Genomic DNA, 72,089 nt, shown 5'->3' on the forward strand with positions numbered 1-72,089 from the left:
AAACTGCAAGTAAAAGCTCCACCAAGAACACAATAAAACCAAATTTAAACTGACAACAAAAAAAAGGGGGGGGGAGAGGCTGGAGATTAACAGCAAATGACGATGGAGTGCAGAAGTACTCACAAGATAATGTACTACAGTGAACAGGGTAGGAACCCTTTTCATTACTTAATGATAACCACCTTTAAAAAAACCACCACAGAAGCACATGACTTAAAAAAGATAGCAACAGAGAAAAGAAATAAGGAATACAACCAAACAAAAACAAAGGATAGAAAAACAAAAGAGGTATGACCAGGCGGTGGCACAGTGGATAGAGCATCAGACTGGGATGTGGAAGGACCTAGGTTTGAGACCCCAAGGTTGCCAACTTGAATGCGGGCTCATCTGGCTTGAGCAAAAAACTCACCAGCTTCGACCCAAATTCACTGGCTCAAGCAGGGGGTTACTCAGTCTTCTGAAGGCCCGCAGTCATGGCACATATGAGAAAGCAATCAATGAACAACTAAGGTGTCGCAACAAAAAACTGAGATTGATGCTTCTCATCTCTCTCCATTCCTGTCTGTCTGTCCCTATCTATCCCTCTATCTGACTCTCTCTCTCTGTCCCTGTAAAAAAAAAAAAAAAGAGAGAAGAATCAAACAATACAAGAAACTAACAGAAAGCAATGTATAAAATGGCAATAGGGAACCCACAAGTGTCAATAATTACACTCGGGGGTTATGTCAGAGAAATGGCACCGTAAGGAGTGATACCGATAAATCTCCCCCAAAATTCAACAAGATCTTCAACCAGAGACAGAAAAATCTATCCTTGGAGCCTCCAGAAGCTCCACACTAAACACAAAGGTATGATCGAGTGAAAAATTAACTAAATATATAATCAACCCCGAAAGAAATAAGGAGGAAGAAACACTCCGCCTTCCTCACTAACCTAAATAAGGGCTGCTTTCACTGGGAACTGAGAGTATAGGAACTAAAGCAGGCATAGGGTGTGAATAGAACCAGGCTGTGGCACAAATGTCTGAACCAGGCTGTGGCATAGACATCCAAGCCAAGGAAAAACTGTGCTTGTAGCAACCCAGTCAACACAAGTTAACGCTCGCACCAAATCCTTACAAAGAAAGGCACTTGGGATAGCCATCGGCCCTGATCTCTTGGTCAGCGTGCAGATAGTGGGTGAGAGATTCCTCCTAAAGCCCTGGGAGTGGGCGCCCATATTACTGGACAGAGGGGCAGATTCAGAGGCCTTTGTGTGGGCCTAAACCGGAATCTTGGGGTTGCCCCTGCGCCCCAAAAAGCAGCATGCAGGGAGGGAGCAGGAATGAAATTCCCTATGCTCAAATTTTTCCATGTAGGTGGGGCACCTCACTCAAAGTGAGAGGCTGCCGGCCTTATAATCCTGGTCAGCGAGCACAGATAGTGGGCGAGAGATTCCCCTGGGAGTGGGCGCCGGTGTTACTGGACAGAGGGGCAGAGTCAGAGGCCTTTTTGTGGGCCCAAACCGGAGTCTTGAGGTAACCCCTGCACCCTGAAAAGCAGTGCGCGGGGAGTGAGTGGGAGCAAAATTCCCTACACTCAAACTTTTCCATGCGGGTAGGGCACCTCACCAGGAGTGAGAGGCAGCTGGCCAGATATCCTGGTCGGCAAGTGCAGGTAGCGGGCAAGAGATTCCCCCAGGAGTGGGCGCCTGTGTTTCTGGACAGAGGGGCAGAGTCAGAGGTCTTTGTGTGGGCCAAAGCCCCGCCTGATTATGCTAGGGGCTCTGACTGATTGAGCCTTACCCAGAGCCCTGTGCTGAGTGGGAATAGAGTGGGGAGTTGCCAGCTCTTTGAGCTTCTTACTCTCCAGGCAGAGGCAGCAGCAACCCCATAGCTGGATCATCAGACTACTAATTCAGGAAGGAAAGACTAGGGGAGAGGCTCTGGGAACACGGACTCTCTCATTGGTGGAGCCTGCAAATGCTAATGAGCCTCAACTGCCAAAGAGACTGAAGCCCAATATATGGCATCACCATAGAGACTTATCAACTGCAAACCTCTACCTAAGCATGCCACAGGGGCAGAACCCGGGGTACAGAGTCACCAACCAGGAAGAGGGAGAGAAAAGAAAAAGCAAGAAGATAACCTCTCAAAATCAAGAATAATCTACAGACTTTATAACCTATCCCATTTTATTATATTTGTTCATTTTTTTCTCTTCTTGTTTTGATTATTTTCTTCCTCTTGCAATTTGGGCATTTAATTCTCTGCCGATCTTACTCTCTCCTCTCCTTGAACTACACTACTCATAAGTATTACATCTCCTATTAGCTTTTCTTTCTTCTTCCTTTCACTCTATGAGGGTTGCACTCCAAAACCTTTAACTCTCTCTCTCTCCTTTTATTCTTTTTTCTTCTTTTTGTGTTTTCCTCTTTCTTTTTTTTTCTCCCTCTATATTAGTTTCTTCTTTTCACCTTTACTTTTCCTCTCATTCAATCCTTAATCACGAACAAATTATTTTATCTGGGATTCAAATTTTTCTTTGTGGCACTTTGGGGTTTTTTTACTTTGCTTTTTTAACTCACTAGCAGTGCTCCCAACCCTGGCTCTCCATTTTATCTAGTTCTTGCTCCACTAAATACAATAGTAATTTTTAAATTTTTCCCCCTTTTTCCTGTTTTCCTCTTATTCCTCTCATCATATCTCTTAGTCAACCATCACCTAAAAGCAAATCATTTTATTCTTGACCCTAATTTTTTCCTTATTTGCATTTTGTGGGTCCATACCCCCCTTTATGCCCCTTTATCACCTCTCCCCAAATCAGGCCTTCCATTATAGGTAGCTTTTGTTCTATTTAGCACAGTATAATTCACAGTTCACCACAAGATTTTCTCAAGAAAGAGGGGAGAGGGGAGGGGAGGAAAAAAGAGGGGAGGGAATAATAATTTTTTAACTTTTTATTTTTTATTAATTCTCATTAATACTATCAACAAAACCACCCTCAGATGCCATTAAGGAAAAGGTAATCAAATATTATGAATACAAGAGACAGAGAGGTAGCACAGATAGATGAGGAAAAAACTATGGAGTAAAAATTTAATATATGAAAAACCTTGGAGCTAAATGACAGAGAATTTAAAATAGAAATCCTAAAAATACTCAGAGATATACAAGAAAGCACAGAAAGGCAATTTAGAGAGCTCAGAAAACAACTCAATGAACCCAGAGTATATTACCAAGGAAATTGAAAGTATAAAAACAAATAAAACAGAGATGAAAATCTCAATTCATTACCTGAAAATCAAGGTAACAAGCTTAGCTAAAAGAACAGGCCAGATAGAAGGCAGGATTAGTGAAATAGAAGACAAGGAACCTGAGGCACAACAGAGAGAAAAAGAAAGAAACTCAAAAATTTAAAAAAAATGAGAAAGCCCTTCAGGTATTGTCTGACTCCATAAAAAAGACTAACATAAGAATAATAGGTATATCAGAGGGAGAAGAGAGAGAAAATGGAATGGAGAACATATTCAAACAAATAATAGAGGAGAACTTCCCAAGCCTGTGGAAAGAACTAAAGCCTCAAATTCAAGGAGCAAACAGAACACCAAATTTTCTTAACCCCAACAAACCTACTCCAAGGCACATCATAATGAAATTGGCACAAACCAACGACAAAGAAAAAATTCTCAAGGCAGCCAGGGAAAAGAAGAATACAACACATAAAGGAAGGCCTATTAGATTATCATCAGATTTCTCAACAGAAACTCTACAAGCTAGAAGAGAGTGGACCCCAATATTTAAAGTCCTGAAAGAGAGAAACTTTCAGCCAAGAATACTATACCCATAAAAGCTATCCTTCAAATACGAAGGAGAAATAAAAACATTCACAGAAACAGAAAAGATGAGGCAATTTATCATCAGAAAACCCCCACTCCAGGAGTTACTAAAGGGGGTTTTCCAACCAGATACAAAGAACAAAACAAAACAAAACAAAACTGCAAGTAAAAGCTCCACCAAGAACACAATAAAACCAAATTTAAACTGACAACAAAAAAAAGGGGGGGGGGAGAGGCTGGAGATTAACAGCAAATGACGATGGAGTGCAGAAGTACTCACAAGATAATGTACTACAGTGAACAGGGTAGGAACCCTTTTCATTACTTAATGATAACCACCTTTAACAAAACCACCACAGAAGCACATGACTTAAAAAAGATAGCAACAGAGAAAAGAAATAAGGAATACAACCAAACAAAAACAAAAGATAGAAAAATGAAGAGAAGAATCAAACAAGACACAAAACTAACAGAAAGCAATGTATAAAATGACAATAGGGAACTCACAAGTGTCAATAATTACACTAAATGTAAATGGATTAAACTCACCAATAAAAAGGCACAGAGTAGCAGAATGGATTAAAAAAGAAAATCCAACTGTATGCTGCTTACAAGAAACTCATCTAAGCAACAAGGATAAAAACAAATTCAATGTGAAAGGCTGGAAAACAATACTCCAAGCAACTAACATCCAAATAAAGGCAGGCGTAGCAATACTCATATCTGATAATGCTGACTACAAGACAGTTAAAGTACTCAGAGGCAAAAATGGTCATTTGATAATGATTAAGGGGACACTGAATCAAGAAGACATAACAATTCTTAATATATATGCACCAAACCAAGGAGCACCAAAATATATAAGACAGCTACTTATTGACCTTAAAACAAAAACTGACAAAAAATACAATCATACTTGGAGACCTCAATACACCACTGACGGCTCTAGATCGGTCATCGAAACAGAGAATCAATAAAGATATATTGGCCTTAAACGAAACACTAGAGCACCTGGATATGATAGACATCTACATGACATTTCATCCCAAAGTGAGAGAGTATACATTTTTCTCCAGTGTACATGGATCATTCTCAAGAATTGACCATATGTTGGGCCACAAAAACAACATCAGCAAATTCAGAAAAATCAAAGTTGTACCAAGCATATTTTCTGATCATAAAGCCTTGAAACTAGAATTCAACTGCAAAAAAGAGGAAAAAAAAACCCCACAAAAATGTGGAAACTAAACAACATACTTGTAAAAAATGAATCGATTAAAGAAGAAATAAGCGCAGAGATCAAAAGATATATACAAACAAATGAAAATGACAATATGACAGATCAGAATCTCTGGGATGCAGCAAAAGCAGTGATAAGAGGGAAGTTCATATCACTTCAGGCGTATATGAACAAACAAGAGAGAGCCCAAGTGAACCACTTAACTTCACACCTTAAGAAACTAGAAAAAGAAGAACAAAGACAATACAAAACCAGCCGAAGAAAGGAGATAATAACAATCAGAGCAGAAATAAACGAAATAGAGAAAAGAAAAACTATAGAAAAAATTAATAGAACAAGGAGCTGGTGATAATCCCTTGGCAAGACGTACCAAGGAAAAAAGAGAAAAGACTCATATAAACAAAATCCAAAATGAAAGAGGAGAAATCACCACGGATATCATAGATATACAAAGAATTATTGTAGAATACTATGAAAAATTATATGCTACTAAATTCAACAATCTAGAAGAAATAGATAAATTCCTAGAACAATACAACCTTCCTAGACTGAGTCAAGAAGAAGTAGAAAGCCTAAAGAGACCAATTCATAGGGAAGAAATAGAAAAAACTATTAAAAACCTCCCCAAAATTAAAGTCCAGGCCTAGACGGTTATACTAGTGAATTCTATCAAACATTCAAAGAAGACTTGTTTCCTGTTCTACTCAAAGTCTTCCAAAAAATTGAAGAAGAAGCAATACTTCCAAACACATTTTATGAGGCCAACATAACCCTCATACCAAAACCAAGCAAGGATGGCACAAAAAAAGAAAACTACAGACCAATATCTCTAATGAATACAGACGCTAAAATACTAAACAAAATACTAGCAAATCGAATACAACAACATATTAAAAAAATAATACATCATGATCAAGTGGGATTCATCCCCGAATTTCAAGGATGGTTCAACATACGTAAAACGGTTAACGTAATACACCATATCAACAAAACAAAAAACAAAAACCACATTTTCTTATCAATGGATGCAGAAAAGGCATTCAATAAAATGCAACGCAATTTTATGTTTAAGACTCTCAACAAAATGGGTATAGAAGGAAAATATCTCAACATGATAAAGGCCATATATCAGCGGTTCTCAACCTCTGGGTTGTGACCACAGCGGGTCGCCTAAAGCCATCGGAAAATACATAATGCATATTAGGTATTTACATTTCCGAATCATAACTGTAGCAAAATTACAGTTATAAAGTAGCCACCAAAATTATTTTTTGGTTTGGGGTCACTGCAACATAAAGAACTATATTGCGGGGTCACACCATTAGGAAGGTTGAGAACTACTGCCATATATGATAAACCCTCAGCTAACATCATATTAAATGGCACTAAACTGAAGGCTTTCCCCCTTAAATCAGGAACAAGACAGGGTTGTCCACTCTCTTCATTCTTATTTAATGGGGTGATAGAGGTTCTAGCCAGAGCAATCAGACAAGACAAAGAAATAAAAGGCATCCATATTGGAAAAGAAGAAGTAAAGGTATCACTTTTTGGAGATGATATGATCCTATACATCGAAAACCCCAAAGAATCCACAAAAAGACTACTAGAAACAATAAGCCAATACAGTAAGGTAGCAGGATACAAAATTAACATACAGAAGTCAATAGCCTTTCTATATGCCAACAATGAAACAACTGAGAACAAACTCAAAAGAATAATCCCCTTCAAGATTGCAACAACAAAAAAATAAAATACCTAGGAATAAACATAACAAAGAATGTAAAGGACTTATATAATGAAAACTATAAACCATTGTTAAGGGAAATCAAAAAAGATATAATGAGATGGAAGAATATTCCTTGTTCTTGGTTAGGAAGAATAAATATAATCAAGATGGCTATATTACCCAAAGCAATATACAAATTTAGTGCAATTCCCATCAAACTTCCAATGACATTTTTTAAAGAAATGGAGCAAAAAATCATCAGATTTATATGGAACTATAAAAAACCCTGAATAGCCAAAGCAATCCTAAAGAAAAAGAATGAAGCTGGGGGCATTACAATACCTGACTTCAAACTATATTATAGGGCCACGACAATCAAAACAGCATGGTATTGGCAGAAAAATAGACACTCAGACCAATGGAACAGAATAGAAAACCCAGAAATAAAACCACATATATAGTCAAATAATTTTTGATAAAGGGGCCAACAACACACAATGGAGAAAAGAAAACCTCTTCAATAAATGGTGCTGGGAAAACTGGAAAGCCACATGCAAAAGAATGAAACTGGACAACAGTTTGTCCCCCTGTACTAAAATTAACTCAAAATGGATCAAAGATCTAAACATAAGACCTGAAACAATTAAGTACATAGAAAAAGACATAGGTTCAAACTCATGGACCTGGGTTTTAAAGAGCATTTTATGAATTTGACTCCAAAGGCAAGAGAAGTGAAGGCAAAAATTAATGAATGGGACTACATCAGACTAAGAAGTTTTTGCTCAGCAAGAGAAACTGATAACAAAATAAACAGACAGCCAACTAAATGGGAAATGATATTTTCAAACAACAGCTCAGATAAGGGCCTAATATCCAAAATATACAAAGAACTCATAAAACTCAACAACAAACAAACAAACAATCCAATAAAAAAAATGGGAAGAGGACATGAACAGAGACTTCTCCCAGGAAGAAATACAAATGGCCAACAGATATATGAAAAGATGCTCATCTTCTTTAGTTATTAGAGAAATGCAAATCAAAACTGCAATGAGATACCACCTCACACCTGTTAGATTAGCTATTATTAACAAGACAGGTAATATCAAATGTTGGAGAGGCTGTGGAGAAAAAGGAACCTCATACACTGTTGGTGGGAATGTAAAGTAGTACAACCATTATGGAAGAAAGTATGGTGGTTCCTCAAAAAACTGAATATAGGACTACCTTATGACCTAGCAATCCCTCTACTGGGTAGATACCCCAAAAACTCAGAAACATTGATACGTAAAGACACATGCAGCCCCATGTTCATTGCAGCATTGTTCACAGTGGCCAGGACATGGAAACAACCAAAAAGCCCATCAATAGATGACTGGATAAAGAAGATGTGGCACATATACACTATGGAATACTACTCAGCCATAAGAAATGATGACATCGGATCATTTACAGCAAAATGGTGGGATCTTGATAACATTATACAAAGTGAAATAAGTAAATCAGAGAAAACCAGGAACTGCATTATTCCATACGTAGGCGGGACATAAAAGTGAGACTAAGAGACATTGATAAGAGTGTGGTGGTTACAGGTGGAGGGGGGAGAGGGAGATGGAAAGGGAGAGGGGGAAGGGCACAAAGAAAACTAGATAGAAAGTGACAGAGGACAATCTGACTTTGGGTGATGGGTATGCAACATAATTGAAAGATAAGATAACCTGGACATGTTATCTTTGAATATATGTATCCTGATTTATTTATATCACCCCATTAAAAAAATAAAATTATAAAAAAAATTTTAGTATGAGTTTTAGTATAAAAGGCTTAAAAATTTTAGAAAATATTTAAAACTTATTTTTCCCCAGATATTTCTCTGTAATAATCTTGAGCCATCACTCCTATTATCATTTAATACTCTTAATAAGTATAAATTACTTTTTTCCTTTATAAATGAAAACTATATAATGTACTTGATTCTATCTTAAAGGGTCTAAAAAGTAAAAAGAGATATTTAATAAGGATGCGTGTGTAAAGAAACCTATAAAGATTAGCACAGTGAATTAAAACATTAACAGCGGTTATTAATAGGTAACATAATTCAATGCCACTTATTTGGGTTTTACACTCTCCTCCTGTGTTTTCCAAATTCTCCTTAATAAACCCATCCAGTGCTAAAAGCGTTTGAAAATAAGAGAAATATTACAAACTTGTTAACAGAAATTCTATAAGAAAACTCCTTCCCTTGAGACAATGAGACTATTTATACATCCTAAGCAGTCTTTCTCCTGACTACAGGCTGCGCGCTGTCAGCACAAGGAAAGAGGGCGATGGAGCTATAGAACCCACACTGAGGAGGGAGCTTCCTCAGCACGGGGATAGCGTCAGCGTCTTCAAGTGCATGTGTTTGCATCTGTGTGAAGTCACTTCAAAGATTTTATTAGTCTTAAATCTTATTCTGTTGAATTGGTTCCTTTCCAAGGATCATTTTAATTCCAGGTGTTCTCTGGCTAAGGCAGGACTCTGAAATAGTAAGAAACTTTATTTAGATGGCAGCATGGTTGACAAGTAAACTACTCAGAATTTATATGCTGATGATCGCAGTGTTAGCACTAAACATATAAGTTCCGAAGAAATGTGTTTTGCCTTCCTGTGTGATTGCTGTGTAGGGCACAAGACTGTAAGGCATACACTGAGAGACTGAGTAGATAGGAGATTAATGATTAAGTCACACTTCCTCATTGCTTCTTTCATCAAATGTTCTCAGAGCCGAGTACCTAAATACAAAAAATCTAGTTCCAGAAAACATACAAATCCCCATAACACACAAACTCTTTCTCTGAGTCTCTTTTCTGAACCGTGGTGGAGGCAGGGGGAGATAAACAGGAGCTGATAGTTTGGAGGAGGGTCAGCTTTAAAGAGCATGTTGCCCTTATCACAGTGGAGATGGGAGGAGGTGTTGTACAGCGTAAGGTATTCACATGCTTCCTTGGCCAGGCTGAAGCCTCTCCTCTTTGTTAAGGCCAGGACACTGTCCTTCCACCAATGGACAGATCCCTGCTGAGTCCCATGTGTTCATACAACACCCCAAATAATTATTGCCACCTGATCCCTAATCATTGTTCCCTATCTTACTTATAGGACTTAACATCATCTGTCACTTGCATCATCATAGAGAATTCTTATGTCCTTCGAAACGTTACTGTGTCTTGTAGTTTGTTACTTTTGGACACACCCTGGGCCTGGCTTTCCAGGCCATGCTTTCTACCTAGATGGAAAATGCTTTGTCACATGTGAGTCCCCCTTAGCTAAGGTGTACCACATGGTTAGCTGTAAGTGTGAAAGTGGAAGGGATTATTGGACAGAAGGCACACTCAAACCTTGTGCAAGTGGCACTGGTAATAGTTCTCACATATGGAAATAAACATGAGACAGATCAAATCTCTGCACCATGTAGGTGAAAAAGATGTGCCTAATCTGGAACCTGGTAATTCTTCATGTGAGGTGTTGGCCCAGGCCTCATGGAGAAGCAGGTATATAGTTTCAGGGGGTCCTGGGCAGACTAATGTGTCCATATTTGGGGAGATTAAGAGTTTTCCTTGAACACAAGAAAGTTATGTTTTGGGTTCATTCTAATGTGACAGCTTCACCCCACCTTCTGAATAGTTTCACCTAAGGAGCCTTTACATTAGTGATCCTTAGGCTCTTACGGGTTCTGGCTTGACTCTCGCAGGGCTGGGAACTGGCTGTTACTGTTTGTCTGTTTCAAACTCATCCCAGATGATTCTACTGTGTAGCCGGGGTTGACAGCCACTCCTCTGTGGTCCTGCTTCTAAAAGGCTTTGCTACTCAGCCTGTGCTGAAGACAAATGGCATTGGTATTTTGTTTCCTGTGGCTGTCGTAGTAAACCAAAACAAACCTGGTTTCTGTCTTATGCTGTAACAAAATTCTGTGTGCTGGGTGACTAATATACAATAGAAATATATTTTTTATTTGAGTATGGAGGCTGAAGAGTCCAAGATCGAAGTGTTGGTAGTTTCAATGTCTGGCTGGAGCCAACTTTTGTTTCATGGACAGTGACTTGTACCTGTAACCACATAGGACGGTATGAGGGAACTTTCTAGGGTTTATTTGCAAGGATCCAATGCCATTTGTGAAGCCTCAGCCTACATGACCTAATATTGATAAATTTTCAGTGGCCCCATCTCTTAATACCATTGCCTTGGGGGTTAGGATTTAACATAGAATTTTTGGAGGGACACAAACATTCACACAGTGTCTCAAAACAACACGTGTTTATTCTTTTCATTATGAAAGTCAGGTCTGAAGTCAGTATGTGCTGAAATCACGGTATTGGCAGGCCACGCTCCTGCCAGAGGACCAGGGAGAATTGGTTTCCTTGCCTTTTCCAGCTTCTGGAGCTGCCTTCTTGTCTTGAGCCTCCTTCCCCGCAGCATTTTGCTTCAGTGGTCAGTCACATGGCCTTCTGTTGTGGTCAGATCTCTCTGTGCTTCCTCGTACAAGTAGACTTGGAATCAATCATACGCCCCGGACCATGACCTGTGGAAACTGAACCTGTATTTTAACAAGACCCCTTGTGATTCACATACACACTAAAATTCGAGAAGCAGGTTTCCATGGAATCTCATCCAAAGTGTCTCTCATAATTGAGTCCCACGTCAAATGAAAACTGAAGAAGTATTTTCCTAGGGCCCTTTTCAGGTGGTAGTTGGTGATCCATGATCAATCATTTTCCCTGAACACCATAAATTATTGCTCATCGAAATGTCAGTAGATGATAGAATTGAAGCCACAAACCCTAACCTAAGTCCCAGGATAGCAGACCTATTGCTTGTTTCTGATGTTTGGTATAAGGCTTGCTATGTAACACACAATAACTGAAATTTTTAATAGCTATGTAAAATATATGAGGCTCCCCTGGCTAACATCGGTGTTACTACCTCTGTGCATGTGTTTTTGGGCTAGCTAATGAGGAGGCAGGGTGGGTAACTTTCTCAATGTGATCTACATGTAGGGCATTTGTTCCCTCTCTGCTGGTATGTGAATGAGAGGGAAGTAACAATAGTTGACTGAGCTCAGACTCTGTGTTATACTTCCCCATATTAAGCAATATGATACAATTAGGCTTTTAAAATGTTAAATTTACAGCCTGACCAGGCAGTGGCGCAGTGGATAGAGCATCAGACTGGGATGTGGAGGACCCAAGTTCAAAACACCGAGGTCATCAGTTTGAGTGCGGGCTCATCTGGTTTGAGCAAAAGCTCACCAGCTTGAGCCCAAGGTCTCTGGCTAGAGCAAGGGGTCACTCAGTCTGCTGTATTTCCCCTGGTCAATGGCACATATGAGAAAGCAATCACTGAGAAACTAAGGTGCTGCAACAAAGAATTGATGCTTCTCATCTCTCTCCCTTCCAGTCTGTCTGTTCCTCTCTCTCTGTCTCTGTCTCTCTCTTTCTGTTAAAAAAAAAAAAGGATCTGGTGTTTAAAAAAAATAATAAAAAAATGTTAATTTTATAGAAGACAACCAGAAAAAAAGAGTTAATACCAGATCCAAAGTGAAGTTATAAAGGGCTTCTGGCCTATCCTGTGGTGGCGCAGTGGATAAAGCGTTGACCTGGAAATGCTGAGGTCGCCGGTTCGAAACCCTGGGCTTGCCTGGTCAAGGCACATATGGGAGTTGATGCTTCCAGCTTCTCTCTCTCTCTCCTCTCTAAAATGAATAAATAAAGGGCTTCTGGTAATAAAGGACTGGAAGAAACCTCTGAATAGAGACAATTTGAAGGACTAGAAAGGGATTGTCAAATGCCCCAGCAGTCCACAGGAGGGCAGCAGTGCTACAGTTTATAAAGACAGCTCATTTTAGTGAAACCTTTCATGGATGGGCCTGGAAATGATGAAAGCCTTGCAGCTCAGAAAAGAAAGTGTGCACTTACTCAATTTTGCATGCTTTCTGGAAGTCAGTACACTATGTTAAATTCTGTTCTTGAGCACAAATATTCAAATTCTTAAAATATGTAAAATAGTTTATTCTGAGTTGCACTATTAGCTGCCAGGCAAACATTAGTACATTATAGAATAGCAGAGTTGCCTATGTTTCTTAAACCGAGACTGCTTTAACAGTGCAAACTCAAATCCCTCCTGGTCCGGGTCCCTTCGGCATTCTCGCAGAAAACGTATCGCTAGTCACCTTGAATGTTTTCCCTGTATATCTTACACCAATATGTAAGTATAAAAAAATCTTGTGTTAAAGCCAAATAAAATTTGATAAAATGCATCAGTTATAGTCAAGTTAATTTTTATTCAGTGTTGGTATGAGAAAGTTTATTTCTGTGTTTTTAAACATCAGATAATCTTGTTTGGTTAGCCAGTCCACAAGACCCTAATTGAAGTCTTAGGCAATATCTGTTTTCTTTAATAAATTTGATTACATTCACCAACTTTATCTATATAAAATTAGAGATTTAATTTCCTTTTTGAATTTTATAAAGGATTATTTCTCTAATTAAAAATCCACTACTTTCCTATCTTTCCAATTCTGCTCCTGGGAAGTTACCTGAATATCTATCTATACAAGTATATACGGATTTTGCATAAGAATGTTCTCTATACTTTTGTATTCTAGTATGCAAATCCTAGAAATTAACTAATAAAAATCATATAAATAATGTATTCAAAGTAAACATTTGGGCCCTGGTCATTTGGCTCAGTGGTATAGTTTCAGCCCGGTGTGTGGATGTCCTTGGTTCAATTCCCACTCAGGGCTCATGGGAGAAGCAAACATCTGCTTTTCCACCACCCCCCTTCCCCTTCTGCAGCTTTGGCTCAATTGCTTTGAGGGCATCAGTCCTGGGCCTGAGGACAGCTTGGTGGAGCCTCTGCTTCAGGCACTAAAAATAGCTGTGTTGCAAGCATGGCTCCAGATGGACAGAAGATCAACTCCAACTCAGGTGGATGCTGGTTGGAACGCACGTGAGAGTCTGTCTCTCTATCTCCCCTGTTCTCACTTGAAAAATAAAAAAGTAAATAAAATAAAAGTAAACATTTGTTTCTCTTAAAAAATTAACTGTCCAATTAGTGTACTACCTAATTCTTATCTTTTTGTTTTCTGCTTAGTATTTCACAAACATTTTTTCATATTAGAACAACAATATCTACATTATCATTGCTATATGAAAAAGATAGAGAGAGAGACAGAGACAGAGACAGAGAGAGAAATAGACAGAAGGGAAGGGAGAGAGATGAGAAGCATCAACTCGTAGTTGCGTCACTTTTTAGTAATTCATTACTTGCTTCTCATATGTGTCTTGACTGGGGATTCCAGCCTAGACAATTACCCCTTGCTCAAGCCAGTGACCTTGGGTTCAAACCAGTGACCATAAGGTCATTTCTATTATCTTACACTCAAGCTGGTGACCCTGTGCTCACTGGTGAGGTTGCCATCAAGCTGGTGACCTCGGGTTTTGAATCTGCATCCTCAGCATCTCAGGTTGATGCTCTATCCACTGAGCCACCACCAGTTAGGCTAGTTTTTCTAACTGATTGATATTCCATGAGAAATGTTATTATTTATATTTTAGAAAAGATCCCTATAGCTTATCTTCTTTATAAACATTCCCTCACAATCCTCTCTTCTTTGAAACATTAAATAGTATCAGTCTTTTATAAATCCTATAATACACTTATGCTCAACTTTTTTAAAGAGCATATTATCAAACCTAGTATCCCATAGTGTATATACTGATGAGGACCATGTGAGTAAATATGGATGAGTCAATGAATATAAACTTCACATGCAATCTTAATGTATCAGTTCATCAAAAAACCATCTGTTCTCCCCCAAAACCTCATAACACTCAACTAAAGGACTCAAGGAAGCTATCAGTTTTCAGGCATAGAAGAATTATAAAAAGATGTAAATACCATGTTAACATGCATAATTATCCTTAATCCTTTAAAATATTAGGACAACAGGAAATATATAAATTAGAAGCCAGTTATTGAAAGTTCAGTTCAACATCCTTATGCTTAATAGGAAACTAAACCCAAAGAAATGATGTTACTGTAATAAGCAGAGCCAATCTAGGACCTTGTGTGAAGTCTGCTCAGGCTAAGCTCTTCCCAACACAGTCCCCTCTTGTCCACATGGGACAAGACCCCCATCCCTGCCTGGGAAACTAGATAGTACAGAATTCAATGTAAAATTAAGTTTTTACAGTACAGTATATACATATCTATAATAAAGTTTAACTTATAATTTAAGGAGGGTAAGATTTTAACAACTATTAATAAAATTATTATAACAATATCTTATAATAAACAATTGTAACAAGATATACAAAAAGAATTATAATAAAAATGGTTATAAAAACCAAGTATAAGAATATTCTATGATAAAAAATAATGCAAATGTCTCCCTCTCAGAATATCATATTGCATTGCACTCTCTCTTCTTCTAGTGATGATGTGAGATGATACAGTGCCCACATGATGAGGTGAATACACTGAGCCAAGGGATGATTCCCATCTTAGGTGGGAAATAGTGGGATGTGTGAGATGTCATCATGCCACTCAGAATGGCAAGTAACTTATACTTATGAATTTCTCTTTTTTGTTATTTGCAGTTAATATTTTTAGACCACAGTTGCAGGTACCTGAACCCACAATAAGTGAAAACATGAATAAGTGATAACCACTTAATTGCTCTTCTCCCTTGTTTCTGCTGAAACCAAAGAGAAGTCAGAGATGGCAACAAAGAAAAACAATTCCATCCACCATATCAAAATAGTCTCCAAAGGGGAGCAGCTGATGAGTAGTCCATGCAAGAAATCCTTCATTTCATTTCAATAAGCAAGGACTTTTCCTGTCTTTCATTTGATGTGAAATTTATTTCTATTGCCAAATAAAAATGCCCAGTAAAGAGAAAAAGATTAATTATATGAGGTAGAGAATGTTGGGGGTCTTGTTCTAGAAATAGCAGAGATTTCCAAGTTTAAAAGGTACTACATAAAAAGAATGAAACTGGTTTCAGTCCAGAAAATAAAACATCATCCTGGATCATGAAGATAACCCGTAAAGGTGTCAAAACATCATTTTAAAAAGAATAAAATAGCAAACTTGATGACACAGAAAGCATATGTGTTAAAAAAACATTAGCCATGACCCTTCCTCTTCACTAATATTAATTGAAATGATGTAAGTCATATAGAAGCCTCTTGTAAGAGCTTCCTATAGGCCAGTCGCTATGCTAAGTGCTTGAAATACACCCCATTTAACTTTACTATTAATCAGTGAAGAAGGCATTACATCATTTTAGAGGTAAGTAAACACCTTGAAGGTTTACATCATTTGCCCAAGTTTGTTCTGATGTCTGCAGACTGTGGCAAATAGTTTTAGAATCACGAAGTAAGTAAGCTAGAATAGGCTGTAAATATGTTCTTCCTCCTTCATTACTAAAAGTGAAGAATAAGTGCAAATTACCAGATATTTAAAGGATGTTTAAAAACATCACCAGGCATTTAAAGAATTTTGAAAAATATGAGCAGACAGTTACTAAACCTGAGACACTGAAAATTGTAGGTTTTGCACTGGGAGGTGCTGATACAAAAAAAGTGATGATGATGGGATCAACCACTTGGTAACTATTACTTTTTTCACTTTTCATTTATATAAATTTTACCTTTAGTTTTTTACTTTTTTTTTTTTTTTTTTGGTATTTTTCTGAAGTTTGAAGTGTGGAGGCAGTCAGACAGACTCTCGCATGTGCCCGACCAGGATCCACCCGGCAAGCCCACCAGGGGGTGATGCTCTGCCCATCTAGGGCATTGCTCCATTGCAGCCAGAGCCATTCTAGCACCTGAGTCAGAGACCATGGAGCCATTCTCAGCGCCCGGGCCAACTTTGCTCCAATGGAGCCTTGGCTGCAGGAGGGGAAGAGAGAGAGAGAGAAGAAGAAGAGGTAGAAGGGTGGAGAAGCAGATGCACACTTCTCCTGTGTGCCCTGACTGGGAATCGAACCCGGGATTTCCACATGCTGGGCCTATGATCTACCGCTGAGCCAATCGGCCAGGGCAAGGGCCAGTTTTTGACTTCTTTAAGTAAAAATTTCCATGCTCAATTTACTCTGATAAATGATTGTGATGCATTTTACGCATAAGAAATGCCAAAGAACAGAAATTTAGACACATGTGTGATGTACATAATGTTCTAAGACCTATGAAATAAACTATGTCTACATCTTTCATGAGAACAAATATGAGACAGAGATAATTACAAAAACTGCTTCTTTCCAATTATTCCATATCATTGATATTTAATGTCAAAGAGATAAAATCTAAACAGAAGAGAAAAAAAAGACACCCTTTTATTCTTCAATACATTTTGGCATCTCAGGCTCCCAAGTACTGTCAGAGCTACACACAATAGTGCTGCTGCCTTCAAGGAGAAATCCCTCCAAGCATTCAAACGTAACTTTTGTTTTGTACGAAAATTTTTTTCCAATTGCTGACACGCGTCTTCCATTCTTGACTACTGGATATGGACATTTGACCACTGAAAAGCAGAGAAATTCCAGAATTAATGCAAATCTACTGTGACACAGGAAAGAAATTGAGTTTAATATAATAACAAAGAGACAAGGGCTGGAAGGCATGATGTTAACTTTTTTTAAAAAAAGACTATTTTTGCATTTTAATTCCAGATAAACAGATAAAGAGAAATCTAATAACCTTTTACCACCTAGAACAGACTATAGATTACTGGTTCTCATTTTAAGTTATTGGTTTCCTATATGTTTTTCCATTACTGACAGGTTTTAAGAAAGGTCTGACTACCACATACATTTTCGTGTAAGCTCAAAAGCAGCTTTAGATATTCTTTAGTTCTAGGAATTTTTAAAAAGTTTATCTTGACACCGGTTTAGTGCCCTGACCTTTCAGAAAGGCAGGAAAGAGTCTTCTAATAAGGTAATACTTGAGGTCAAGTGTAAAAGTTGGAAAGAAGTTACCCATGCACAGATAGGCAGAGAGAAAGTCATCGGGTATCAACAGTACACAAGAACTGGGGTGTTCAAAAAAGAGAAAGGCCAGTGGAGTTAGGGCTGTGTTTTCCAAATATTTTTGGACTGGAACTCTGAGATCACAGGCCTAGGATAAAGTTCAAACTTAATATTTAGCCTTTGCACCCATGTAATTTGGTGTTTCCTTTCTGCTCTGTGTGTCTTAGAAAGTGAAATGTTGGTCATGACCCTCCAGATTGATTTCAGGATTCAGCAATAGTTCTGGCAGGTTTTGGGAAAAAAATCACAAGCAAAACACTGGCTGGCAGTAAGTACAAAAGAAAATCTTAGGAGGTTAAATCTGAGCAACAGAGAACGGCCACAATGCGCAGCGTTTTAAACCAGGCGAGTCCTCCCTGCGCAGGGATCTGAAGTTCCATCAGGTATCATTTCCCTTCAGGCCTAAGAGCTTCATTTTGCAATTCTTATGCTTCAGGTAGGGCAGTAGCAATTCTTTCAGCTTTTATCTCAAAATGTTTTTTAAAGTTTCATCTTTAGTTTTAAAAAATTTTTCCTTGACAAAGATTTCTGTTACCTGTTTTATTCTCTTTTTGTGTGTGTGACAGAAACAGAGAAAGACAGAGAGAGGGACAGATAGAAAGGGAGAGAGATGAGAAGCATCAATTCTTCGTTGTGGCACCGTCATTGTTCATTGATTGCTTTCTCATATGTGCCTTGACTAGGAGGCTACAGCAGACCTAGTGACCCCTTGCTCAAGCCAGCAACCTTGGGCTTCAAGCCAGAGACCATGGGGTCATGTCTATGATCCCACACTCAAGCCAGTGACCCCACGCTCAAGCCGGAGACCCTGGGGTTTTGAACCTGGGTCCTCTGCGTCCCAGTCCAATGCTCTATCCATTGCACCACCGCCTGGTCAGACCGTTTTATTCTTCTTTCAGCACATTGTCAGATGTTATTGTCTTGTTATCTTGACAGTTATTAAAAGAAGTCAGCTGTCACTCTTACCTAGAGGGGTGGGGCAATGTGATATGTTTCTTTTGTCTCACTGGCTGCTTTTCTTTTTATCTTTTGTTTTCAGAAGTTTAACCATGTTGTTTAGATTAGTGGGGATTTCTAAGTAAATTTAAAAATTTTATTCATCCTGCTAGGGCCACTGAATTTTCTGAACTGTGGGTTGTTGTTCAGATCAAATGCAGATAATTTTGAACATTATTTATTCATTATTACTTTATACTGTTGTTTTTGTTCTTCTTCTGAAACTCCATTAAACATGCATATTTGACTGCTTGCTACTCTTCCTCAGTCTGTAAGCCTTTCTCTGTCTTTAAATTTTTTTTTCTTTCAAATCATGTTGGATTTCTGGTAGGGGAGCCCTAAAATAAGAAATTTGACTTTGGTAATAGTAGTTTTTTAGTTGTAATAAACAGTAAATATGTAAGGGTTAAGAAATAGTTAATCTGCTTGCTATTCTCTCTTAATAGCTCCCTGGCCTTTTCTTTGAAATGCAGCGACAAATTAACCTTTGCAGGAATGTTAATGAAAGCTTACATTGGGGAAAGCCTGACAATTTAGGGCAGTTTAAATCACAATAGTTGTTTGTAGAAGCCTAGTCACAGGTACTGTGAAAAGTTAAGGCCTATAGAATAATTAGAAGCTTCGTTTATAGATATTAGTCTTTACTTTGTTGCCTAAGTAATACAGGGAGTTCTCTTGCAGAAAGCTCCCAGGGGCACCAGACCCTGGCTGTTCCCATTCAACATCAAGGACACCAGATAGACCTGTGTCAGTGTCAGAAGGACATTCTGGGGAGGCATCCCTGCGAACTGGGCTCCCACCTCCTGCACACTGCTATGTGACCAACTGCATACTCTAGAGTCTATAATGAGTTATAAATCTCCCAAAAGATACATAAAAGGGCCAGTCAGCTGAGACTGTTAAGAAAGTTCTTTTGGACAGGAGTCACTTGTCTACTCAGGTTGCTACAATTTGAATTAAAAACACCCTTATAACTACTCTGTTGCTCTCTCTCATGAAATTGGCAAAAAAGGGCAACAGACAACATGAATCCCAGCCTGTTCCAGTAACATATTTTCTGGTGCTCTAGATGGGACAAATTGCAGGACTTCTGGTAAGTTTCTGGATAGGTAGGCCTCTGGGAGCTAGACTTGGAAACTCCCTAGCAGTTGCCATGTATTTTTTACTTGGGAAGACAGCCAACTCTGATCCTCAGTGTCCCCCATCAAGATCACCTGCGGACTGAGTCAGGGGAGCATCTTTCTGGTGTGGTTGCGTGCTTATTTTTCAGTTGCAATTGTCATAAAAATTTTCCGGTTGTGATTGTTCATATAAAAAAACCTGAGAGGTACCTCGCTGGTTCTGTCGGTCTCTAGATATCTGGTTTTCTGGTTTCTGGTTAAGGAGCTTCGTCTGGTCTGGTAGAATGGGTGGCACTACCTCCATTCCTGGTTAAAGCCCTTGAGGGTGAATTCTGACTGATTAGTTGACCTGTGTGTGCTTATAAATCTATAAAATGATATCAGCTTAAGATAGCCATGATGTGACATTTAAGGCCTAAATTAATTTCTTGCATGCAAAACTGAAAGTGCCAGCTCTAATATTGAATTAAATAGTCTCAATCCTGTACTTGAGTGCTCTCACATTGTTGCTTTAAATTGGAATATGTAAAGAGCGCTCATTTAAACTTAAACAGAATGGAATTTTAATCCTAAACTTGTTTCTTTGTTTTGTATTCTGTAAGGTCTTGCCATACTAATTGCTGTGCTCTGCGATCATTGTCTTCAGAGTTAAGGGCCAAATACCAACACTGCTAGTAGGTTTAATTGGGTTTTATTTATGTGTCATGCTCACATCTCTGTACTGTAATTGTCTTTTTTGTATGTAAAATTGTACTCAGGTCTGTGAAATAGGAGGAATCAGTTTCAGCTTGAAAGCTCTCATCTATCTGTCTGTCTGTAATTCTTACTATTCTATGTGCACTGGGAATCCTCTGCTTCTGCCATTTGAGCTTTGTGCCATCTGGGTTTTTGAAGGTCATTTATAGTACTGGTTAATAAGAGATAAGGTTTCGAGACTAGTGTCTCAGTCCCTCCTTCTGGAGGACTTGGTTTATAAATACCTTTTGTTTGAGCTTTGTTTTTATTTTAAATTTAGTTATTATGTTACGCACTAGCTATTATGTTCTTCTTTTTAAAGAGCTCACTCCCCTTTCTAGACAGTAAAACTCAGACAAAGTGGGGAGAAGTTTATTTAAATATCTTAAAGCCCCTTTCTGGAGGTCTGAGAGCTGTTGTAATCCTGAGATCTATAAGAGAATTAACACCTCTCCGGACCCTGGGCAGAATCTAGAAATGCAATGGGTAATTCCACCATTAATGTAAAGGAAAAAATAGGAATGCATATGGCAGTTTTAAAATCCAAGTGGCTCAGGAGTTCATCCCCTCCCTTCTCTTCAGTAGTTCTGGAAGGCTGCCGCGGCCAAATAAGGAGTCTTGCCTTCTCTGTAACTATTAATAATACTATTTATATATACATAATAAAATACAAAACTATTCCAAATGTTTTTTGAACCAGGTGTTCTGCAATATGTAGTCTGATTTTGGTATCAGGATAATACTGTCCTTATGAGACAGCAAGTTGTGTTCTCTCTTACTGTATTTTCTTGAAGAGTTTTTGTACAGCTGCTCTTATTTACTCCTGAAATGTTTAGTACAATCATTAGTGATGACATGGGGCCTGCTGTTTTCTTGTGACAAGGTTTAAGTGTCAAATTTGTTTAAGTGTCAAAGTTGTACGTATTGTTCCCTTACTGTCCTTTACATATCTGCTGGATATTTAGTGATGTTCTCCATTTCATTCTTTTTGTGTTTTTTTTTTTTTTTTTTTTTTTTTTTTTTTTTTTTTTTTTTTTTTTTTTTTTTTGTGAGACAGAGACAGAGAGAGAGACAGATAGGGACAGACAGACAGGAAGGGAGAGAGATGAGAAACATCAATCCTTCGTTGTAGCCCCTTAGTTGTACATTGCTTGCTTTCTCATATATGCCTTGATCGTGGGCCTTCAGCAGACTGAGTGACCCCTTGCTCAAGCCGGTAACCTTGGGCTCAAGCTGGTGAGCCTTGCTCAAACTAGATGAGCCCGTGATCAAGCCAGCAACCTTAGGATTTTGAATCTGGGTCCTCTGCATCCCTGTCTGATGCTGAATCCACTGAGCCACCACCTGGTCAGGCTCATTTTTGATATTGGTAATTTGTGTCTTCTATCTTTTTTGTCAGACTGACTATGGGTTTATCTATTTTATTGATCATGTCTAAGAACTAGGTGTTGGTTTGAATGCTTCTCTCCACACTTTTCTTTTTTCAATTTTATTGATTTCTATCTTTATCATTTCCTTCCGTTCCTCTTTCTGTGTACAGTTTTCTTCTCCTATTTAGTTTTTTTCAAGTGAAAGTTGAGAGTATTGATCTGAAGCCTTTCTCTTCTTCTAAGTGTTTCATCCTGTAAATATTTTTCTAAGCAATACTTTTGCTGCATTCCAAACATTTTGATGTTTTGATATATTGCTTTCATTTTTATTCAATTAAAACACTTTCTAATTTCTCTTGTGACTCTTTTCTTCATGGGTTAGAAATGTTTGCACAATTTTTAAATATTTGGGGATATTACAGGTATCTTTGGTTTGACTTCTACATTCATGTCAAGATAAAGATACTGTACTATAAATAATTTTAATTCTTGAAATTAAAAAAGTAAACATTCTATTGCCTAGAATATGGTAGTAAAGATCGCTCCATACACTTGAGAAAAGGAAAAATTTTGCTGTTTTACAGTTGGTTTCTTTCATTTAAGAGAAAAGTACTGTACCCTCCAGTGTCTCCCTGCTTTTGGTTATGCTTGAGCGCCTTAAACATTGTTTTTTAAGTATAGGCAAACTTCTGAGATATGCAGTTTTGTTTCAGACTACAGCAATAACTGAATGTGGAAGTAAAACAAGTCACAATAGTTTTGCTAGTTATGGTATTACTTCAGTTGGTAAAAAAAGTGCAATGTGTATAAAGTGCAGTAAAGCAAGGTAAAATTAAACAGGATAAGACTGTATGTTTTAGCCACAGTTTATCAACGTTATTGTTGAGAGGATTAGTCTTTTATAATGTATTTTACTATTTCATCTAGTCAAAATTGTCATACTTCTTGTATTGTTAGATAAAACTTTCTGAAGCCAGTGTGTGTTTTTTGATGCTTTTAAGCCAAAAATTTTAATTCATGCATATACACAGTAATTAACAATGTATAAACAAGAATGCCAAGAACATGTAGGGTGAAGAGTGAGAAACTATAACTGGAATTATTTTTTATTCTATGTAACACATATTAAATTAAAATGAAAAACAATTTAAGAGGAGGGAACAAGCACATTTGGCTGTTTTATTAATTTTACTTGTTGGCCAAAGTATTCAAAAGTTGGTAAAGGTTTGCATACTATTTACAAATGAGATGGAAATATTACTACCTTTACACTCAGGAGGCTCACTACTCCATTTGTCTGGCCCAGAACAAATCAATGTGCTCTCTCCAACAAGCGAATATTCATCTGGTCCATTTGAAGGATTACAACTATAAATTGCTACTTCATTATATTCATATGTTTCCTTGTAGCTATTGGTGTATCCTCCATTTGGTATTTGTCTAGGTGGTTTACACAAAATTTCTTAAAAAGAAAAAGAGACATAAAAGGAAAAAGAAAAGATGAAAGCTTAAGACTGTGTTAGTAAAATCCTGTGAACTGAACTTCAGTCAATTAATTAACATAGGATTTCTATAGTGTATTTATGAATCCAATATCAGGTAAAAGAAAAAAATTTTTTTTGGAAAGAGGGAAGATGGCAGCAGAGTAGGCGGATGCACAGACACCCAGCTCTCAACACCAAACTGGAATACAAATCAATTTAGAAAAAATCAGCATGAAAAACCAACACTGAACTGCAAAAACAGCTCTCAAAAACCAAGGAGCAAAGAGGAAGCCACAATAATCCTGGTAAGAAGTGCCTGAATCTCCTCTGCTTACAGGAAGGGAAGGAGGGGGGTGAGGCTGAGAGCCCAGAGAGGATTTCACAGAGGAAAAAGAGCAGAAACTACTGCTCACAGCCACTTACCTGGCGACCAGGGAGCAAGGTGGGTTGAAAAGACCAGCTTATCTCCCAAGTGGAAAAGACAGGGAGAGGGACAGACTGTGAGGGGCTAAGGTATGCAAGAAACAAAATAAAAAAGCTGACTCATTCGTGCTGGAGGCGGCCATAGCTGGGGGAGGGACTGAACCTTTCACAAAACAGAGCTGAAGTGCTTCCGGATCAGAGATCTCCGGACATCTATCCAGCTCCAATCAGCACAACAAGACACAGCTGAAAACAAGAAGTGGGGAGGAGGGGCAGTAACTCAGGTCTCCATGGAGATCTGAGATACACCTCCCCCTACTGAAGCTGAGAGAAAAAACCCTGCCCCCAGTGAGATTAGTTGGAGGAAGAGACCTTCAGCATCTCAGGTTACACCCACAGCATTCCTGGATACAGTTTCAAGGAAGCCCCCTGCTGAGATCAGTTAACAAGACTATCACCTGTTAAGAAAACAAACAAATCAAGACTTCAAAGCTGCCCAAATCCGAAAGTGGATTACAAATAATAGCTGATACCAACCCACGAAGACCTAAAAATAACACAACTGAAAACTGGAAGCAGACAACACCAAGCCTAGACTCAATCAACTCTACAAATAAAAAAATAAAAAAAAGAAGATGAGAAGACAAAGGAGTGCAATCCAAATGAAACCACAAGAGACACCTTCAAGAGATGAACTGAGTGATATGGAAATAATCAAACTTCCAGATGCAGAGTTCAAAATAATGATTGTAAGGATGCTTAGGGATCTTAGAACAACAATGGAGGGGCAGTTTGAAAACCTAAATAAAGAAATAGCAAGTATAAAAAAGAATCAGTTGGAGACGACAAATACAATATCAGAAATAAAGACCACAATGGAAGGAATTAAAAACAGGATAGATAGAGCAGAGGATTGAATCAGCGAGTTAGAAGACAACTGGAATGAAGGCATGAAAGCAGAGAAGAAAAGAGAAAAAAGACTCAAAAAGTCAGAGGAAACTCTTAGAGAGCTCTGTGACAACATGAAGAGAAATAACATCCGCATCATAGGGGTTCCTGAAGAAGAAGAAAAAGAACAAGGGATAGAGACTTTGTTCAATCATATCATAGCTGAAAACTTCCCTAAATTAATGCAAGAGAAACTCTCACAAATCCAAGAAGCACAGAGGACTCCATTAAAGAGAAACCCAAAGAAACCTACACCAAGACACATCATAATTAAAATACCAAAGCTAAGCGATAAAGAGAAAATGTTAAAAGCTGCAAGAGAAAAAAAAGTTATCACCTACAAAGGAGCCCCCATAAGGATGACATCTGACTTCTCAACAGAAACACTTGAGGCCAGAAGGGAATGGCAAGAAATATTCAAAATAATGCAGAACAAGAACCTACAACCAAGACTACTTTATCCAGCAAGGCTATCGTTTAAAATTGAAGGAGAAATAAAAAGCTTCCCAGACAAAAAACAACTCAAGGAATTCATTACAACCAAACCAATGCTGCAGGAAATATTAAGGGGCCTGGTGTAAACAGATAAAGTGGGAAAAGAATACAGAAAAAAAAAAAAGAAAAAGGAATACACCTTTAAAGAAGAAAATGGCAATAAACAACTACATATCAATAATAACCTTAAATGTAAATGGATTAAATGATGCAATCAAAAGACATAGGGTAGCTGCGTGGATAAGAAAACAGGACCCATACATATGTTGTCTACAAGAGACACACCTTAGAACAAAAGACACACACAGATTGAAGGTAAAAGGATGGAAAAAAATGTTTCATGCAAACGGAAATGAAAAAAAAGCTGGGGTAGCAATACTTATATCAGACAAATTGGACTTTAAAACAAAGGATATAGTAAGAGATAAAGAAGGCCACTACATAATGATAAAGGGAGTAATCCAACAGGAAGATATAACTATTATAAATATCTATGCACCTAATATAGGAGCACCCAAATATATAAAACAGATTTTGATGGATTTAAAGGGCGAAATCAACAGCAATACTATAATAGTAGGGGATTTCAATACCCCACTAACATCACTAGATAGATCCTCAAGAAATAAAATTAACAAAGAAACAGCAGACTTATTGGAAACACCAGATCAACTCGATTTAATAGATATCTTCAGAACCTTTCACCCTAAAGCAGCAGAATATACATTCTTTTCAAGTGCTCATGGTACATTCTCTAGGATAGACAACATGTTAGGGCACAAAAGTGCTCTCAACAAATTTAAGAAGACTGAAATCATATCAAGCACTTTCTCCGATCACAACGGCATGAAACTAGAAATGAATCACAGCAGAAAAGCTCAAAAATTCTCAAACACATGGAAACTAAATAGCAGGGTGTTAAATAATGAATGGATTAAGAATGAGATCAAAGAAGAAATAAAGAAATTCCTAGAAACGAATGACAATGAGCATACAACAACTCAAAATTTATGGGACACAGCGAAAGCAGTGCTGAGAGGGAAGTTCATAGCACTACAGGCACACTTTCAGAAGCTAGAAAAAGCTCAAATAAACAACTTAACCCTGCATCTAAAAGAATTAGAAAAAGAACAGCAAGTAAAGCCCAAATGTAGTAGAAGGAAGGAAATAATAAAGATCAGAGCAGAAATAAATGACGTAGAGGCTAAAGAAACAATACAGAGGATCAAGGAAACTAGGAGCTGGTTCTTTGAAAAGGTAAACAAGATTGATGCACCTTTAAGTAGACTCACCAAGAAAAAGAGAGAGAGGACTCAAATAAATAAAATTAGAAATGAGAGAGGAGAAATAACAACTGACACAACAGAAATACAAAATATTGTAAGAAAATACTATGAAGAACTGTATGCCAAAAAACTAGACAACCTAGATGAAATGGACAAATTCCTTGAAACGTACAATCTTCCAAAAATCAATCTGGAAGAATCAGAAAACTTAAACAGACCAATTACACCAAAGGAGATCGAAACAGTTATCAAAAAACTCCCAACAAAGAAAAGTCCGGGGCCCGATGGCTTCACAACAGAATTCTACCAAATATTCAAAGAAGAACTAACTCCTATCCTTCTCAAACTATTTCAAAAAATTCAAGAGGAAGGAAGACTTCCAAACTCCTTTTATGAGGCGAGCATAATTCTGATTCCAAAACCAGGCAAAGACCACACAAAGAAAGAAAATTATAGGCCAATATCTCTGATGAATATAGATGCTAAAATCCTCAACAAAATATTAGCAAACCGGATCCAACAATATATGGAAAAAATCATACACCATGATCAAGTGGGATTTATTCTGGGGAGGCAAAGCTGGTACAATATTCGTAAATCAATCAATGTGATTCATCACATAAACAAAAAGAAGGAGAAAAACCATATGATAATTTCAATAGATGCAGAAAAAGCATTTGATAAAATCCAGCACCCATTCATGATCAAAACTCTCAGCAAAGTGGGAATACAGGGAACATACCTCAACATGATAAAAGCCATCTATGAGAAACCCACAGCCAACATCATACTCAATGGGAAAAAATTAAAAGCAATACCCTTAAGATCAGGAACAAGGCAGGGGTGCCCCCTTTCACCACTCTTATTTAACATAGTCCTGGAAGTCCTAGCCACAGCAATCAGACAAGAAGAAGAAATAAAAGGCATTCAAGTTGGAAAAGAAGAAGTAAAACTATCATTATTTGCAGATGATATGATATTGTATATAGAAAACCCTAAAGTCTCAGTCAAAAAACTACTGGACCTGATAAATAAATTCAGCAAAGTGGCAGGATATAAAATCAATACTCAGAAATCAGAAGCATTTTTATACACCAACAATGAACAGTCAGAAAGAGAAATTAAGGAAACAATCCCCTTCACAATTACAACCAAAAAAATAAAGTACCTAGGAGTAAACTTAACCAAGGAGACTAAAGACTTGTACTCGGAAAATTACAAAACATTGATAAAAGAAATCAAGGAAGATACTAACAAGTGGAAGCATATACCGTGCTCATGGTTAGGAAGAATAAACATAATTAAAATGTCTATATTACCCAAAGCAATTTATAAATTCAATGCAATACCAATTAAAATACCAATGACATACTTCAAAGATATAGAACACATATTCCAAAAATTTATATGGAACCAAAAAAGGACATGAATAGCCTCAGCAATTTTAAAAAAGAAGAATAAAGTGGGAGGTATCACACTTCCTGATATCAAGTTATACTACAAGGCCATTGTACTCAAAACAGCCTGGTACTGGCATAAGAACAGGCATATAGATCAATGGAATAGAACAGAGAACCCAGAAATAAACCCACAGTTCTATAGACAACTGATATTTGACAAGGGAGGTAAGGAAATACAATGGAGTAAAGACAGCCTCTTTAACAAATGGTGTTGTGAAAATTGGACAGCTACCTGCAAAAAAATGAAACTAGATCACCAGCTTACACCACTCACAAAAATAAACTCAAAATGGATAAAAGACTTGAATGTAGGCCGTGAAACCATAAGCATCTTAGAAGAAAACATAGGCAGTAAGCTCTCCGACATCACTCGGAGCAATATATTTGCTGATTTATCTCCACGGGGAAGTGAAATAAAAGACAGGATAAACAAATGGGACTATATCAAACTAAAAAGCTTTTGCACAGCTAAAGACAACAAGAACAGAATAAAAAGACAAACTACACAATGGGAGAACATATTTGACAATACGTCTGATAAGGGGTTAATAACCAAAATTTATAAAGAACTTGTAAAACTCAACACCAGGAAGACAAACAACCCAATCCAAAAATGGGCAAAAGAGATGAATAGACACTTCTCCAAAGAGGACATACAGATGGCCAATAGGCATATGAAAAAATGCCTAATCATCACTAATCATTAGAGAAATGCAAATTAAAACCACAATGAGATATCACCTTACACCAGTCAGAATGACGCTTATCAACAAAACAACACAGAATAAGTGCTGGCGAGGATGTGGAGAAAAGGGGACCCTCCTGCACTGCTGGTGGGAATGCAGACTGGTGCAGCCACTGTGGAAAACAGTATGGAGATTCCTCAAAAAACTGAAAATCGAACCGCCTTTTGACCCAGCTATACCACTTTTAGGAATATACCCCAAGGACACCATAGAACGGCTCGAAAAGGAGAAATGCACCCGCATGTTTGTGGCAGCATTGTTCACAATAGCGAAGATCTGGAAACAGCCCAAGTGTCCGTCAGAGGACGAGTGGATTAAAAAACTTTGGTACATATATACTATGGAATACTACTCAGCCATAAGAAATGATGACATCGGATCATTTACAATAACATGGATGGACCTTGATAACATTATACGGAGTGAAATAAGTAAATCAGAAAAAAAACTGAGATGAATCCATACATAGAAGGGACATAAAAATGAGACTCAGAGACATGAACAAGAATGTGATGGCAACAGGGGCGGGGGGGTTGGGGAAGGGGGGATGGGGTGAAGAAGGAGAGAGGGGTTAGGGGAGGGGAGGGGCACAAAGAAAACCAGATAGAAGGTGACAGAAGACAATTTAACTTTGCAGGAGGGGTATACAGCACAATCAAATGTCAAAATAATCTAGAGATATTTTCTCTCAACATATGTACCCTGATTTATCAATGTCACTGCATTAAATTTAATAAAAAAATAAAATAAAATAAATAAATATTCAAAGAGGAAAAAAAAATTTTTTTTTGTATTTTTTGAGACAATGTATTATCCTAATTCAAACAATTAATACAGAAATGAAATTTCAGTATAAACCCATTTTCTTAAATACCCATATGAGATCCCTATGTAAAATACCTGCATTTATTGGCAAGGCCATATTAAGTTTTGTTTTAATCATAACACATGGTGAAAATTTAATGAAGAAATTACACTCATAATTAAGGAAAACTCAGTGCTAGTTGAGACATGCTTTGTAGTTTGAAAATATATTCATTCCTAAGTCAATGGTTCACAGGTATATCAAGATTTTATTGTCATTTTTCACTGTCATCTTTAAGAGCATACAGTGAAATGTTCCATTGGTTCAGATTGCTTGATAATGCAGCACAATGAATTGGAGGTCTTCTTTAAGCCAGATACTGAAGAGATTAGAAAACAATGTAAAGCAATGACACTCTTCTCATTGTTTTGGAAATTTTTGATTTTACAAAAAAAAAAATGTTGCATTTGTGAACATGTATTCAACTTACTTTTCTTAAAAATGAGTTAATAAATAATTATTTTAAAAATACTTCTATGTTTTAATTTTAATATAAAGAATGTCAATAGCACTAACCCACCTGCAGAAAGAAAAAAAAACCTCTGTGGTATCTTTGCTAATTTAAAACATAAAGGGATATCCAGACCAAAATGTTTGAGAAATGCTATTCTACTTTCTAAAGAGAGAATAGACTTACTTTCACATCGTGGGGGAAAATCACTCCATTGCACACTACTTCCAGAAAGTTCACAATATAGGATTTTCGTCCCAAGTAAGTAATAACTAAATAAGAAATGAATATTGATTTTTGTATCAGTGAATGAGACTACATAACAATGAAGGCATTTTTATACAGTTGTTTTTCTGCACTATAATAGTCTCAGGGAGAAGTTTCTTAAGTGACATGTATTAAGCGTGCTAACGAAATCTGCTATTTGATGAAATAAAGATATTTACATGAACACATATTGGACTAGAGCAAATTATCTAAATAAATCTGTCATGCCTGGTAGTCTGGTGATCGCCACCTCCGAGTCTCACCACACATGCACTTCTATGTCCTTGCTCAGGCCATTGTGCTCAGTCAGGACATGACTGAGTAGGGAGACCTGGCCCAACAGCTTACCTTACTGGATTCGAGTCCCAGTTACAAGACTGACTGTTTTTTTGAGCTTGGGCAAGTCCCTTATTGTTTGTCTTTCTTAAATTCCTCCTCTGTGGAAAGGATATAATAGTATACATGTTGTGGGTTGTTTTGAGTAGTTGATGAATTAGCATCTGGGACACAGTGAGTGCTAGGCAAGGTTTTGGTGTTATGAATATTCTTCAGATTAGAGTGTCTTCATAGGTATAGCTCAGGAAGGTATAGAGCTACTCAATGAAATCTCTGATGATTGGAATTCCCAGAACACTCCCCTCCTTCAGGACTCTTCTTATAATGATCATGAATAAGTCTATTTCTGTGGTACTTCTAATTTACTATTTTCCTTGGATACCTTTCTGTATATATTATGGTTCTCAGTAAGGATGAAATTTCTTTGAGAATAGTCGGTGCCAGCAATTTTCAACCATTTTTATCATATGGCACACATAAACTAATACTAAAATTCTGTGGCACACACAATTTTTTTTTTTTGCTGATCTACAAAAACAATAGGTATAAATTTGATTCCTTGATACTAGATAGCTATTGTTTTGTTGGCGGTTGTCATATTTTAATTTGATTATTTAAGGGAAATTGGTTAATGCTCCTAAGTAAATAGTCAGGCACTGCATGTTTCAAAAATTGTTGTGGCACAGTGGTTGAAAATTTCTGGTTTATGTCTTAACCTTTTGGTACTCTTTAAAGTGCCTTTCAGGATCTCTCTATATAACTATTGACTGGATATTTTCACTTAGTCAACTTTAAAAAATAGTCAGTAAAATTATCTATAAGTGCTTCCAGCTGAATTTTCCCCCAAGCTTCACTCATTGAGTCTATATTATAATATATTATTAGCACAGAATTCTGGGATGATGGCAGGGTAGGAAACACTAAGAATATGTCTCCCCAACTAGACAAGAATTTCACTGCTAGAATCTGCCTGATGTAACTGTCTTGGAACTCTAGAGTTTGTTGAAAGTTTGCAACTTCCATGAAAAGACTTGGAAAGGAAAATTGCACTAATTTTGGTCAATATCAGCTCTTAGCACAGTGATAAATCCCCACCCTAATTTCACAGCAAGAAGCTGTACATGTGTTCTTGGTGCAGCTTATAAGCAGCCTGAGGGATTCAGGGGGAGTGAAAACACCACATCTCTGGGGATCTGTGCTCTTATAATTGAGTGCTGTTTCTGATCAGAGAGAAGCAGACAGAGGGAGGAAGCCATCACTGTCACACTTCCCCAAAAGTTGCCAGCCCCATCCTTCCAGGGGATTTTCAGATCCAGTGACCATTGCTTCTTCCTTCATTTTTCACTTTTTCCCCTTTCTGGAAGCAGACATAAAAATGAGAACATGAAGGCCCTGGCCATGGTGCTCAGTTAGAGCAAAGAGCTTTGTTTCTATACACGAAGGGGGCTGGTTCAAACCCAGATCATGACATATATAATAATCAACCAGTGAATTTATAAAAGGTGGAACAACAAATCAATGTTTCTCTCTCTCTCTTCCTTTCTCTCTATTTCAAATCAATCAATCAATAAAACTTAAAAACATCCTCTAAAAGAAAAAAAAACCCTAGAATATTTAATACAACTACATATATGGGGACAATTCACGTGATTATGTATGCCCAAGAAAAGACTCAGTTTACACATTAGGCTGATCCTCAGCATACTGAATCTCTTCAACAATAAAATAACAAAAACAATAACATAAAACAAGAAACCTTAGGTAATGGTGAGAATCTGATACCCAGAGTTACCCTATTATTAGATTCAAATGTCCAGTTGAATACAAAATTACAAAGCATATAAAGGAATAGGAAAGTATGGCCCATTCAAAGGAAAAAATAAATCAACAAAAAGTATTCCTGATTAAACCATGAGGAGATATGTACTAGACAAAGACTTTAAAACAGTCAGTTAAACTACATGCACATCTTTTGCAGGCCCTCTTGGTGACAAATATAATTTTTGGTTCCACAGCCCTCTTCTTCTTCATAAGGCAGCTGAGTGGCTATTGCAGAGATGCAGGAATTTGTGAGTACCCTGATAAACAAGACCATCACTCTCAAGGTTGAGCCCAGTTATACTATTGAGAAGGTGAAGGCAAAATCCAAGACAAGGAGCTCACCCCTCCTGACCAACAGTATTTGTTGTTTGTGTGCAAACTCTGGAGGACTGTCATATTCTGTCAGACTAAACTATCCAGAAATAGTCCACCTTGCACTTGGAGCCTCACCTGTGGAGTAGCATCAGTGAGCTTTTCCTCTGCCAGCTCGCCAGAAATAGACCAGCCACAAGATGACATGCTATAAGTGTTGCACTTACCTGCACCTCTCTGCTGTCAATGACAGCAAGAAGTGCAGCCATACTAACAACTTGTGACCCAGAAGACATTAAAAAGAAGCCTCTCCACATCCTACACCATTGTACACAGAGGGGCCTCTGCCATTGTTCCAGGGTCCTGGGGCCTCAATAACATTTGGTGGTTGCCAGGTGAGGGGGGTGGTGAGAGGTGGATGAGGGGGTAGTAGGGTAAATGATGATGAACAGAGACTTGACTTGAGGTGGTGAACACACAATATAGTGTATAGCTTATGCATTGTAAATATAATTGTGCACCTGTAACTTGTATAATTTTGTTAACCAGTGTTACTTCAATACATTCAATGAAAAGCAAAAAATAAATAACAAACCTTGAAGAAAATGAATAATTTTCTTAATGATGCTCAAAGGACGAATGAAAAACATGTAAAAAGTGAAGAAAATAATGTGTGAACAAATGGAAATACAAATTGAGTAGAAACCTTCAAAATAAACCAAGAAAACATTTAGGAGTACAATATACATTAAAATGAATAATTCACTAGAGGAATTAAAAGCACTTTTGAGCAGGTATAAGGAGAATCACTAATCGTGAAGTTGGATAATGAAAATTATTTAGTCGGAGGAACATGAATAAAAAAGATAAACGTGAACAGAGCCGAAGAGTCCTGTGAGACCTCTGGGATATCAATAAGCAGGCCAATATATACACCTGTGAGAATCCCAGAAGGAAAACACAAAGAAAAGGAGCCGAGAGAATATTTAAAAAAATAATGGCTGAAAACTTCCGAAATTTGATAAAAGACATGAATATAAATACCCAGAAAGCTCAACATGAATTCAAAGACTCACAGTAAGACCCATAATGATGAAACTTTTAGAAGCCAGCAACAAAGAGAGAATTCTGAAAGCTGCAAGAGAGAAGAGATTCATCATGTACAAGGGGTCCTAAGTATGATGATCAGCATTTTTCTCTTCAGAAACTAAGGGCCAGAGAACATTGAATATTAACTAATACATTCAATGTTATTGGGAAAAAATGGTCAGCCCCAAATCCTAGAAACAGCAAAATTGTGCTTCAAAGTGAGAGAAATACTAACACTTTTCCAGAAATAAAAGTTAAAAGGATTTGTTACCACTAAACTTCACCTGCAAAAAATTCTCAAGGGTGCCCTAATAGGTGAAATGAAGGACACTAGAGAGTATCTCATGCCGTATGGGTAAACATCTCAGTAAAGGTACATACATGGGCAATTATTAAAGCTAATATTATTGTAACAATGGTTTGCAAGTGCATTTTTATTTTCTAGGTGATTAAAAAAAAAAACGAATCTTACAATAAAAATAAATGGTATTGAAGCCAGTATTACAATTATTATTGCAGAGGTTACTATGACATTAACAACACAAAGGGGTGAAGATGGAGCTGATAAGGATCCATTGTTGTAATTTAATGAAGTTAAGCTTGTTTAAATTCAAATTGTAGTGTTATAACTCTAAGATATTAAATATAATCCCCTTAGTACCCACAGGCAAAATTACTATAGAATATACACAAAAGGAAATGAGAAAGGAACCCCGACATTTCATTACAAAAATCAAATAACATGAAAGAAAACAGGAATGCAGGAAAAGAAGGGCATATAAGCTCTTAGGCAGGTAGAAAACAAACAGCTCCCTCCTTGTCAGAAATTACTGTAAATTTAAATGGATTGAATTCTACAAGCAAAGGCAGAGATGGCATAATGGATAAAGACAAATGATCTGATGCCGTCTACAAGAGACTCACTTGAGAGTCAGAGACATGCGTGAGTTGAAAGTGGGAGGATGAGAAAGATGTTCTGTGCAAACTGTGACCTAAGGAGGGCAGGGTGGCCATATTAATTCAGACAAAATAGGTTTTGAATTAAAAAGGTTATAAGAGACAAGAAGCACATTATATTTTAATAAGTTTTAAATACTGTAAGAAGATACAATAATTATAAACAGTAAGGCACGTAATGACAGACCATCAAAATATATGAAGTAAAGCTGGCAGAACTAACGGGAGAAATATACTTTTTAAAATAATAGGCATTACTCTACTAAAAGTTGGAGACTCACAATAATGGATAGCACAACTAAACTGAAAATAATTAAGGAAATAGAGGACTTCAACAATACAGTTACTAACTAGATGTCATAGACACAGGGAACCATGCCCTACAACAGATATACATTTTCCTCAAGTACAAATGGGATATCTTCCAGAAGAGACCATACCTTAACCCACAAATTAATATTAACTAATCAACAGGTTTTAAAAAGATAGATGTCATACAAAGTATTATATCTGACCACAATAAAATAAAGTTGTTAAGTAAAACCCTTTTCAGCCAGAAACTTTCCTGTATGATCAGGTTTATTGACTAGCCATATGCTAGCCAGAAAAAGAACCAGGTCCTGGGGCATGCAGTCAAAACATCAGCAGCAGGGATAGATGGAGAAGGCAAACATTTCCGCCATCCAGGGTTTGATGGGGTTCTCTTATAGTTTTGTGGAGAGAGATGGTGGTTATTTGGAAGGATTTTTCATTGGCTATAGATTGGGGCGGAGGAGAATAAGTGAGGCTAGTTCTGTGATAGCTGCCTAGTGTGTAGGAAGAAGTGTTTGCTGATTCAGATTGTTGGTGACAGTCTGAGAGGGTCATGTGTAAGCAGGATACAGTGAAACCTGGTGGCCAGTTGTCCCTTTTTAAATAAGAGCTGTACTAGCTCTTATACTAACACTCTTCTGAAATAGCTCTGGAAGTTTATTCAAAGTTTCAACATACATTCAGGAAAGGGAGCAGTCTTCCATTAGTTTCTGCCCTTTGTTCTATTAACTGATTAATGCCTGTCGCCCCCCCCCCTTGCCTGCTATGATGTAATTTAGAAACATATCACCACGATTACTGCATTTTTAATGGCTATGATAGGGTATATTATTATGTATAGTAAGTATTCTAGAATTTTGCTTTTCTTCAATTCTAATTTTTTTGTTCTCATTACACATCTTTTCAGTCTCCATAAAAGGCCCGAGAGTTGCTTGGCTATGAATAACAACGGTCACCCAGAAAACAAGATGAAACCAACATTATGGGCCCTGGCTGGTTGGCTCAGTGGTAGAGCATCAGCCTGGCGTGCGGAAGTCCTGGGTACAATTCCCGGCCAGGGCAAACAGGAGAAGCACCCATCTGCTTCTCCACCCCTCCCCCTCTCCTTCCTCTCTGACTCTCTCTTCCCCTCCCGCAGCCAAGGCTCCATTGGAGCAAAGATGGCCCGGGCGCTAGGGTTGGCTCCATGGCCTCTGCCTCAGGCGCTAGAGTGGCTCTGGTCACAACAGAGCGATGCCCGGATGGGCAGAGCATCGCCCCCTGGTGGGCATGCCAGGTGGATCCCAGTCGGGCACATGCAGGAGTCTGTCTGACTGCCTCCCCGTTTCCAGCTTCAGAAAAATACAAAAAAACCCCACAAAAAACAGAAAAAAACCTCAACATTATGGGAACACTGAAGAAGAGAAGCAAACCAAACATGGAATTAGTAATATTTACCTATTTCTCTAAGGAGCAACTACTTACCCCTCATCACATTCATAGTGAGCCTGTGAACCAAGCTCATAATTTCCAATCACATAGACTACTTCACCATTCCTGGGATCTCCTAGCTGGGGACATTGCTTCCCTAAAAGAAAAATTTCAAATTTGTTGTTTTATACTGATGGCAAAACGGATTTGAATCAAAATTAAAATTCTACATTGTTCTATTCAAAACATGGAACTATCTTTTTTTATGTATTTTTATTAAATTTATTGGAGAAATATTAGTTAATAAGATTAATAGGTTTCAAGTGTATATTTCCATGATACCTGGTCTGTATATTGTATTGTGTGCCTACCACCCAAAGTCATATCATCTTCCCATCACCATATATTGCACTTTACTGCCCTCCCCACCCCCTTCGTCCATCTGCTATCCACCCTACTGTGTCTGGGTCTACGAGTTTCAGTTTTATGTCCCACATTTGAGTGAAGTCATGTGGTTGTTTGCTTTTTCTGACTGACTTATATTGCTTAGCATGGTATTCTCAAGGTCCATCTGTGTTGTTGTAAATGGCCCAACATAAAGTCACATTTCTCCAGAGAATCAATGGCAAAATAAAAAATTTCCTGGGGTTTTTCAGAGCCTGAGAAAAACACATCACTATCTAAACCCTACATTCACAAGAGAAAGCCATCATTGCAGTAGTGGAATATGAATCCTAAATGTGAGAAAAATTTCTAGAGCAATAACAAAAGAAAGTTTTGTGTACTTACTTGTACAGGCCTCCTGGAGGGGTGTCCACCTGTTATCATGCTGACAAATAACAGTGGTGGAGAGAGGAGGGACGATACGCACGTATCCTAAGCGGCACTTATATTTTACTTTGTCCCCAGGTTGATAAAAGTTTTCAGGACGACCTCTGAGAATCATAGACTGGAATTTCGGTGGATCACCACAGGCATCTGGGCATAACAGAATAAGAACATGAAAATAAAGTATTTTCTCTCTTTCACCAGCCATGATTATGGCCTGGCAACAGGTAGGTAGTACAAAATATTGTATATGCAAAGGTCTTTTGAAAGATTTTAAGTGACCGTTGCATGCTTTTGCTGAATGATGTGCCATGCTTGCTTGCTTGCTTTACATAACATTCTATCAGCTTTTGCTTTCTTGGAGAATAAAGTGAATGTTCACCCAACAGTAAACTGAAGATGAAGCAGCAATGTTTTCGGCTTTCAAATATATTAAAGTATGAATCCTTTCCCATTTTTTCTGAATTTATTTCACACTCACCTTTCCCCTAAGAAGACTTTTATGGTGTAGAGCCCTCTATCAGATTACTCTTCCACAGTCTGAAACGCAAACTGATGATGAAGCCTTGTTACTTCAGATTCAGACCTCTCTTGGAAGGCAAGACCTAGAGGTCAGGGGCCTGTGCCTTTGTTTCCTAGTATGCTCTGTATTCAGTGGGTGCTCAAGAAATGCAGTGGTAAGTGTGACTCTTAGATAAGCATTTTGGATTTCATAGATTCCAATACATATCAACTAAACTATTTCAAAATACAAGACTTCATGCCATATGATTCATATCAGTGAACCAAGCTTTTTATAAGTGAATAGATAACAAAGATAAAATTTTATGATTTTGACATTATTTTAAATATAATTAATTCTTCCTTCACTAATTAATGGGTAATGCTTGGCCTCAAAATTTCCCTGAGGTAGCTATTTGAGCTGTATTGCTATATTGCTATGTTACTAGAATTTTTTATTTTCAGAATTTTATGGTAGTTTTTTGACCTAGAATAGTGTCATTTCTACTTTAGCAATTCCTCTTCCTTTAAATTATTTGTTTGCTTGAAAAATCTAACTAATAATGTGATCAATACACACAAAGTTAAGTCCTAAAGGTCTAAAAGAATGCAGGGATCTCTCCCAGAAGATTAAGAACCTAAGGAGAAAAAAAAAAAAAAAAAAGAACCTAAGGAGAAAGGAGATAGGTTTATTTTGATCCCTAATAAACTTTTTTTCTAATCCCTAGATTAGTTTTATATTAGATTGATGTTAAGCTTTAAAAATATATATTTGTACTTCTATCAAATAGCAAAAATCATGTTACTCTTTTAAAATTAAATTTATTAGGGTAACATTGGTTAATAACAATATATGAATTTCAGGTGTACAGCATTGTAATAGGACATCTGTGCACTCTATTGTGAAGTTTAGTTTCTTTCCCTCATTTTCCTTTAACTTCATCCTTCTCCCCCGGCAACCTTTCCCATCTGGTAACCACCATTTTGTTGTCTGTAACTGTGAGGGTTATTTTTGTTTGTTTGTTTGCTTTGTTTGTTCATTTGCTGCTTTTTGTTTTGCATCCCAAATCTGAATGAAATTATACAGCTTTTGTCCTTTTCAGACTGACTTACTTCCTTAGCATAATCCTCTCAATGTGTAACCACAACTCTGCAAATGTCAGTATTTAACTTTGTTATGGCTGAGCAGTACTCCATTGTATATAATTACATGTACCACTTCTTCTTTATCCAATCATCCATTGAAGGACACTTAGTTTGTTTCCATGTCTTGGATATAGTGAATAGTGCTTTAATGAACATAATTTCCTATAAATCTTGGTATGTGTTTTCAAATTTTGGGGGTAGACATCCAGAGGAAGGATTGTTGGTTCATGTGCTAGTTCCCTTCTTAATTATTCAGATGAAACTCCATATCAGGAGTAGTCAACCTTTTTATACCTACCACCCACTTTTGTATCTCTGTTAGTAGTAAAATTTCCTAGCCCCCCCCCCCACTGGTTTCACAGTAATGGTGATTTATAAAGTAGGGAAGTAACTTTACTTTATAAAATTTATAAAGCAGAGTTACAGCAAGTTAAAGCATATAATAATAATTACTTACCAAGTATTTACGTTGGATTTTCGCTAAGTTTGGCAGTATAAATCTTTATAAAACAACTTACTATAGTTAAATCTATCTTTTTATTTATACTTTGGTTGCTCTGCTACTGCCCACCATGAAAGTTGAAATGCCCACTAGTGGGCGGTAGGGACCAGGTTGACTACCACTGCTCCATACTATTGTCCATAGTGACTGTACCAAGTTACATTCTCATCAGGATTGTGTCAGGGTTGCCATTGCTCCATTTCCTCTCCAGCACTTGTTATTTTTTGTCTCATTGACAATAGACATTTTAACAGGTGTGAGGTGGCATCGCATTGTGATTTGGTTTGCATTTCTCTTATAATTAGTGATGTTCAGCACCTTTTAATGTACTGGTAGGCCATCTGTATGTCTTCCTTGGAAATTTATCTATTCAGGTCTTTAGTTCATTTTTTAATCAGATTTTTGTTGTTGTGTTGAGCTGTATGAGTTCTTTTTTTTTTTAGATTTTATTTATTTATTTTTAGATAGAGAAAAGAGAGGGAGAGAAAGTGGGGAGAGAAGCAGAAAGCATAAACTTGTATAGTAGCTGCTTCTTGTATGTGCCTTGACCTGTCAAGCCCAGGGTTTCAAACTGCTGACCTCAGCATTCCAGGTCAATGCTTTATCCACTGTGCTACCACAGGTCATGCGAGCTGTATGAGTTCTTTATATATTTTGGAAATTAATCCTTTATCAGTGATATCTTTTGCAAATACATTTTTCCATTCATTTGGTTGCCTTTTTTATTGCTGGTTTCTTTTCTTTCCTTTTTTTTTCTCTTCCACAGAGACAGAGAGAGAGTCAGAGAGAGGGATAGATAAGGATAGACAGGAACTGAGAGAGATGAGAAGCATCAATCATCAGTTTTTCGTTGTGACACCTTAGTTGTTCATTGATTGCTTTTTCATATGTGCCTTGACTGTGGGGCTTCAGCAGACCGAGGAACCCCTTGCTCGAGCCAGTGGACCTTGGGTCCAAGCTGGTGAGCTCCCGCTCTAACCAGTTGAGCTCGTGCTCAAGTTGGTGACCTCGCGGTCTCGAACCTGGGTCCTTCCGCATCCCAGTCCGACACTCTATCCCCTGAGCCACCACCTGGTCAGGCTATTGCTAGTTTCTTTTGCTGTGCAGAAACTTTTAAATTTTATGTAGTCTCATTTATTATTATTGTTATTATTTTTACTTTCAGTGTTTTGGGGACCAAGTTCACAGAAACCCCTCTGAGACCAATGTTCATAAGTTTAATAGTTATGTTTTCTTCTACATATTTTATTGTTTCAGGACTTATATTGAAGTCTTAAATCTATTTGAGTTAATTTTTATGTATGGTGTCACACTGAAGTCTAGTTTCATTCTTTTGCATGTGCATGTGTACCATATGTTAAGAAAACTTTTATCATTGTCAATTTTTGGTTCATTTGTCAAATATTGCTTGTATATGTTTGGGGCTTATTTCTGTGCTCTCAATTCTGTGTATTTGTTTTTCTGCCAATGCCATACTGTTTTGATTATTGTAGCTTTGTAGCATAGTTTGAAATCAGGGAGGGTGATACATTCAATTTTATTATTTTTTGTCAGTATTGCTTTGGCTATTCACGGTCTTTTGTAGTTTCACAAAATTTGATGAATTGTTATTCTAGTTCTTTGAAAAGAATTTCATTGGGATTTTGATGAGAATTGCATTACTTTAGGTATGTGGCCATTTTAACAATGCTAAATTTTCCAGTCCACGGAAAGAACATAGAGTATCTTTCCATTTCTTTGTATTTTTTTATTTCTTTCAACCATGTATTTTTCAGAATAAAAGTCCTTCACATAATTTGATAAGTTTTTTCCTAGGTATTTATCTTGTTTGTTGAAATTGTAAATATGATTATTTTATTTATTTCTCTTTCTGATATTTTGTTAATATGTAAGAATACAATGGAGTTTTGTACATTGATATTTAATCCTGCAATTTATTGTATTTGTTCATTTTTCCTAATAGTCTTTTGATGGAATCCTTAGGATTTTTTGTATATAGAATTTTTTCATATGCAAATAGTGACAGCATTACTTCTTCAATCCCAATTTGGTTGCCTTTAAGTTCATTTTATTGCTTAATTTCTTTGTCTAGGACTTTCAGTATTCTATAGAATAATAATGGTGAGAGTTTGCATTTTTTTCCTGATCTTAGAGAAAAAACTTTCAGTTTTCACCACTGAGTATGACATTAGCTGAATGTTTGTCATATAGTGTCTTTATTATGTTGAGATACTTTGCTTCTCTACCCATTTTATTGTGTTTTAGTCATAGATAATTTATCTTGTTAAATGCCTTTTCTTCCTCTTGTAATGGTCATATTCTTTTATCTTTTATTTTGTTTATGTCATAATCATCTCCTTATTTACTTCTACCAATCTGTTTCTGTGTTGTTTTGCTACTTTTTATTCCACATATGAACAAAATCATATGGTATTTGTTTTTGTCTTTTTCACTTACTTAAGTTAGCATAATACCCTCTAAGTCCATCCATGTTGTTGTAAATGGCATGATTTCTGTATTTTTTATTACAACATAGAATTCCAATTTATGTGTGTGTATGTGTGTGTGTGTGCACACTACAAATTCTTTATCCACTCATCTACTGATGGAAACCTAGTTTATTTTCATATCCTATTATAAATAATGCTGCAAGGAAAAAATATGTGCATATATCTTTCTGAATTAGCTGGATATTTACCCAGAATTGGAGTTGGTGGGTTGTATCATAGATCTACTTTTAGTTTTTAAGAAATATCTATACAGTTCTCAGTTCTCTATAGGGACTGCACCAATTGCAATGGCACCCAGTGCACAAGTGTTCCATTTTTTTCATGTTATTTTTCTTACTTTTTGAATATAGCCATCCTGACTGGTGTGATGAGATTTTGATTTGCATTTCCATATGATTAGTGATATTGAGCCTTCTTGAAGAAATGTTTTCTCATGCCTTCTGCTTATTTTCTGATAGGTTAATTTTTTCATCACTGATTTGTATGAGTTCCATATATTTTTGGTTATCAACCCCTTATCTGATATACACTTGTGAATATATTTTTTTATTTTGTAGATTGTCTTTTTATTTTGTTGATGCTTTGCTGTGGAGAGCGTCTTATTTTGATAAAGTCTCATTGCTTATTTTTGCTTTTGTTCCTCTTGCCTGAGGAGACATATCCAAAAAATCATTACTAAGAGTGATAGCAATTTACTATCTATGTTTTTTCTAGGATTTTTATGATTTCAGGCCTTACATTTAAGTCTTTAATTCATTTTGAGTTTATTATTGTATGTGGTATAAGAGAGTGGTCCAGTTTCATTTGTTCCCACGAATCTGTCCAGTTTTTCTAATATCATTTTTGAAGAGATGGTCATTTCTTTATTGTATATGGTACTGCTTCATTTTTGTAGATTAGTTGACCATATGAGCAAGTATCTATTTCTCGGCTCTATTCTGTTTCATTGATCTCTGTGTCTGTTTTTGTGCCTGTACCATACTGTTTTGATGATTTTAACTTTGTAAAAAACTTTTAAATCAGAAAACATGATACTGCCAACTTCTTTTTTCTCAACATTCCTTTGTCTATTTGGGATCTTTTATGGTCTTATATCGATTTTAGGATTATGTGTTCTAGTTCTGAGAAGAAGGCCATTGATATTTTAATAAGAATTGCAATAAGTCTGTAGATTGCTTTGGTTAATATTGTTGCTTTCATGGTATTAATACTTCTCATCCATGAGCATGGTATAGCTTTTCATTTATTTGTGTTTTATTTAGTTGTTTAGTTGTTTTTCTTCAATGTCTTATAGTTTTCAAGTATGCCTTACCTCTTTTTGATTAAATTTATTCTAGGCATTTTATTTTTCCCATGGAATTGTAAATGTGATGTTTATTATTAATTTTTGGTAGATTTTTTAGAGTTTTCTATATATAGTATCATGTCATTGCAAAATAATGATGGTTTTACTTCTTCATTCCCAATTTGGATGCATTTTATTTCTTTTTCTTGTTTGATTGCTGTAGCTAAGTGTTCTGTTACTATATAAAAGTGGTGAGAGTAGCATACTTTACTTGTTCCTAAAAGGTTTTCAACATGTTAGCTGGGAGGTTGTTATACATGACTTAATAAAGTTGAGGTAAGTTCCTTTTATAGCATTTTGTTGAATGTTTTTTATCATAAAGAGATCTTAAGTTCTGTCAAATGCTTTTTCTGCATTTGACAGAACTTGAGTTTACATCTATTGAGATAAACATATGATTTTTAGCATTAGTTTTATTGATGTGATGAATCACATTGTTTTAGGGATGTTGTAAGATTTTTGCATCCTTTATATAAATCCCACTTGATTCTGGCATGTACATGGTGGGGCAAATGTAAGTTCACAGTTGTGAGTACACAAAACAAGAGTTTATTCTTGTATTATAATTTATTTATGTATTGTATTATTTTTTATATGAACAACTATAAACCTATATTTGCCCCATCCTCTAATCCTTTTACTGTATGTTGAATTTGGTTTGTTGAAGTTTTGTTGAGAATTTTGTATTTATTATGTTCATCAAGAATAATGGCTTCTAATTGCCTTTTTTGGTAGTGTCTTTGTCTGGTTTGGTATCAGACTAATGTTGGCTTGGCCCCATAAAGTAACTTTGGAAATATCTTTCCTCTTCAATGTTCAGAAATAGTTTCAGAATAATAGGTACTGATTCTTTAAATATTTGGTAGAATTCGCCTATGAAGCCATCTGGTTGAGGGCTTCATTTTGTTGTTAATGTTTTTTTAATTGCTTAAATTTCATTGCTAGTAATCGGTGTTTATATTCTCTGTTTCTTTCTGGTTTAGTTATGAAAGCTTGTATGTTTCTAAAAGTTTACCCTTTTTTTTAGATTATCCAATTTGTTGACATATTGTTGTTCATAGTATTCTTTAATGTATATCTGTGTGGTCAATTGCAATGTCTTCTCTTTTATTTCTGATTGTTTTTATTTATGTCCTCTCTGTTTTTGCATTATTATTCCTGCTAGTGGTTTGTCAATGTTATTTATCCTTTCAAAGAACCACCTTTTAGCTTCACTGATCTTTTGTATTATTTTACTATTTTCTATTTATTCCTATCTCATCTTTTACTTTTATTTTATTATTTTGTTAATTTTATTTTTAGTTTTGAGAGAGGCCAGATAGAGAGAGACAGGAACATTGAGCTCCTCTGTATTTGCGCTAACAGGGATATTGAACCAACAACTTTTTTGCTCTGGGTCAGTGCTCCAACCAACTAGCTTAATTTTTTTTTCATTTATTGTTTTGGGGAGACAGAGAGAAGAAAGAAGAGAGAGTGGAGAGAAAAGGGAAGCATTCATTTTCTGTTCAACTCAGTCATGTATTCACTGGCAGCTTCCCATGTGTGCCCTGATCAGAGATCAAACCTGTAACCTTGTTGTTTTGGGACAATGCTCTTAACCAACTGAGCTAACAGGCCAGGGCTTTATCTGATCTCAATTATTTTCTTCTTTCTATATACTTTAGGCTTTGTTTGTTCCTCTTTTTCTAGTTCCTTCAGATGTAAATTAATTGTTCATTTGGGATTATTCCTGCTTCTAGTTAAAGGTTTGTACAGCTATAAACTTTCCTTTTTTAATGGCTTTGCTGTCTCCCGTAAATTTTGTAAAGTTTGTTTTTATTTTCATTTTTCTCAAGGTAGATTTTGTTTTCCTCTTTGATTTGAATTTTTATGGGCTGTTAACCCAAGTTGACTATTATATTTATACTTATTTATATTTCTGGCACTTAATGGTTGTAAAAGAGTGGTAATACTAAGGAAAAAAATAATAGACATTTGCAAACAGAAGTGTGACAAGACAGAAAGAATCTCATTCTAGTGGAAATTGAATAGAAAAGATAAGTTTGGAAGAGTGACTACAAATTAGGGAGAATTTGAACTGGAGTGTATGGGTCTCCCTGATATGGTTTGCTCAGAAAAAGTCCGTAAGGGGGTTACATCACAACTGAGTTTGAAGGATAAGATTCCAATTATGGAGGAGAATGTTCTTAGACTGAGGTGCAGCAAGTTCAGAAGTCCCAAAGTGGCACAAAAGTCTTCTTTTATACCAGTCATTTGTGAAATACTGTCAGAGAATCATGCTCATTCCCTCCAGAGTACCTGTCTTGGCTTATAACATACTGATATATGATTACTGTCTGCTGGTGCCAATAAATTTCAGCAAAGATTTATTAATTTCTTACTGTGTACTGGCACTGAGGATCTAATAGTGAGCAAAACACAGCCACTATCTATGTTCATGTGTGAATGGGGGCAAACAGACAGTGAAATAAGGATCTTAAAAGTAGGAATGGTTTATTACTATTTACCAGTGTATTCCCAGAACCGGCATCAGATCTGCCACATTCAAAGCAAATATTTATTGAGTGAATTCTGCTAAGGACAGAATGCAGTCTACAAACTGTATATGTAATAAGATCTTAAAAATAACTAGGGTATATAAACACACAAAAAATATGAAAACAGTTGGACATATTCCAAAGCATTCAATGGTTGTTCTTTTTAAAGTATATATTTTTATACATTAAGTGTGTGTGTGTACATGAATGTATGAAACAGGAATTAAATTTAGTAGGTGACCTTCAGTTTCAGTTTATGAGCTTGGATGAAAACGTCTTCATATTTTATGATTCATTTCTTAAGAATCTCATTTCTAACTAGGTTTGGCTGCCAGTATTTTTTTTTTTTTGGTTGCTTCAAACCTCCCCTCAAATGGAACCCAACTTAGTGAAGAAAAGAAAAAACATTGCCCAAAAGATGTTTGATAACAGAATAGGATATTATTTATATTGAATGGGAATAGGAACATAAGTCCATAGTTTAAAAAAATAAAAAGCAACTGCTTGCAAACTAATTACCAATACGATTTGGGGACAAAAAGGAAGGTGTTATTTCATGTACAACAAACACTGGGCGTCTTTCTTAATCTCTCTAAATCCCAGGACCCAGAGCCAGCTCTCACTGAGGGCTCAGTGCACAATTTGGCACATCTAAAACGCACAGTAAGCAGTGATCTTCCTTTTCCCACACCCCACACCCCTGGTTGGACACTTCCATAAAGCACATACATACTCAGTAATACCTGGCCCTGGATCCTCCAGCCGAACTCAGTGGGACATGAACACTCCACTCACCCAGGAAACACAGCGCAAACACTGCCCACCGGCACAGCACGGGTTCTAGCAACATCCCACACCCCAGGGCACTCCAGAGCAAGCCTTCATTTTAAGCACAAGTGAGGGCTTCCCATTCTAATTGACTCAGTCCCCAAACACCTACAAGCTGTTCTAGGGACACAGCTTGGTCCCTGGCAAATACTGATTGCTCCCAGCGCCAGAGAGGCTCAGAGGTTCAGTGCAGATCACAAAGTAGCCCTCACTGCGGGCACTACCGGGTCTCCACGTCCGGGATCCGCCACAGCACAACCCTGAGGATCTGCGGCTGAGCCTTCCACCCCAACTCTGTATCACTAGGGTCGACCAAGCCCCGTGCCTCCCACCCCACCCACCAGGCAAAGTTCCCTCCGCCCTGGGCTCAGGGAGGCCAGCTCCCAACTCGCTCCAGTTCGTCTCCAGAGCTCACAACCTTTCCGGTCCCCTACCGGAGCCTGAGGGTAGCAGGAGCACTAGGGTCACCAAATGGATCCCAACGAAACGCCAAGAAGAAAAGAGACTCTCGAGGTGGTAGGAAGGTGCCCTGCGCGGCTTGTAAGACACCGTCATTTTTCCGGACATCAGCGGGAAACCTGAGGGACAGCGATCATTTACCTTTTCGATTGTGGCAGACACCTGACGTAACAATTCCTAGTCAAAAATGTGTCCAGTGAGGTACCACTGGTGGGCGTGGTCTGGGCCGTGTCGTAAAGGTCGGCGGGCCAATGGCGGGCGGCTTGTGGGTTCTCAGTGGCGCTGGGACGGGAGAATTAGCCCTGGAGGGAGCAGAAGAGAAATATAGGTTTTGTTGTTCCACTTACTCGTGCACCTACTACATTGATTCTTGTATGTGCCCCGACCAGGGGTCAGCCGTACCCTGCCAGGGTCCAAGAGTGTTTTAAATGTCAAATTCATGGATGTAAATAATGCCATGTTAGTGGGATGAGTAGGAATTCATAAGAGGGAGAACTTTTGTGGTGAAGCAATCTCAATTCTTAAGGTGACCAATTTTTTTACAATGAAAAGGAAGATAAAAATAAATTGAAGAAAACAATATAGTAAATAAAAGAAACATTTTATTCATTACAACAGTAATACACTAGAATATGATAAATGCATAATAAAACCATTTTATATTGTAATTATGCTTACATGCCTATTAATTTTTAATAATAATTGTAAGAAAAAGTACTCATTTAGATACAAATATGTCACATCACATGCAATGGATCGAATCTGCATTGATTGAATATGGACATTTACAGATTAGTCTTCCAATATCAAAAAGGAGGACATGTAGGAGGACACTTTTTAAGGGAGGACAGAACTTACAAAAGAAGGACTGTCCTCCCTAAAGGAGGATGATTGGTCACCTTAATTCTGGAACATTAAGAATGAGCAAGAGTTATTTGTAGAGTTGTGAGTAAATCTGTAAGACTACTGGTAAAAGAACGAAAGTGTAACAAAGGATATTAAAGAGCACACAAAAGGAGCTGACACTTTGTTCCTTACTTAGCAAGGAATCAAATGTCAACAATTGTGAGCAAATTATTAAGAGTAGAAACACCCTCAAATTTTAGTTTTTAATAAAACTTTTTTTTGTATATTAAAAGTTATAAAATAGATATTACTTTTTTTTAAATAAATTTTTATTAATGGTAATGGGATGACATTAATAAATCAGGGTACATATATTCAAAGAAAACATGTCTAGGTTATTTTGTCATCAAATTATGTTGCAAACCCCTCGCCCAAAGTCAGATTGTCCTCCGTCACCCTCTGTCTAGTTCTCTGTGCCCCTCCCCCTCCCCCTAACTCTCTCCCTCCCTCCCTCGCATGTCCTCCCTCCCCCCCCACACCCTTGGTAACCACCACACTCTTGTCCATGTCTCTTAGTCTCATTTTTATGTTCCACCAATGTATGGAATCATGTAGTTCTTGTTTTTTTCTGATTTACTTATTTCACTCCTTATAATGTTATCAAGATCCCACCATTTTGCTGTAAATGATCTGATGTCATCATTTCTTATGGCTGAGTAGTATTCCATAGTGTATATGTGCCACATCTTCTTTATCCAGTCTTCTATTGAAGGGCTTTTTGGTTGTTTCCATGTCTTGGCCACTGTGAACAGTGCTGCAATGAACATGGGGCTACATGTGTCTTCACGTATCAATGTTTCTGAGGTTTTGGGGTATATACCCAGTAGAGGGATTGCTGGGTCATAAGGTAGTTCTATTTGCAGTTTTTTGAGGAACCACCATACTTTCCTCCATAATGGTTGTACTACTTTACAGTCCCACCAACAGTGAATGAGGGTTCCTTTTTCTCCACAGCCTCTCCAACATTTGCTATTACCCGTCTTGTTGATAATAGCTAATCTAACAGGAGTGAGGTGGTATCTCATTGTAGTTTTGATTTGCATTTCTCTAATAACTAATGAAGCTGAGCATCTTTTCATATATCTGTTGGCCATTTGTATCTCTTCCTGGGAGAAGTGTCTGTTCATGTCCTCTTCCCATTTTTTTATGGGATTGTTTGTTTGTTTGTTGTTGAGTTTTATGAGTTCTTTGTAAATTTTGGATATTAGGCCCTTATCTGAGCTGTCGTTTGAAAATATCAGTTCCCATATAGTTGGCTGTCTGTTTATTTTGATATCAGTTTCTCTTGCTGAGCAAAAACTTTTAATTCTGATGTAGTCCCATTCATTTATCTTTGCCTTCACTTCTCTTGCCATAGGAGTCAAGTTCATAAAATGTTCTTTAAAACCCAGGTCCATGATTTTAGTACCTATGACTTCTTCTATGTACTTTATTGTTTCAGGTCTTATATTTAGGTCTTTGATCCATTTTGAATTAATTTTAGTACACGGGGACAGGCTGTAGTCGAGTTTCATTCTTTTGCATGTGGCTTTCCAGTTTTCCCAACACCATTTGTTGAAGAGGCTTTCTTTTCTCCATTGTGTGTTGTTGGCCCCTTTATCAAAGATTATTTGACCATATATATGTGGTTTTATTTCTGGGCTTTCTATTCTGTTCCATTGGTCTGAGTGTCTATTTTTTTGCCAATACCATGCTGTTTTGATTATCGTGGCCCTATAATATAGTTTAAAGTCAGGTATTGTAATGCCCCCAGCTTCATTCTTTTTCCTTAGGATTGTTTTGGCTATTCGGGGTTTTTTATAGTTCCATATAAATCTGATGATTTTTTGTTCCATTTCTTTAAAAAATCTCATAGGGATTTTGATGGGAATTGCATTAAATTTATATTGCTTTGGGTAATATGGCCATTTTGATTATATTTATTCTTCCTATCCAAGAACAAGGAATATTTTTCCATCTCATTGTATCTTTTTCGATTTCCCTTAACAATGCTTTGTAATTTTCATTATATAGGTCCTTTACGTTCTTTGTTATGTTTATTCCTAGGTATTTTATTTTTTTTGTTGCAATCGTGAAGGGGATTATTTTTTTGAGTTCGTTTTCTAATATTTCATTGTTGGCATATAGAAAGGCTATGGACTTTTGTATGTTAATTTTGTATCCTGCGACCTTACTGTATTGGTTTATTGTTTCTAATAATCTTTTTGTGGAGTCCTTCGGGTTTTCGATGTATAGGATCATATCATCAGCAAAAAGTGATAGCTTTACTTCTTCTTTTCCGATATGGATGCCTTTTATTTCTTTGTCTTGTCTGATTGCTCTGGCCAGAACTTCTAGCACCACGTTGAATAAGAGTGGAGAGAGTGGACAACCCTGTCTTGTTCCTGATTTAAGGTAGAAAGTCCTCAGTTTTATGCCGTTTAATAGGATGTTGGCTGATGGTTTATCATATATGGCCTTTATCATGTTGAGATATTTTCCTTCTATACCCATTTTGTTGAGAGTCTTAAACATAAAATTGTGTTGTATTTTATCAAAAGCCTTTTCTGCATCTATTGATAAGATCATGTGGTTTTTGTTCTTTGTTTTGTTGATATGGTGTATTACGTTGACTGTTTTGCGTATGTTGAACCATCCTTGAGATTCTGGGATGAATCCCACTTGATCATGATGTATTATTTTTTTAATATGTTGTTGTATTCGGTTTGCCAGTATTTTGTTTAGTATTTTAGCATCTGTATTCATTAGAGATATTGGTCTGTAGTTTTCTTTCTTTGTGCCATCCTTGCCAGGTTTTGGTATGAGGGTTATGTTGGCCTCATAAAATGTGTTTGGAAGTATTGCTTCTTCTTCAATTTTTTGGAAGACTTTGAGTAGAATAGGAACCAAGTCTTCTTTGAATGTTTGATAGAATTCACTAGTATAACCGTCTGGGCCTGGACTTTTATTTTTGGGGAGATTTTTAATAGTTTTTTCTATTTCCTCCCTGCTGATTGGTCTGTTTAGGCTTTCTGCTTCTTCATGACTCAGTCTAGGAAGGTTGTATTGTTCTAGGAATTTATCCATTTCTTCTAGATTGTTGTATTTGGTGGCATATAATTTTTCATAGTATTCTACAATAATTCTTTGTATATCTATGATGTCTGTGGTGATCTCTCCTCTTTCATTTTGGATTTTATTTATTTGAGTCCTGTGTCTTTTTTCCTTGGTGAGTCTTGCCAAGGGTTTGTCGATTTTGTTGATCTTTTCAAAGAACCAGCTCCTTGTTTTATTGATTTTTTCTATAGTTTTTCTGTTCTCTATTTCATTTATTTCTGCTCTGATTTTTATTATCTCCTTTCTTCGGCTGGTTTTGGGTTGTCTTTGTTCTTCTTTTTCTAGTTCCTTAAGGTGTGAAGTTAAGTGGTTTACTTCGGCTCTCTCTTGTTTGTTCATATAGGCCTGAAGTGATATGAACTTTCCTCTTATTACTGCTTTTGCTGCATCCCAGAGATTCTGATATGTCGTATATTCATTTTCATTTGTCTGTATATATCTTTTGATTTCTGCGCTTATTTCTTCTTTGACCCATTCATTTTTTAGATGTATGTTGTTTAGTTTCCACATTTTTGTGGGTTTTTCCCCCTCTTTTTTGCAGTTGAATTCTAGTTTCAAGGCTTTATGATCAGAAAATATGCTTGGTACAATTTCAATTTTTCTAAATTTGCTGATATTGTCTTTGTGGCCCAACATATGGTCAATTCTTGAGAATGTTCCATGTACACTAGAGAAAAATGTATACTCTGTCGCTTTGGGATGAGGTGTCCTGTAGATGTCTATCATATCCAGGTGTTCTAGTATTTTGTTTAAGGCCACTATATCTTTATTGATTCTCTGTTTGGATGACCGATCTAGAGCCGTCAGCGGTGTATTGAGGTCTCCAAGTATGATTGTATTTTTGTTAGTTTTTGTTTTAAGGTCAATAAGTAGCTGTCTTATATATTTTGGTGCTCCTTGGTTTGGTGCATATATATTAAGGATTGTTATGTCTTCTTGATTCAACTTCCCCTTAATCATTATGAAATGACCATTTTTGTCTCTGAGTACTTTTTCTGTCTTGTAGTCAGCATTATTAGATATGAGTATTGCTACGCCTGCTTTTTTTTGGGTGTTGTTTGCTTGGAGTATTGTTTTCCAGCCTTTCACTTTGAATTTGTTTTTATCCTTGTTGCTTAGATGTGTTTCTTGTAGGCAGCATATAGTTGGATTTTCTTTTTTAATCCATTCTGCTACTCTGTGTCTTTTCATTGGTAAGTTTAATCCATTTACATTTAGTGTAATTATTGACACTTGTGGGTTCCCTACTGCCATTTTATAAATTGCTTTCTGTTAGTTTTGTATCTAGTTTGATTCTTCTCTTTTGTTTTTCTATCATTTGTTTTTGTTTGTTTGTGTTCCATACTTCTTTCCTCTGTTGCTACCTTAAGTCAAGTGTTTTTGTGGTGGTTTTTTTAAGAGTGGTTACCATTAAGTAATGAAAAGGGTACCTACCATATTCATTGTAGTACCCTATCTTATAAGTATTTCTGCACTTCATCATCCTTTGCTACTGTTAATCTCCATCCTCTCCCCCCTTTTTTTCCTTTGTTGTCACAGTTTAAGTTTGGTTTTATTGTGTTCTTGGTGGAGCTGTTACTTGTGGTGTTGTTTTCTTTTGTTCTTTGAATCTGGTTGGAAAACCCCCCTTAGTATTTCCTGGATTGGGGGCTTTCTGTTGATAAATTCTCTCATCTTTTCTGTATTTGTGAATGTTTTTATATCTCCTTCATACTTGAAGGATAGCTTTGATGGGTATAGTATTCTTGGCTGAAAGTTCCTCTCTTTCAGGGCTTTAAATATTGGGGTCCACTCTCTTCTAGCTTGTAGAGTTTCTGCTGAGAAATCTGATGATAATCTAATAGGCCTTCCTTTATATGTTGTACTCTTCTTTTCCCTGGCTGCCTTGAGAATTTTTTCTTTGTCATTGGTTTGTGTCATCTTTATTATGATGTGCCTTGGAGTGGGTTTGTTGGGGTTAAGAAAACTTGGTGTTCTGTTTGCTTCTTGAATTTGAGGCTTTAGTTCCTTCCACAGGCTTGGGAAGTTCTCGTCTATTATTTGTTTGAGTATATTCTCCATTCCATTTTCTTTCTCTTCTCCCTCTGATATACCTATTATTCTTATGTTATTCTTTCTGATGGAGTCAGACAATTCCTGTAGGGCTTTTTCATTTTTTATTATTTTTGAGTCTCTTTCTTCTTCTCTCTGTTGTGCCTCAAGTTGTTTGTCTTCTATTTCACTAATCCTATCTTCAATCTGGGCTGTTCTGTTAGCTAAGCTTGTTACCTCATTTTTCAGCTCGTGAATTGAGTTTTTCATTTCTGTTTGATTTGTTTTTATAGTTTCAATTTCCTTGGTAATATATTCTTTGTGTTCATTGAGTTGTTTTCTGATCTCCCTATATTGCCTTTCTGTGTTTTCTTGTATATCTCTGAGTATTTTTAAGATTCTATTTTAAATTCTCTGTCATTTAGCTCCAAGGCTTCCAATATGTTAAGTCTTTTCTCCATAGATTTTTCCACATCTATTTGTGTTACCTCTCTTTCTTTTGTATCCATAATATTCGATTTCCTCTTTCTTATCGGCATCTGAGGGTGGTCTTATTGATAGCACTAATTAGAATTAATAAAGAGTAAAAAGAAAAAAAAAAGGGTAAAACACCCCACAAAAAAAAACAGTAATAATTTATTATTTCCCCCTTTTTTTCTCTCTTCTCTTTCCCTCCTCTCCCCTCCTCAGGGAAATATTGTGCCTATAATGGAGGGCCTGATTTGGGGTGAAGAGTTCAAGGGGCAAAAAAAAGGGAGTAGGGACCTACTAAATGCAAAAAAAAAAAAAAGGAAGAAAATCTTAGACAAGCATAAGGTGATTTGCTTGTAAGTGATGGTCAACTAAGAGATATAATGAGAGGGATAAGAGGGAACCAGAAAAAAGGACCAAAAAAGAATAATAAAGAAGAAAAAATAAAAATAATAAGTAAAAATCTGTTGTATTAAGTGGAGCGAAGACTAAATACAATGGAGACCTTGGGTTGGGAGGACCCAAAATGCCACAAAAATAAACAAACAAGAGAAAAAATAAAATAAAAACAAAAGCAAAAAAGAGAAATAATGCCAAAAAAAAGCCTTGAGTCCCAAATTAACTAATTTGTTCGTGATTGAGGATTATATGGGAGGAAAGTAAAATGAGAAAAGAAAAAACGAATAGAAAGGAAAAAATAAGAAAAAGAGAAAAACGAAGGAAGAAATAAAATAGGAGGAGAAAAAAACAAAATAAAGCAAGACAAAAAAAAAACAAAAAAAAAACAAAAGAGGAGAGAGTGAGAGTTAAGTGTTTTGGAGTATAACCTTAAAGGAGGGTGAGGATGAAGAAGAAAAATAAAATGCAACACTCATGGGTAGTGTAGTTCAAGAAAGGGGAAGCATAAGATGGGCAGAGAATAGAAGGACCGAGGTGGAGGAAATAAAGGCAAAAAGATAGAAGAAACAAACAACAACAACAAAAAATTAGTGGATCAAGTTGTAAAGTCTGTGGGTTTTTCTTGATTTTGAGAGGTTAACTTCTTCCTTTTTCTTTTCTCTCCCTCTTCCTGGTCGGTGACTCTGTACCCCAGGCTCTGCCCCTGTGTCACTCTTAGGTAGGGATTTGCAGTTGATGGGATTCTATGGCAATGTCATATAATTGGCTTTAGTCTTGCTGGAAGTAAAGGCTTGTTGGTGTTTGCAGGGCCCAACAATGAGAGAGTTTGCTTTCCTGGATTCTCTCTCCTAGTCCCCCCTTTCTGAATTAGCAGCCTGGTGATCCAGCTATAAGGCTGCAACTGCTTCTGCCTGGGGAGTAAGAGGCTCAAAGAGCTGGGAAATCCCCACTCTATCCCCACTCAGTGCAAGGCTTTGGGAAAGGCTCTGAGAGTCAGGGCCTCCAGTGTAATCAGGCGGGGGTGGGTGGGAGTCAATTGTTGTCAAGGTGACTGTTCAGCGCCTATCATTTAGTTGGACCTCTCAACCCAGGCTTTCCACACTTTGTAGCCTGTTTTTGCAGGGAAGAAGAGGCACTAGTCTCTGCTTACGACTAGTGTAGTGTAGACCTTATTATCTGCCAAGTCCTTCTTGTTAGCATTTATCCCTGAATATGGAGGCTCTATCAGACAGAAGTTGCCCCCGCCCCTTTAGCGAGAGGCACTAAAAAATATCACGCCTCTTATCTTGGATCGCTGAACTGAGAGAGATCTTATCAATTAGAACCGAGGGTGCGCAGATTTCATGGGTTAAGCTAATTTCAGTGATTGGGTCGCAGCTGTGCTTCCGAAGGTATTTTAGGCTGCCTGCGCGCGCCCCTCCCCCAACGCTTGATTGTTAGCTTGAATGGCTGGGTGAGGTGCCCCGCCCACGGAGAGAATCTCCCAAGCCTCTCCCGCTCGCCCCGCCGCTGGCGGCTGGACCGCACCAGGCGCAGGATAATGGAGCACCCTGGGTGTGCGGGCCAGCAGGGCGCCCTGGGCGCGTGGAATGCCCAAGGCACGCGCGCGAATGGGGCGCTCCGGGCACCAGTGGCTGGCGACCCCCACTCGCAGTGTGCGGGCCGCTGGGAACGTCAGTGGTGCTCAACTGGACCGGGCGCGCGCGGCGGCTCGTGGCGGCCGCTCGCGGTGGCGGTTCGCGGCGGCTCGCGGTGGCGGTTCGCGGAGGCTCACGGTGGCGGCTCGCGTCGGCCGCTCGCAGTGGCTCGCGGTTCCCAAGTATATGGGCTGACTCACCGCAGGCGCACTCCCTTGCGGCTTGAATGAGCGTCGCTGTGGTAGCTTCCTCCACACCCTCGTCTCTCAGATTCAAGTGATAACAGTCCTTTTGCTTTCAGTTTGTGTGGAACTCCGGAATGCTCCGAGGATAAATTTTTCTGTTTCTAGTTGATAAATTTGTTGTGATTTAGGGGAGAGCTGTTGGATGCGCTTCTCACGGCGCCATTTCCGTGACGTCACTCTCAAGATGATACACATCTGATAATGTTTCATAAAAGTAAAGGAGCAGAAGGAAACATAATATTGATTGTATGCTTTGCCCTGTCGTAATTAATATAATAAAAATTATGGCAGCTTAGAAGCAGAGATAGTACCAACTGATAGTTCTAAGAATTAAGATTTGTAGTGTTATTTATTGCACTCTGGATAGTCAAAAATGCATGTTTTAGTATCTATGCATAATTTATTTATGTACCCTGGTGTTTCATTTGCATTCTTACAAGGTTCTTGGTAACTAAGACTGTGTCTTAATTTGGGGGTGAGGATGCATGAGGAAGGATTAATCATAATATTTGTGAAGACTGCAAAATGCATCTATGTAATCAATTAATAGAATTTCATTTCTGACTTAGTCCACAGACTCACTTTTGGGGAACAGTATGAATGAAATTACTAACAAATAATAATGATAGACTGAATACTGAACTAAATCAACTGTAATATGAGGTAATGCATTCTTTTATTTTATTTTATTTTTTGTATTTTTCTGAAGTGAGAAGCAAAGAGGCAGACAACAGAGTCCCACATGCACCCGATCAGGATCCACCTGACATGCCCACCGGGGAGTGATGCTCTGTCTATCTGGGGCATTGCTCCATTGCAACAAGAGCCATTCTAATGCCTGAGCCATCTTCAGCACCCAGGTCAACTTTGCACCAATGAAGCTTTGGCTGCTGGAAGGGAAAAGAGAGATAGAGAGAAAGGGGGGGGGAGAAGCAGATGGGCACTTCTATGTGCCATGGCCGGAATTGAACTCAGGACTTCCACATGCTGGGTCAATGCTCTACCATTGATAAACTTTTTCTTTGCTGTAGTTTATAGATGATCTGATCCAAACTAAGAAGTATCTGTTCTCTGGAGACACACATGTGCTCAATTATTCAAATTGGGTTTTTTTCCCCAGAAGGAAGATTCATTACTGTAATTGTTTTTTTCTGTATGTAAGTGTTTCAAACTTGGTGACACTTAAATCATTTACTATGACACAAAAATATTAATATGAAAAAGTGCATGTTTAATGATTTGTTTAGTTTCTATAGTTTTTATAGCTTAAAATGAAGTGAAATAGTCTAGAAATACCCGACCTTTATAAAATATTCAAACTTGTGTTGGTGATTATGCATTCATTTATATTCTATATGTCCATTGGTAACAAATTCTAAATAATACATGTTGTTTCCAGGTGATTAGTCATACGAGTTTGCATTTGAAATATGTTTTGAGCAATATTCTAATTTAAGCAAGGACTCTTCTCTGGTTTACTGCAGGCTCTTGAAGAGTTTCCAGGGAATTGCATTTAGACGGTGAAGTGTCCCGATGGAATATAAATGAATATGTGCTTAAATAAAATAGCATTTCTGACCACTGAAATGTAATCAACATTAGTTTCTTCTGCTAGATTTTGAAACCTGGTAATTATTTTTCAGTTACATATCATTATTTTTTTCTGCTTTCTTGTAGTTTCTGGTGTGCATGAGTTGTTATCTGGGTTTACAAATGTCTGCAGGTTTACATCACCAAGAGAATGGAAATCAAACATGTTTCTTTAATGTATTGATACTCTTTTCTTACCTACTTTTGTGCAGCTTTTGTTCGCACTCTGTATTGCATGCTGCCTTGTTAAAAACTGTGCCTGCATGAGTGTGCTGTCAGAATCTCATCTCCTTACTAAAAAATATTTTCATCTACTCTTACTATCATTGTAACAAGAACTATCTGTGCATAGTTGCTTTAGCTATTATGACTGTAAGAAAAATTTTCTGTTGGGTTTGACGTTTAAGCTCTGCAGAATATCATGGATCATTACAGGCCCTTCCCTACTCCAGATATTATTCCCTATTTCTGCAGCACATTAGTGTTCAGGACTAAATTTAAAATTCTTCACTCTGGAGACATTGACAATTCTATTCACTGTAATTTTTAGGATCAAAGCTTGCATTTGTCTTCATAACATAAGTAGCTGCAGGAAGCAATGTAGGTGTCTTATTTAAATACCCAATTTGATTTCTTTTCATTTAGAGTTGTTATTTATACAAGTTAAACTGGGGAATTAAAAGCAACATTATTTGACTTTCCTCTTATGTTCTATTAATTTATTGGATTACAGTAAAACTGACAGGTTAAACTTAAAAATTGCTGAAATGGGTAAATTACCAAGGTACCTCATTAATTTTATCTGCCTTGTTAATCTATAAAAATGGAAAAGGGGGAGTTTAGAATAAAAAACGTACAAATTTATAACTTCTAAGGAGAATAGGGTTTGTAGACATCACATTTAAATTTTAATGAAATAATTTACAATGTAATACAGATTTAAAATAAATTCTAGAGCATAGATCAAGATTGAAATATTGGATTTTCAGTGACTTGTTTTCCCTGTCCTTTTGGAGATACCTTTGAAATCAAACAAATATTTTTAAGACTTTTTCTATTTGTGGCTTTATAATATATTGTTCTTTTATATTAATCATTGGGTTTGGGCTGTGTAATAAAAGTACATTCTTCACTCAAAAAGAACTCAAATTTTTATAATGTTATTGGTTATCTTTTTAAAATATCCACAAGTCCTCCATTTGATTCTGAAATCTTATATTGTAGAACACATGATATGTATATTTGATGTCTCTATTTGTAATACATTTTTAAAATTACATATACACAGCAATCTGAGTAGCAAATGGCCTTGGCAGAATATTTTTACAATTCCTAAAGGTTCACAAAGAAATAACTTCTAAAGAAAGCAAAACAAAATAGCTTTGTGTTCCCAACTTTCTTTGTAAACATCAGTGTATCACCTGACCGGGCGGTGGCGCAGTGGATAGAGCATCTGACTGGGATGCGGAGGAGCCAGGTTCGAGACCCCGAGGTCGCCAGCTTGAGCGCCGGCTCGTCTGGTTTGAGCAAAAGCTCACCAGCTTGGACCCAAGGTTGCTGGCTCAAGCAAGGGGTTACTCTGTCCGCTGAAGGCCCGTGGTCAAGGCACATATGAGAAAGCAATCAATGAACATCTAAGGTATTGCAATGCGCAACAAAAAAACTAATGATTGATGTTTTTCATCTCTCCATTCCTGTCTGTCCCTGTCTATCCCTCTCTCTGACTCTCTCTCTGTCTCTGAAAAAGAAAACAAAAACAGAAACGTTAGTGCATCAAAATATGATATTTATAGGTTCTTTAAACAAGTTAGAATCAAACACTAGCTACTCTGAAATTCTTGCAGTTAATAATAAATGGTAAAGTTAATATCAAATAAATGTAATTAGAAATTCAGTTTTAGACTGTCATTGTCCTAAAATAGCATCATTGTTTTATCAAATAAATTTTCTTTTAATTTATATTAATTCTTATTTATCTCTCCTATAGATTGAATTTCCATATAAAAAATGTATTTGTAGAAAAGTATTCTACTACTACAAAAAATCAAATGAATTGACTTTGAAACACAGGAGAATATAAGTGTTTGGAGAATTCAGTGACAGGCCTACCCATGATGTCACTCCCACTCAAGTCCTCAGGCAGTTGCTCTAGTACAAGTGCAGTCCTTGGCTGTGGTGGTTCACAGTGCTGCCCCCCACAAAGAGAACTATTCAAGTATCCAAATGTAACATGTAGTTTTGACACTGGGTGAGAGTTCCGGAAATGTTGGCTGTGACAAGCACTCTGGAAATAAGTGGCTGGACCAATATTAGGGTTAGTCTGTTACAGCCAGTTTACTGAGGTGGACAACCACTGAATTTTCTAATTTAACAGTTGGTTATTAATAGTTAATTGTTCTAGTTTAATAGTTAATAATCCTACGGGGGACTTCATAAGTGGCTAGTTCAATAGAAGATGTGCTGGAAGTGTAAAACACATACCAGATTTCAAAGTGTTGGTATAAAAATGTAAAATCATGTATACTGGGTTAACTAAAATATATTGAAATTGATTTTTCCCATTCCTTTTACTTTTATGACATGGCTTCTAGAATATTTAAATTACCCATGTCACTCTATATTTCTTGGACAGTGCTGAACTACAAAGATAAATTTTAGAAAGATGCTTATTGTTACCATTAAAGGGCAATGTAAACTGTAATTATTTAGGGGCTCCCTTAGCAAAACACATGATTTCCTTGACGATAGAAATAAATGAGATGTTACTGAGCTTCAATACTTTTGAAATTGGTACCTTTGTCAAAGTTTCATCTTAGAGCCAGATTTTAAATTGTGTTATGAGTAAAGCACATGTTTCTCTCCAGTCTTTTCCATAGGAACTGAATTAAAATGAGGAATCATTTACCAAGTACTTCATAAGTAACTTCTATTTCTTGGTTTGGAGGAAATAAAAAATACAATGCAGGAATAGAAGAAGAGTAAGACTAACATTTGAAATTACTTTAAAAGAATAATTTTTTTTATTCAGAGACTCAATAGTTGTTGCTTTTTTAATTGTGCATTTTCCAAACAGGCTTCTGGCATTGAATTTCTATACTTAATCATGTATCTCTCTGAAACTAACTCTTCACCTTGTTTTGTAGGGAAACACAGGTTATTGCAGAATTATTTACAAGAACCAAGACACAAGACAGCCTATGTCCATCCACATATCAGTAGATAAAGAAAATACTATTTATATATGTCCTGTCATTTACAACAACATGGATAGACATTGAGGGCACTGTGTTAAGTGAAATGAGTCATACAACAAAAGACAAATACTGGTACCTTCACATGTTCAAATCTAAAAAAAACAAACTCATAGAAAAAGAAATCAGATTTGTAGTTGCCAGAGCCAGGGGTCAAGATGATGAAGAAATTAGATGGAGGAGGTCAAAGGGTACAAACTTCCAGTTATAAATTAAACAAGTATAGCATGACCTGGAACAGGAGGAATTTGAGTTTGCATTGTTAAAGCAGAGTCTTGGTTTAAGGAAAGCAGGCAACTCTGCTATTCTATCATGTAGTAATGCTTGCCTGACAGCTAGTATTGTAACTCAGAATAAACTATCTTGCATATTTTAAGACTTTGCATATTTGTGCTCAAGAACAGAATTTAACATAGTGTACTGAGTTCCAGAAAACATGAAAATTTGAGTGAATGGACTCTTTTTTTCTATGCTGCAATGCTTTCATCATTTCCAGGCTCATCCACGAAAGGTTTCACTGAAATGAGCAGTCTTTGTAAATCGTAGCACTGCTGCCCTCTTGTGGACTGTTAGGGCACTCGACAATCCCTTCCTAGTCCTTCAAATTGTCTTTATTCAGAGATTTGTCCTTTATTACCAGAAGCCCTTTATAATTTCACTTTGAATCTGGTATTAACTACTTTCTGATTTTCTCCTGTAAAAGTAACATTTTAAAAAACCTAATCATTGTATCTTATGAGGAAGTAAAGCACAGGGTCTGAGCTCAATCAACTATTTTTCCTTCCCTTTCGTTAACCTGCCAACAGAAAGTGAAAAAAATGCCCTACACGTAGATCACATTGAGAAAGTTACCCACCCTGCCTCTTCATTAGCTAGCCCAAAAACACCTGCACAGGGGTAGGAACACCGATATTAGCCGGGGGAGCCTCACATAATTTACGTAGCTATTAAGAATTTTAGTTATTGTGTGTTACATAGCAAGCCTTGTACCAAACATCAGAAACAAGCAACGGGTCTGCTATCCTGGGACTTAGGATAGGGCTTGTGGCTTCAATTCTATCATCTACTGACATTTCGATGAGCAATAATTTATGGTGTTCAGGGAAAATGATTGATCATGGATCACCAACTACCACCTGAAAAGGGCCCTAGGAAAATACTTCTTCTGTTTTCATTTGACATGGGACTCAATTATGAGAGGCACTTTGGATGAGATTCCATGGAAACCTGCTTCTCAAATTTTAGTGTGTATGTGAATCACAAGGGGGTCTTGTTAAAATGCAGGTTCAGTTTCCACAGGTCATGGTCCGGGGCGTATGATTCCAAGTCTCCTTGTATGAGGAAGCACAGGGAGATCTGACCACAACAGAAGGCCATGTGACTGACCACTGAAGCAAAATGCTGCTGGGGAAGGAGGCTCAAGACAAGAAGGCAGCTCCAGAAGCTGGAAAAGGCAAGGAAACCAATTCTCCCTGGTCCTCTGGCAGGAGCGTGGCCTGCCAATACCGTGATTTCAGCACAGGTACTGACTTCAGACCTGACTTCCATAACAAAATCAATAAATGCATGTTGTTCTGAGACACTGTGTGAATGTTAATATCCCTCCAAACTTCAGATTCTAAACTCAAATAAAAAATATATTTTTGTTGTATATAAGCCACTCAGCGCATGGTGTTTTGTTACAGCATAAGAGACACCAGGTTTGTTCTGGTTTACTACGACAGCCACAGGAAACAAAATACCAATGCCATTTGTCCTCAGGACAGGCTGAGTAGCAAAGCCTTTTAGAAGCAGGACCACAGAGGAGTGGCTGTCAACCCCGGCTACATAGTAGAATCATCTGGGATGAGTTTGAAACAGACAAACAGTAACGGCCAGTTCCCAGCCCTGTGAGAGTCAAGCCAGAACCCGTAAGAGCCTAAGGATCACTAATGTAAAGGCTCCTTAGGTGAAACTATTCAGAAGGTGGGGTGGAGCAGTAGCAGTAGAATGAACCCAAAATATAACTTTCTTGTGTTCAAGGAAAACTCTTAATCTCCCCAAATATGGACACATTAGTCTGCCTAGGACCCCCTGAAACTATATACCAACTTCTCCATGAGGCCTGGGCCAACACCTCACATGAAGAATTACCAGGTTCCAGATTAGGCACATCTGTTTCACCTACATGGTGCAGAGATTTGATCTGTCTCATGTTTATTTCCATATGTGAGAACTATTACCAGTGCCACTTGCACAAGGTTTGAGTGTGCCTTCTGTCCAATAATCCCTTCCACTTACACACTTACAGCTAACCATGTGGTACACCTTAGCTAAGGGGGACCCACATGTGACAAAGCATTTTCCATCTAGGTAGAAAGCATGGCCTGGAAAGCCAGGCTCAGGGTGTGTCCAAAAGTAACAAACTACAAGACACAGTAATGTTTCGAAGGACATGAGACTTCTCAATGATGATGCATGTGGCGGATGATGTTGACAAGTCCTGTCAGTAAGATAGGGAACGATGATTAGGGATCAGGTGGCAATAATTACTTGAGGTGTTAGGTGAACACATGGGACTCAGCAGGGATCTGTCCATTGGTGGAAGGACAGTGTCCTGGCCTTAACAAAGAGGAGAGGCTTCAGCCTGGCTAAAGAAGCATGTGAATACCTTATGCTGTACAACACCTCCTCCCATCTCCACTGTGGTAAGGGCAACATGCTCTTTGAAGCTGACCCTCCTCCGAACTATCAGCTCCTGTTTATCTCCCCCTGCCACCACCACGGTTCAGAAAAGAAACTCAGAGAATGAGTTTGTGTGTTATGGGGTATCTGTATGTTTTCTGGAATTAGACTTTTTGTATTTAGGTGCTCGGCTCTGAGAACATTTGACAAAGGAAGCAATGAGGAAGTGTCACTTAATCATTAATCTCTTATCTACTCAGTCTCTCAGTGTATGCCTTACTGTCTTGTGCCCTACACAGCAATCACATAGGAAAGCAAAACACATTTCTTCTAAACTTGTATGTTTAGTGCTAGCACTGCGATCATCAGCATATAAATTGTGGGTAGTTTACTTGTCAACCATGCTGCCATCTAAATAAAGATTCATGATATTTCAGAGTCCTGCCTTAGTCAGAGAACACCTGGAATTAAAATTATCCCTCGAAAGGAGTGAATTCAACAGAATAAGATCTAAGACTTATAAAATCTTTGAAGTGACTTCACACAGATGTAAACACATGCACTTGAAGACGCTGACGCTCTCCCCGTGCTGAGGAAGCTCCCTCCTCAGTGTGGGTTCTATGGCTCCATCGCCCTCTTTCCTTGTGCTGACAGCACACAGCCTGTAGTCAGGAGAAAGACTGTGCTTAGGATGTATAAATAGTCTCAATGTCTCAAGGGAAGGAGTTTTCTTATAGAATTTCTGTTAACAAGTTTGTAATTTTTCTCTTATTTTCAAATGTTTTTAGCACTGGATGGCCTTAATAAGGAGAATTTGGAAAACGCAGGAGGACAATGTAAAACCCAAGTAAGTGGCATTGAATTATGCTACCTATTAATCACTGCTGTTAATGTTTTAATTCATTTGTGCTAATCTTTATAGGTTTCTTTACACATGCATCTTTTTTTTTTTAATTTATTTTAAGACTTTATTTATTCATTTTAGAGAGGAGAGAGAGAGAGGAGAGAGAAGGGGGAGGAGCAGGAAGCACCAACTCCCACACGTGCCTTGACCAGGCAAGCCCAGGGTCTGGAACCGGCAACCTCAGCATTCCAGGTCAAACGCTCTATCCACTGCGCCACCACAGGTCAGGCTACACATGCATCTTTATTAATTACATTTCTCCATGTATAAGACAGTCCCATGTAGAAGAAGCATCTTAATTTTGGGGCCCAAAATTTGAAAAATATATATATATTACATAAAGTTATTGAACTCAAGTGTTATTCATCATAAAATTCATACAACTCCTCATCACTGTCAAAACTTCCATCCATTAGCTTGTCCTCATCTGTGTCTGATGACAAATCACTGTCTTCAACAATGAGCGCAAAAAGAAGTGTGAAAAAGCAGGAAATGCAAGTAAAAAGATCTACCACCACTGTATAGGACACATGCAGGTTTTAGAACCCAAAGTTTTTGAGAAAAGGTGTATCTTATACATAGGGAAATATGGTACCTTCTTTTACTTTTTAGGCCCTTTAGACAAAATCAAGTAAAATATATAGTTTTTACTTCTAGAGGATAAAAGTAATTTATATACTAAAAGAGTATTCAATGGTAATAAGAGTGATGGCTCAAGATTATTACAGAGAAATATATAAAAAAATAAGTTTTAAATATTTTCTAAGCTTTTTAAGCCCTTTGTACTAAAACCCATACTAAAATTTAACTGAAATAATTTTTAGAATGATAGTCAATACCTCACCCTGGCCAGGTAGTTCAGTTGGTGACAGCATTGTTCTGACATGGCAAGGTTTTAAGTTCAATTTCCAATCAGGGCACATACAAGAATCAACCAATGAATGCATAAATAAATGGAACAACAAATTGATGTTTCTCTCTCTTTCTGTCTCTCTCCTCTTTCCTCTCTCCCTCTAAAAATCATTTAAAAATAAATGAAATATAAAAAAGCAACTACCTCACTTTTGTGTAGATTTAGAATACACAAAAATAATCTTAAAACCATAAGTTTTAAGATTTATTTAGTTTATAAACATGTACTAACACTTTCTAAATAAGTGTCTCTGGATTAGCTAAAGGATCCACATCTTTGCAGATCACAAATTTATTTGGTGTAATATTCTGGGCCATGCTAAAGATACTTAGAAAATATCAGGGTCTTTATGCATTTTTAAAATAGATTTGTATTTGTTTCCCAATTACTATGTATGACTGTGAAAGTTGGATAGTAAAGAGACTAACAGGAAAGAAGAATTGATACATTTGCAATGCAGTGTTGGAGAGCTTTACACATACCAGTGCACTGGAAAGACAAACAGGTGCGTCCTACAGTACATTAACCCTGAAACATTGCTGATGACAAAAAGAAGAAGAAGAAAAATAAGACTGTCCTTCTTTCAGCACATCATAAGAAGGCAGGCTTCTTTGAAAAAGATAATAATCCTAAGAAAAATAGAAGGCAGCAGGAAAAGAGAAAGACCAAATAAAAATGGATTGACTCCATAAAAGAAGCCATAAGCATGAGTCTACAGGAGCTAAGCAGGGCTGCTGAGGATGGGTCATTGCAGACATCCCACATTCATAGTATCTGCCAGATTCAGAGCCGACTCAAGGCCATGCAACACACACACTGTTAACTTCTGTGTAATTCTAGCTCTAATAGTTGCTTTTGGAGTATATTCCGCAACTATTTACCTAAATAAATATAAAAAGTGAGCTGAACATCAACATGAATTGCAGTTTAAATTTATGCATGATAAAAAATAAATAAAAAGTTTAAAAGCCCCAGCATAAGCAAAGTCAACTGACAAATTGGGGAAAAAATTGCAACTTATATCACAGAAAAAGAGTAACTTGTTTATTTAAAGACTTAAAAATTCAAAGTCCAATCTGCCCCTCCCCTCCCCAAAATGAACAAATGACATAGAGCCAGGTCACCAAAAAAGACAGGCAAGTAGGCTACAAATGTGTGAAATGATTCTCAATAGTTGTGGTTACTTGGCACTTTAGCAAATCTTTATTATTTGGGAGGGGGTTCAAAAAAAGTAATTTTTAAAGAAGAACTACAAATTAAATGCTTGGTAATTGACCTTCTTTGGAATTAAAATTCTCAGTCACAAGAAAAAATTGTGTTTTTTCTTTCAGAATTAAGTCAGTGAATGAAATAATTAATAAATATCTGATGACTGTTCTTTTATAGCTGCAAGAAATAAATACAATTTTTTATTACATCACTTATCTATGATGACTGTATATACTGTATAAAAATATTAACTATAATAAAATACCATATTGCCCAAATTAGCTTATTTTATTTGCAATTATATTAACCATAGACTTTACATTTTTCATCTGAAAATCAAGGGCTGAACCAATTGCTGTTCAAAGCTGTTCTCTTTTTTTCAATTAAGTTTATTGGGGTGATATAGATTAATATCTTTTGGGGGTGGTTTCTTCCATTTAGTACACTTAAGTATCAAATGTAAGTAGTTTTAAGTCTATGACATTTCAATGAAATTGTCTTTACCATTATAATGGGAAATAAATTAAAAGATTTTATCTTTCAAATCTATTTATGGAACATCATCTGTAATACATTTTCTTGTGAAAACCATAAAAAGCCAAGACAGAACAAAATGAATATGTGTTTCTTCTGAGAAATTTTCTCCTTTATGCATTTGATTGGATTCAGGATCCCTGAGTTGGTTACAGCATACCACAGTACCTATAGCTTTTGCTGGTAAAAGACAAATAAGAAAGTCAACTGGCTGGCAGGTGCTTACCAGGTGCAAATGGAGAGGCATAGCTCCCAGGGCCAATTTCAAAGAGTGGCTTAACTATCCTCTGCTTAGACCTTCTCTTTCAGGTTCCCACAAATCCTAGGCAGTGGAAACACTTTTCTGAGAACATGCACTGGTCCATTCATGCTGCTACCTCCACCTCTGAAAAGCTTTATGCAAATATATATACTAATTTAAGATGCAAAGAATCAGCTACCATTAAGTTTTAATTTAGAGAAGTTGCACTTGGTTTAATGACATCCCCCCCTATACCTAAACCTACCCTACTGGCATTCATAAAGCCTTAAAAGATATCCACCACACAGTTCAAAATCTGGCCCTCAAACATACATATTCTCCAATTACTTCTCATCTTCTCTGTGGCAATTTGACAAAATCTTTAGATAAAGAACCACTAGTTCTGATTCCCTTACCTCACTCGAAGCCTTGACTCTTGAGTTCTTTTCCTGTGAGGACCTTAGGGCGTTCACTGTCAATACTCTCCTGTGAACCCAGCCACTAAAGTGATGTCAAAGCTAAGGGACAGACATTAGCTCCACTTCAGAGGTCAGCTTGCTCTTCTGATTTAGGAGGGGTTTCTGTGCAGACAGTTGTAGTTCATTCTTTTTTAGAGGCAAATTCAGCTTTGTCCTTAGTGTCTAATTATTATTATAATCAAAATACCTTAGACATTTCCCAGCATTAGGTAAATCCAAGCTGGGGTAGAATGGGGAGAGACATGTATTTAATACATATTTATTATGCACCTACTGTGTACTCAGAATGTCTGAGCATGAGGGATACAGCAATAAAACTCTATCCTTTCCCATTAGGTTGTCCAGAAAAGTATAGAACAAGGTGCAGAACATTTGTAATGGAGCCTCAGTTGAATCATAAGAAAATAAATTAAAAGGAAAAATCACTGTGTAAACCTTCAGTTATATTAAGAATGGCCTAATGATATTATAACTATATTAAGAATGGCCTAATCATTTATATTAAGAATGATGTAAAAATTCCACTGATAGAAAGTGACAGTAAGGTCCCAGTCGATGAAACTAATCTAGTACCTGTAACTAGAAAACCAAACATTAGTCATATCTTCTCCCTATCTTTTAAGTTTTTTCACATGGAAAAAATACCAGAAAATAAAAACAAAAACATACTCTTTTCCAAGCCTAAAAATAGTTGAGAAAGTTTTTTTCAGCTTTATTGAGATATAATTGATACATAACATTGTATCAATAGTATATTATTAAACTATTATTTATTTTGGTATATTTTCAACTAATCTATTTTTATGTGTATCAATGTACACTGTTCTATAAAAGAAATGCCAAAAGTTACATGCTGATTTGGAATTTGCCTTGTCCACTTACAAATATTCCATAGCTACTCATACTGATATTTTTACACTGCATGCTGTATAGAATTCAATTTCATAATTCCTTAATATTCTTCCTAGACACTTAGAGTCTATATTTTTCCAAAGTCCTGAATCTTTGCTCACAGCTCTGATGATTTTTTGGGATAAACTCAAAGAAGAAATGGTGGTTTAAAAGTAATATCTGGGGTGACGTCACGGAAATGGCGCCGTGAGCAGCGCGTCCGACAGCTCTCCCCTAAATCACAACAAATTTATCAACTAGAAACAGAAAAATTTATCCTCGGAGCATTCCGGAGTTCCACACAAACTGATAGCGAAAGGACTGTTATCACTTGAATCTGAGAGACGAGGGTGTGGAGGATTCTGCCACAGGGACGTTCTTTCTTTTTTTTTTTATTTTTTTTATTTTTTTTATTTTTTATTTTTATTTATTTATTTATTTATTTATTTATAATAAATTTTTATTAATGGTAATGGGATGACATTAATAAATCAGGGTACATATATTCAAAGAAAACATGTCTAGGTTATTTTGTCATTAAATTATGTTGCAAACCCCTCGCCCAAAGTCAGATTGTTCTCCATCAACCTCTGTCTAGTTCTCTGTGCCCCTCCCCCTCCCCCTAACTCTCTCCCTCCCTCCCTCCCATATCCTCCCTCCCGCCCACCCTTGGTAACCACCACACTCTTGTCCATGTCTCTTAGTCTCATTTTTATGTTCCACCAATATATGGAATCATGTAGTTCTTGTTTTTTTCTGATTTACTTATTTCACTCCTTATAATGTTATCAAGATCCCACCATTTTGCTGTAAATGATCTGATGTCATCATTTCTTATGGCTGAGTAGTATTCCATAGTGTATATGTGCCACATCTTCTTTATCCAGTCTTCTATTGAAGGGCTTTTTGGTTGTTTCCATGTCTTGGCCACTGTGAACAGTGCTGCAATGAACATGGGGCTACATGTGTCTTCACGTATCAATGTTTCTGAGGTTTTGGGGTATATACCCAGTAGAGGGATTGCTGGGTCATAAGGTAGTTCTATTTTCAGTTTTTTGAGGAACCACCATACTTTCCTCCATAATGGTTGTACTACTTTACAGTCCCACCAACAGTGAATGAGGGTTCCTTTTTCTCCACAGCCTCTCCAACATTTGCTATTACCCGTCTTGTTGATAATAGCTAATCTAACAGGAGTGAGGTGGTATCTCATTGTAGTTTTGATTTGCATTTCTCTAATAACTAATGAAGCTGAGCATCTTTTCATATATCTGTTGGCCATTTGTATCTCTTCCTGGGAGAAGTGTCTGTTCATGTCCTCTTCCCATTTTTTTATTGGATTGTTTGTTTGTTTGTTGTTGAGTTTTATGAGTTCTTTGTAAATTTTGGATATTAGGCCCTTATCTGAGCTGTCGTTTGAAAATATCAGTTCCCATATAGTTGGCTGTCTGTTTATTTTGATATCAGTTTCTCTTGCTGAGCAAAAACTTTTAATTCTGATGTAGTCCCATTCATTTATCTTTGCCTTCACTTCTCTTGCCATAGGAGTCAAGTTCATAAAATGTTCTTTAAAACCCAGGTCCATGATTTTAGTACCTATGACTTCTTCTATGTACTTTATTGTTTCAGGTCTTATATTTAGGTCTTTGATCCATTTTGAATTAATTTTAGTACACGGGGACAGGCTGTAGTCGAGTTTCATTCTTTTGCATGTGGCTTTCCAGTTTAGGAACGTTCTTTCAAACCGCAAGGAAGTGCGCCTGCGGTGAGTCAGCCCATATACTTGGGAACCGCGAGCCGCCGCCAGCGGCCGACGCGAGCCGCTGCGAGCCCCGCGAACCGCCACCGCCAGCGAGCGGCCGCCACGAGCCCGGTCCGGTTGAGCACCGCTGACGTTCCCAGCGGCCCGCACACTGTGAGTGGGGGTCGCCGGCCACCGGTGCCCGGAGCGCCCCATTTGCGCACGTGCCTTGGGCATTCCACACGCCCAGGGCGCCCTGCTGGCCCGCACACCCAGGGGGCTCCATTATTCTGCGCCTGGTGCAGTCCAGCCGCCACTGGCGGGGCGAGCGGGAGAGGCTTGGGAGATTCTCTCCGTGGGCGGGGCACCTCACCCAGCCATTCAAGCTAACAATCAAGCGTTGGGGGAGGGGCGCGCGCAGGCAGCCTAAAATACCTTCGGAAGCACAGCTGCGACCCAATCACTGAAATTAGCTTAACCCATGAAATCTGCACACCCTCAGTTCTAATTGATAAGATCTCTCTCAGTTCAGCGATCCAAGATAAGAGGCGTGATATTTTTTAGTGCCTCTCGCTAAAGGGGCGGGGGCAACTTCTGATTGATAGAGCCTCCATATTCAGGGATAAACGCTAACAAGAAAAACTTGGCAGATAATAAGGTCTACACTACACTAGTCGTAAGCAGAGACTAGTGCCTCTTCTTCCCTGCAAAAACAGGCTACAAAGTGTGGAAAGCCTGGGTTGAGAGGTCCAACTAAATGATAGGCGCTGAACAGTCACCTTGACAACAATTGACTCCCACCCCAGCCTGATTACACTGGAGGCCCTGACTCTCAGAGCCTTTCCCAAAGCCTTGCACTGAGTGGGGATAGAGTGGGGATTTCCCAGCTCTTTGAGCCTCTTACTCCCCAGGCAGAAGCAGTTGCAGCCTTATAGCTGGATCACCAGGCTGCTAATTCAGAAAGGGGGGACTAGGAGAGAGAATCCAGGAAAGCAAACTCTCTCATCGTTGGACCCTGCAAACGCCAACAAGCCTTTACTTCCAGCAAGACTAAAGCCAATTATATGACATTACCATAGAATCCCATCAACTGTAAATCCCTACCTAAGAGTGACACAGGGGCAGAGCCTGAGGTACAGAGTCACCGACCAGGAAGAGGGAGAGAAAAGAAAAAGGAAGAAGTTAACCTCTCAAAATCAAGCAAAATCCACAGACTTTACAACTTGATCCACTAATTTTTTGTTGTTGTTGTTGTTGTTTGTTTCTTCTATCTTTTTGCCTTTATTTCCTCCACCTCGGTCCTTCTATTCTCTGCCCATCTTATGCTTCCCCTTTCTTGAACTACACTACTCATGAGTGTTGCATTTTATTTTTCTTCTTCATCCTCACCCTCCTTTAAGGTTATACTCCAAAACACTTAACTCTCACTCTCTCCTCTTTTGTTTTGTTTTTTTTGTCTTGCTTTATTTTGTTTTTTTCTCTTCCTATTTTATT

General features: G+C 37.4%; 1 protein-coding gene across 1 annotated transcript; it reads right to left on the reverse strand.

Moving 5' to 3' along the window:
• Window positions 1–17,160: 17,160 nt before the first annotated feature.
• Window positions 17,161–47,489, reverse strand: LOC136322542 (membrane cofactor protein-like). The gene is made up of 6 exons (XM_066254495.1): window positions 47,369–47,489; window positions 37,527–37,715; window positions 36,792–36,894; window positions 30,420–30,505; window positions 23,340–23,537; window positions 17,161–17,348 (listed from the first exon to the last, which is right to left on the reverse strand). The coding sequence occupies exons 1-6, from the start codon at window positions 47,487–47,489 to the stop codon at window positions 17,161–17,163; spliced, it is 885 nt and encodes a 294-aa protein (XP_066110592.1).
• Window positions 47,490–72,089: the final 24,600 nt, after the last annotated feature.

Source organism: Saccopteryx bilineata, chromosome 2 (genome assembly GCF_036850765.1).
Source record: "Saccopteryx bilineata isolate mSacBil1 chromosome 2, mSacBil1_pri_phased_curated, whole genome shotgun sequence".
NCBI classification, from domain to species: Eukaryota; Metazoa; Chordata; class Mammalia; order Chiroptera; family Emballonuridae; genus Saccopteryx; species Saccopteryx bilineata.

What these genes read in the sequence shown, in the direction of transcription:
- LOC136322542 (XM_066254495.1), bottom strand. Translation starts at nt 47,489, where the DNA reads ATGACGGTGTCTTACAAGCCGCGCAGGGCACCTTCCTACCACCTCGAG. An exon ending in CCTGCTACCCTCAGGCTCCG is followed by an intron (nt 37,716 to 47,368) that starts GTAGGGGACCGG and finishes TGTTATGCCCAG; the next exon opens with ATGCCTGTGGTGATCCACCG. An exon ending in CACTATGAATGTGATGAGGG is followed by an intron (nt 30,506 to 36,791) that starts GTAAGTAGTTGC and finishes TTTCTTATTTAG; the next exon opens with TTATTACTTACTTGGGACGA.